The sequence below is a fragment of the Anabrus simplex genome, chromosome 1, assembly GCF_040414725.1.
Source record: "Anabrus simplex isolate iqAnaSimp1 chromosome 1, ASM4041472v1, whole genome shotgun sequence".
Classification (NCBI taxonomy): domain Eukaryota; kingdom Metazoa; phylum Arthropoda; class Insecta; order Orthoptera; family Tettigoniidae; genus Anabrus; species Anabrus simplex.
Genome location: NC_090265.1, coordinates 353,475,123 through 353,547,211, shown reverse-complemented (window position 1 = coordinate 353,547,211; position 72,089 = coordinate 353,475,123). Strand labels below are relative to the sequence as shown.

The 72,089-nt window shown below is 40.6% G+C and overlaps 1 protein-coding gene across 1 annotated transcript; it reads left to right on the top strand.

The window, feature by feature from the left end:
- The first annotated feature begins 29,057 nt into the window (after positions 1 to 29,057).
- Positions 29,058 to 68,242, top strand: LOC136856789 (glutathione S-transferase). Its single transcript, XM_067134900.2, has 4 exons — positions 29,058 to 29,246; positions 50,555 to 50,722; positions 62,082 to 62,224; positions 67,814 to 68,242. Exons 1-4 carry the CDS (start codon positions 29,111 to 29,113, stop codon positions 67,982 to 67,984), a joined length of 618 nt encoding a protein of 205 aa, XP_066991001.2. The 5' UTR covers positions 29,058 to 29,110; the 3' UTR covers positions 67,985 to 68,242.
- The last annotated feature ends 3,847 nt before the right edge of the window (positions 68,243 to 72,089 follow it).

The window sequence follows — 72,089 nt, the reverse complement described above, 5'->3', positions numbered from 1 at the left end:
CTTTTCTTCAGATATCTGTCCAGGAAACCGACCGTGATTGGTTACGCTTCTTATGGTGGAAGGATTTAGAGAGAAGAGAATTAAAGGCATTTCCTCATTGCCGAGTAGTATATGGACGGACTGCAGCAAATTTCCGCTAGAAGCATTGTTAGATCTACATTTCAAACATAGTACAGACTACCGAGAGACAGATGAGAAGTTGAGAAACTCCTTTTATGTTGCTAACTGTATGACATCTGTGGACAATGAAGAAGAATTCTGTATGCATGTTTATGAATGAATCTACAGCATTGCTGGTCAGAGCGTGGTTAGATCTTCGTAACTGGGAGTACACATGTCTAATTTCTTAGGAGAGAGATTCATCTACTTCTGAGGTAACTTCGGTGTTAGGTCTTCGATTGAATAAAGTGAGATATGTTCTTTCTTGTGAACAAATTGACATATCGAAGATTGGTGAGAAGATCACTAGAAGAATTGTATTTGTTGCTACCCAGAACATCTTTGACCCTATAGGTTTCATCTGTCCTTTCTCTCTAGTACCCAAATTTCTGTTACAGGAAAGTTGGCGGAAGAAAATTAGCTGGAATGTTGACATGGAGGATGAAATGAAGAAAATGTTTGAAAATTGGCTTCAGGACTGAACGCATTGCTTGATATTAAAATTCCTAGACAAATAGCACATTGTGAAACACAGGAATCTTGGAGCCTTCATACATTTTGGTGATGCGAGTGGCGTAGCATATGCCGCAGTTCCACTTTTTCGATCACAAGATGGTCAAAACTCAAATTTAATACTTATACAGGCCAAGTCTCGTGTAGCACCTCTGAAGAAAACTACTATTTCTGGGCTGGAACTCTTAGCTTGTTTAACTGGAGCTCGTCTTGCTTTCTCCATAAAGGAAAGTTTAGGAATTGGAGATCTTTCAACTTAATTGGACCTTTTCCTAAACAGCACTCTGCCGGATCAATAGGAAAGAAGTCATGCGTGATGAAGAAAAGGTCGATGAAGAGAAAAGGAAGGAATTGTTACTGTTTTAGTTTCCTCGAAACCAAAAGAAGAATGGTGTCTTCAATATTTTTCGAAGTATGACAGCCTGGATTTTGTGATTCATCCACAACACAACAGAAAAGAGTGAGAGAACGAATCGCTTCAATGAACTTGAAGTGGAAGAATTGCAAATGGCTGAAGGGAGGTTATGGAAGTTTGTGACGCAAGAGATGCTTGGAGGAAAGGAGCAGTCGTCCCTCAAATCTCTCAATGTGTTTGAAGATGAAAGTGAATTACTTCGAGTCAAGATGAGATTAATAAGGAGAAAGGATGAAGAATTATTCCTAATTCCCATTCTGATACCCACAAATCATAATCTAGTTCACATGATGATCATGGAGAGACATCTGGAATTGTATCATGCTGGAGTACAATTTCTGCTTTATACTTTGCGAGAGCGGTTTTGGATAGTCAATGGTAGAAGAACCATAAGAAGGGGGGTTTATGGCTGTGTCAAGTGTAAAAGTTATCAAGTGAAAAGAATTGCTACAAAGATCGTATCTTTGTCAGAGGATCGAATTCGAGCTGCTCCTGTTTTTGAGATTTTAGGGGGGTGGATAATGATAATGATAATGATATTCACGTGTGCTGTTTTCAGAGCTGTACACTTTGAGCTCGTCAGGTCTTTTCCACGCCAGGGTTCCTTCAAGCGTTACGAAGATTCATTGCCCAGAGAAGGAGACCAAATGTTATTTATAGTGATAGTGGAAGGAATTTTGTGGGCGCTGAAAAATGCATTCCGTGATATTGAATGGACAAAAGTGAGTGAAGAACCTAGTTGTCTGAAAATGGCTTGGATATTCAATCCTCCCACTGCTGCATGGTGGGTAGGCTTTTGGGAATGTATTGCTCACGAATGTTAGGTCGTTCCTCTTTGGATTACGAGAAACTGTATACTGTACTGATGGACACGAAAACAGTTATTAATTCCCGACCGTTGACTTACTTATCTGAAAACATTCATGATTACTACCGTTGACCCAAGCGATGTTTCTTCAGGTTATTCCTAGGGTGGAAATGCCCGATATTAATCACATTGATCAGATAAGCCATTGCAAGGGATGCCGATATGTGCAGCATCTGAGAACAGAATTACGCAAAAGATTCAGGGTTTTCAGTTTTAATTACTGCTTTGATGGGGTGAAAGTTCCCTTTGGGGATCAATGTAAATATCTAGGTGTTAATATAAGGAAAGATCATCATTGGAGTAATCACATACTGTAAATCTGTAAATGGACTTGTAAATAAAGGGTACAGATCTCTGAACATGGTTATGAGAGTCTTTAGGGTTTGTAGTAAGGATGTAAATGAGAGAGCATATTTGTCTCTGGTGAGACCCCAACTAGAGTATGGTTCCAGTGTACGGGAACCTTAAAAGGATTACTTGATTCAGGAACTGGAAACAATCCAAACAAAAGCAGCTGGATTTGTTCTGGGCGTTTTCCGACAAAAGAGTAGCGTTACAATGTTGCAAAGTTTGGGCTGGGAAGACTTGGGAGAAAGGAGACGAGCTGCTCGACTAAGTGGTATGTTCCGAGCTGCCAGTGGAGTGATGGCGTGGGAGGATATCAGTAGACGAATAAGTTTGGATGCTGTCTTTAAAGGTAGAATAGATCACAATATGAAGATAAAATTGGAATTCAAGAGGACAAATTAGGGCAAATATTAGTTTATAGGAAGGGGAGTTAGGGATTGGAATAACTTACCAAGGGAAATGTTCAATAAATTTCCAATTTCGTTGCATTCATTTAAGAAAGGCTAGGAAAACAACAGATAGGGTATCTGCCACCTGGGCGACTGCTCCAAATGCAGATCAGTATCGATTGATTGATTGATTGATTGATTGATTGATTGATTGATTGATTGATTGATTGATTGATTGATTGATTGATTGATTGATTGATTGATTGATTGATTGATTGATTGATTGATTGATTGATTGATTGATTGATTGATTGATTGATTGATTGATTGATTGATTGATTGATTGATTGATTGATTGATTGATTGATTGATTGATTGATTGATTGATTGATTGATTGATTGATTGATTGATTGATTGATTGATTGATTGATTGATTGATTGATTGATTGATTGATTGATTGATTGATTGATTGATTGATTGATTGATTGATTGATTGATTGATTGATTGATTGATTGATTGATTGATTGATTGATTGATTGATTGATTGATTGATTGATTGATTGATTGATTGATTGATTGATTGATTGATTGATTGATTGATTGATTGATTGATTGATTGATTGATTGATTGATTGATTGATTGATTGATTGATTGATTGATTGATTGATTGATTGATTGATTGATTGATTGATTGATTGATTGATTGATTGATTGATTGATTGATTGATTGATTGATTGATTGATTGATTGATTGATTGATTGATTGATTGATTGATTGATTGATTGATTGATTGATTGATTGATTGATTGATTGATTGATTGATTGATTGATTGATTGATTGATTGATTGATTGATTGATTGATTGATTGATTGATTGATTGATTGATTGATTGATTGATTGATTGATTGATTGATTGATTGATTGATTGATTGATTGATTGATTGATTGATTGATTGATTGATTGATTGATTGATTGATTGATTGATTGATTGATTGATTGATTGATTGATTGATTGATTGATTGATTGATTGATTGATTGATTGATTGATTGATTGATTGATTGATTGATTGATTGATTGATTGATTGATTGATTGATTGATTGATTGATTGATTGATTGATTGATTGATTGATTGATTGATTGATTGATTGATTGATTGATTGATTGATTGATTGATTGATTGATTGATTGATTGATTGATTGATTGATTGATTGATTGATTGATTGATTGATTGATTGATTGATTGATTGATTGATTGATTGATTGATTGATTGATTGATTGATTGATTGATTGATTGATTGATTGATTGATTGATTGATTGATTGATTGATTGATTGATTGATTGATTGATTGATTGATTGATTGATTGATTGATTGATTGATTGATTGATTGATTGATTGATTGATTGATTGATTGATTGATTGATTGATTGATTGATTGATTGATTGATTGATTGATTGATTGATTGATTGATTGATTGATTGATTGATTGATTGATTGATTGATTGATTGATTGATTGATTGATTGATTGATTGATTGATTGATTGATTGATTGATTGATTGATTGATTGATTGATTGATTGATTGATTGATTGATTGATTGATTGATTGATTGGGGCAACTTAAACCGCCGAAAGATTTGGAGAACACACATCGACATTTAAATGTGGGGGAAGTATGTGATCCTTGGAAGTGACGGGGCACATAGAATGGACTGGCCTTTATGAAGAGTGGTTGCTGAATATCGCGGGAAAGACAATGCCATCAGGGTGGTCAAGATTAAGAACTGCTCGAGGTAAGTTGGACCCAGTAGTGGCGATTAGAGGGGTGAGGGGAGCCACTCGACCCCCACCTTTTGGAGAAAATATTACATTTTTATTTCATTTTAGCTGGCTGAAACTTGGAATTATAGGAATTATTAAGAAAAGCAATTTGTACAGGCCCTGCTGTATTTTCAGCTATTTCTTTCCATTATTGTCTGAAATAATTATTAGAACTATTAGCGGAAATACGCACAAAGTACCGTTCGTCCCGGCTAACCGATTTCTATGGCGCCACTGCGAGCAGTGAAGACTCTGCATACGGCTTGTTGTGAGGAAGGGTAATAGGTTTTCCTGCCAAGGTCATGGACACAGAGGTGTGATTCACCCGCTTGCCGCGCGCATTTGTCAGTCTGGCAGTATTTTCAGGGTCTGTTACTTTCTTAGTGTGTAGTCAAATACTGAATAATTTTTAATTATATAGTCAAGATGTTCTTCTATTTAACTGTAATACATTGTACCAGGAAGGCATAGGCCCTGGCACATACGAGTTATAAATTTTATTTATGAGCGTACAGTTACGTTTCGATGCATGAACAGCTGTGTGAGAGAAGGTTCTCGATCTCACTGCGCTGCGGGAGGGAGAGCGCCAGTCGAGCAAGGTCAAGTGACGTCACCGCTGCCTGTAGCTTCCCTCCCCTTCAGAATTCTCTCAATAATTGTTTTATGAACTTTTTAACGCCTGGACCAATTAACATGTGACCAACGCTGAATTGTAGCCAATATTCTGGAAGTGAAACCCTGCAAATTTGTGATTAATCCGTCCAGTGGTTTTCGAAATATAATGTTAAAGTTTGGAAGGAATTATCACCCCTTCATCACCTGATTCCGAGCGCTGCTCGCAGACCGGTATAAATAGGTCAGTGAACCAAGGTTATAACCAGTGTGTGTGTTTGTGTGTGTGTTCTGCATTTATGAAGGACAGTATGCTCCGTCGCGATCCGCGAGGACATAGTAATGGTCACACTCGAACGCTGTGAAGATAGTGCGAAGACGTCGTAAGTCAAGTTTCTGCCGCGCCGCGACGACGGAAATATTCTAAAAGTTTCTCCGACTAAACCCTCGTTAGATAATACTCAGAAGTGTATTAATTGAGTGAAGTTATAATAGGAAGTGTGAAATGAAGTGTCAAGTATTTCATTTACCAATATACGACATTGTGAACTTTGCCAATTTTACGTAATTCTTTTTTTTGCTAGGGGCTTTACGTCGCACCGACTCAGATAGGTCTTATGGCGACGATGGGATGGGAAAGGCCTAGGAGTTGGAAGGAAGCGGCCGTGGCCTTAATTAAGGTACAGCCCCAGCATTTGCCTGGTGTGAAAATGGGAAACCACGGAAAACCATCTTCAGGGCTGCCGATAGTGGGATTCGAACCTACTATCTCCCGGATGCAAGCTCACAGCCGCGCGCCTCTACGCGCACGGCCAACTCGCCCGGTTTACGTAATTCTGAACTGTACCTTTGAACTGTGACGATATACTAAGTAATTGCGTGTGGTGAACTAAAATTCTAATTTGAGACCATTTCAATCAATCTGAGACGTATTTCTCTTACAATAATACAATAGTGAACCGTATGAGACATTATTTCACTAGACAGTCATCCAATAGCAGGGCTGGAATTGACTATTTTTGTGTGCATTTTCTCGATTTTTCGATCGCTACTACGAGAAATTCATTGAACATTAAGGACTTTTTATGACTATATTAAGTAGTACGGGCTCGTGTGGTGTAAATCCAGCCATAAAATCGCCTTAATCTGCGAATAGTGTTATTTCAGAGACTGTTGTAGAGACTGTTGTTAATAACATTTTTCAAGTGCTTATGGACTGTGATCGTTATTCTACGGTCGAATCTCAGACATAACTAGTGACAATTATGAACTGTGACAGTGTTAAATCTTAATTCCATAAACTGTGTACATATAAAAACTGTTTTTTCCGTAGCATGGACTGTGAATTCTAATCCAACACAGTAAAATTAATATAAGAATAGAACTGTGCATTACAACTTATGTCGGTGTGTAATATTGATTCTAGTGCCAATTGAACTTTCCGTGTTCCGACATTACCTCAAAGAACAACGGAAATTTTGGCAAAGTGCTGTGAGATTCTGCTGCATTGAACGTCGCTTCCAACGTGGGATTTACGTGGTTTCTTCAGCTATGGTACCCATCGAGGGACGTCGACGAGGGAGATTGACGTGGTATCTTCGCTGAACACGTCGCCGGTGCTGAGTTCGAGCCTTGGCTGCACGCTGCGGAATGTTCCAGGCACCAAGTCGCCGTACAGCACGACACCAACACTTGCAAGCAGTATTCTGAGTGAGTAATCCTACTGACTCCTTTTTTACAAAGCACTCAGTTCATTACAGTGCTCTAACAAGTGCTTCGTTTGAATATCAACTCGTAATTTATAATCATTCAAGAGAGGTTCATATCTTGATTTTAAACTGTAAATTCATTTTTAAATAATTAATTTATTGAATTAATTTCACATATATGAACTTTAGGTTTACGAGTGCACAATTTATTTCATTTTTCAACTCAAATGAACTGTAGAGACATACAGCTAGTGATCAAATATATAATTTCTTTTATCAACTTTTTCATGACAGTGTGTGTTCTTTTTATGCTTAAAATATTAGAAAGACTGTAGGTCAGCACCATAAGTGATGAACTTGATAAAAATTTAAGGTGCAAAGTGATATTTTTGTATTTGAATTCATATTAGATGAACTGTAGGGTGTATGATCTATTAAAGAGTAATATTCATTTTGGACATCCTTAAGCAAATAGACGTCTCAGAAGATAATAGCATCGATCTTTTATGTTGCACTTTTTGGAAAATATTGGCTGGAAATTTGAGTTCGAAATTCCATTTGCAGGGTGATTTTTCTGTGAATATTTTTAATAAATTCTATCAAAAGGTTTACCATCTATTATTCGCCCTGCGATACTATCCGTCTCTGTACCTGCTCCAATAATAAACCGAACACTACCTGAGATCCTTCCCATGCTCTGGCCCCACAATCATTTCCTGGTACAACATGTCTAATATTGTTCCTCTGGTGAAAGTTTTATTGTATGGTATGGAATCAAAATTTCAAAAACAATTATTATTACCGCACTTAAGTTTGTAAACTGTCAACGTTAACCTCTCTGTGGAAATACTCTCATAGACCATCAAAAACTTTTCTTACTCCAGTTTAGATTTATAAAAAAATCCGTCCGGTATATCTCACATACCCGGATACTGTTTGTTGTTGTATGTAATTTTTGCCCCGCATGTTTAATTCCCAACCGCCGCTACTGGTTGGACGGACCTGTGCAGAATATCTATCCAGTAGAAGCAACTCCCATTACTGAGTGGCAGAATGAAGGAGAAGTTCAGGAGGTCTAGGAGAAATGTTGCTCGAGTGGTTACCACAAGATGTGGGAGGAAGGTTCGAATTCCCCCTCGTCTCAGTTTGTAGATTCTTTCTTTGCTTTGCTTTATTTTGGTTGTGAGTTTAGTGGTTTTAATCATAATATGATGAACATTTGGGAGGATGTTTTGAAGATTTGGTTAAGTTTATTTGCTCTTGGCCTCAAAAATGGTGGACACTGGCAGGATGTCAATGTTTTACTTGGACCAAGACCAGCTTGGACACTGTGGTATGTGATGCCTGATGGGACTGTGATGACAAGAGAGTGATGTGTAATGGTTGTAGCCATGTGCATGTGTGTTTATGTTGTTGTACAATACATATTATTTCCTATATTTGTCGTTAACACTAGTTCGGTGAATTAGTCCCTTAACGAAACAGCAGATGTTCAAGTAGAAGTTATATCAGCTGTGAAAAACACTGCAACATTAGCATTTACAAAATTGTAATTTCTGGTGTTTGAAGACCCCGGTGTTAAGTTGTATTCAGCACTTGAAGTGTTTAGTCCAGTATTCATCATTAACAGTAATGTCGATTCACCACTAGTGAAAAAGTGGTCTATTCCATTATTTAAATATGCGAATGATTCAGTGTTCATAGAAAGGTACAGTGGATTTAAAGAGCAATCCAATCAATTTATGTTGCGAAATGGAAAAATAAATATTGTGAAAGTTCTGTTTAGTTTGCTTGACAGTCATTCTGAGTTTAGTGGCAAAGCTCTCCAGTCAGTGTAGTATCCATATGGTAATGTTGACTGTGAAAGTTATTTTTATTGCTACTCAGGAGATCTGGGTAACCTGTGTTGCAACATGAAAGAAGAAAATGCACACATTATGACAATGTTCTACTTTGACAGTTAGAAACCACAACATAATGTACTTTTCTTTTGTGGTATTAAGTTCATTTAAGTGAGACTTATCAGTTAGTCATTGTAGTATCAGTTTGCTAATGCTGAGTCTGAAATTTTTTTTCATGATGCTCAGTAGTTTTAGCATGATGCAGCAGGAAAGTGACCATGTTCTACTTTGACAGAAAAATAATATTACGTTTCTATTTCATACTGTGTTTTCCTCAGTGAAAAATGAATGATGAAATGGTGTTTTTAAAATAAAATTCCATCTTGTTCTTCAATAATTCATTTACATGAAAAGATGTCTTTTAAATCCCAAAATATAATAATAAAATTATTAAAAATAACGCGAAAGTCTTAAAAATAACGCGAAATTATTTTAAAATAACCCCGATTTCTACCAAAAACTAAAACTAAAAACGAAAGTCCCCACCTATAAGGTGTGAACTCAAAACACCTGTACCAGGCCTCTCCAGAGGTTATGCGCCATTATTATTATTATTATTATTATTACTATTATTATTATTATTATTATTATTCCGGGAATATCGTGGATCATAGAGTTGGAAAAAGGTGTTGGGGTGAACTGGGGACAAGCAAATGACCAGAGCATAAGTTAAAGCACTAAATTTTGAAATTTTATTTCATGCCTCTTTTTTGGCTTAAAATTGATAGCTAGAATATCTGAATACACAACAACGAGTGAGCTCATCAGCTCTGATAACAACACCGGACTCTATGTCCAAAAATCAGGTATAAGAACAAGAGAATATTATCCACAAGATAATCTACAAGGGATGAGCATTATAGATCTACACCGGTACACTTTCATAAGAGCATGTTTGTTCCATTAATTTACACCCTAGGAGACTGAGCTCCAAAAAGTACTGTAGTCCAACCTCTCAGAGGCACAAGCTTCTTACAAGGTTATACTTGAGAAAATGCACTTGCAGTCACTTCCGTTCAACAGTTTGTTACACACTGGTCTATAAACCCTTACACACAAACAGAGGCAATGAGTGCCCATTCTAAATAGCCTTAATGTAAAAAAGAAAAACTACAATATGTATGGCTATGAACAAAAGGCTAGGAGGCGAAACACTTTCACTCCTTTTTGAAAAACTATTAAAACCCTAAGTGGGCTTATGGCCCGAAGTTACAGAGGCTAAGCCTATTCTACACAGGGGTGACTAAACGAAAATATTACATACCTAAGGTTTGTTAAGAATTTAGAGGTTTAGAAAAATTTAGTCACCCAATACCAAGTTGAATGGGAATCAACAGAGGGTGATCACTCTTTGTTCCCTTAGTTTACTTGTTTCCCAGCGGGGATTAGAACAGAATCCCCACACTTGCCGAAAATCTACATTTGAACCATAAATTAAGACTTTATATAAAATAAAAAGTTTGAAACCTTCCCCTCAAGCTATCTTCAGGAGCTATCATATATTAAGAAAATTCTGCCATTACCTTTCTTGCTGGGCCTTCCTAACGCCGATCTACGTCCCCTGCCTCCTTGATACACACCACACAGATCAACTGGAGCGATGAATATGACAATACGGCCTTAAAATGCCCAGCTTTTATAGCAACTCCGAGCGGAAGTTCCCAGAACTCCTGACAGATAGGCTGGATGCCTGCCCCCCCATTTTAATTGGCTAGAGAAAATATATGTACACAAAATTTCAGATTGGCTGCTACGTACAGAAGATAGAGGGGATCAGAAGTGTTGACAACCTTCACACAAGAACAAAGCAATCATCACAAACTTAAGGTTTGCCTTCCGTAAAGAATTAACTTACTCTTAAGAATTAATTATCCCTAATCCCGCCAGAGGGGGCACTTAGTCCGATGGTAGAGACATCTAATGGTTGAAAATCCAAGAATCTTGCATTACATTAGTTCAAGATCCATAACACAGATGGCCATATAGAAGGCGCGCAGTTTATCAGGACGGAGAATGTGTACTCCCGGTACAAACCTCCACCCCCTAAGGTTTTACCGAGGTCTGAGTAGTCTTGAATCTTGTAACACTGAATTTAAAAATATACGTAGGTCGATTCATAAGTCATGGCACTATTTTTTTCTCACGAACAAGGGACAACATGGAAAATCTAAGATATGCATTTCGAAACGTACGGTATGTACTTGCGTATGATGCCACTAGATTGTGTATGTAAACAACAGTCTGGGCATAGGCATGCCCCCAAGTTCAGTGTGTGAGTGAGAGCGTCATAAAATGGAAGTCAACAAGCAGTAGCAACGATCGTATATTTAAATAGCAGTTCTCCGCAGCAGAAATGCGCGCCCTTGCCATATGGCGAGGTGGGTGGAAACAACAGACTTCACGCAGGTTTCACTTGAGGCAGATGAACACGAAAAGTCCTTTCTCTTTCAGGAAGTGGTGGTTTCTCACATAGAGCATTAGAGCAATGAACTTCCATTCTCTATGCTAATACTGCACCGACTCCCGCGTCCAGGGTGCTTGGCGTCGAAGAAATCCACGACTAGGTTTTGCGTGGATCCAAATATAAGACAAATACGATTACTCACGCCTTGGCTCAAAACGCATTTGATGGGCGTCTCCACCAATATTAGAATGTAACGATAAATATTCAAAATGTAATTGTCTTAATCTAAACTTACATACTATAGCAACTATCTATAAATAACGACAAGGTTTATCCTACAAACCAATATTTATTCAAGAGAAAAATAAATTAATATGATGGATAAAGAAGTTTAAGGTCTCATTTGAAAAATCTCAAAAATAAATTAATTACTTCTGAACATTATTCTTGAATTATTCATATGTAATCCTTTTTAAATCGTCTGACTTTAAATAATCATAATTGAGCAGGATATTTAATTTAAATTCGCCTTGGGATGAAATGAAATAATAAATAAATTATCGAATATTTATAAATTTGCATGGTTAGAAATCATTTAAAGTAATTATATGATCTTGTAGATGTTAATGTCTTTCATTGCAATCATAATCTATTTTCGTTATCACGATAACGAAAGTCTTTGCATTTCTTCAAGTTTTTCTATGTTAGACATATGCAGAATAAGAATAGTTTATCCCTGTGTTGCTTTCAGTGGCTACAGTTTTATTAAAACCAACTATTGCATTAATATCAATGCTACATGGAAAATGAATAATCGTGTCATAAATGATTGGGGTAGCCTCTAAATTGAATAATTATTCTAACATGTAACTTCGTGAAATTCCATTTCTATCAAATATAGGGTATACTATACACGAAAATCCTAAGTTATTCAGCCATAAAATGTTCCTGAAGACATATTAGTGACTATATATATGTCCATAACTATCTGCCATTACGTGTTATAACCAATTACTACAAGGTAAGAGTAAGAACCTGTCATTGAAATGTACCATAAATCGAATAATTGTTGCTACCTGGACTTATTTTTTAAGATAATGCCCTTTCAATGTTTTTCTAGTATGGAATTTATGCTGCCATTTAAAATAATATGGATAATTCACCATATAAATATCGTTATTGCCTCAGTAATATATTATAGATCCGTGTCTGCGTCAATAAACTCTCCTTTATCAATAACTATTTCCTTCATTTAATCTGCATCATCGCAGCATTATCATTATTTATTCAAACTTTCCTTCATATCACCATATAATGTCATCGCATATTCCTATTCACTTATTTTATTTCATACATCCGATGAAACACATTTAAATATATATCTTATTTAACTCCTATTGACGCAAAATTCATCCCATCTTTCAATAAATTCAACCTGCCGATCAATATCAGTTCTTTCAATATCAGATACGTATTCCGTATGTATATATATAGTTTTATCCATATTAAACCTCAACTGCTCCAATCATGGCAATAAACAATCTCCATATAAACTACTCTAGCATACGTGACATTACCTACAGCATCCTATTCTCGAAACATTTTGTCTGAGTTATGGCATGATTTATAATAACGATTCCTTTTATCGGAAATTAACTATCATACTATACAGTCACTTCCCTACATTGATATAGCTTTAACTTTTATGAAGACTACCTAGTAACTTTTATAAATACGTCGAACTGTAAAATTACTCGCGAGAAAGTATCATATATTGAATATATCTCGAAGATATTACGACATATCTCATTCTAATCCAAGAATACACAATCTACATTGCCTGAAAAAACTACAAAATGAATTAATAATACTGTCAAACTTATCTTCTTCTGCATTTTACCTGCCCGGATTTGGGTTGGTTGGTCTCATTCATCAGCTGCATCAGTCCTCTACGGTATACATGGATAAGTCATCTGGCATCTGCTTCTCGGCAGTCTAGCTCTCGTCTGCCGGTGAATGTCGGCTGGGTTCCTCCCCTAGTCATCCCCATCTCGCAGATTACAGTCCATCATGACGGTCTTTTGAGCATTAAAGGAATATAAATTCAAAGAAGAAGAAATTAGTGCATACATATTTTCAAAATGCAAAGCCTTCTTATAATAGCAGGGCTGTCTATATATATACCGGCTTAGATAACTGTTTTTATTTGGCTGTTGATCAGACTACAAAAATGTCGGTTTTGGTTTTATATAGCTTTTGTCAATATACTCTGCTATATTAATGCTTTCTATATCTGTCTGCTAATGAAATCTCTTTTCTCTTGCGTACTAGGTCTATTCAAAGCCTTCCTCTTTCTTCTCTGCTAAGTTCAACGCCGTACTTCGTATTTTACGAAATTTGCTGGGTTTTATAATTTATACGTGTTTATACGTATTAACGTATAATATCACATTCTGAATTATATAAACTTAATATATGGCCCTTTCTTCTTCCCAATACCTCTTCTTTTCTTGAATTAGTGCGTGCTGAATTGCTTGCGAGATTACAGTTCGATTCCCTTGTTCCAAGTGTTGTATTCCAACAATTTGAATGTTACATTTCTCTCGCTCACCGTCACTATGATTCAGAATGTACCTGTATCGCAAAACTTGATATTTTTCTAACGTTATTGACTTCTAGTGCGTACGGATTAATTTCGTTCGCGGTAATCGCGTGTATTTTAGCTCCGTGTATTCGCAAAGAGAACAATGGAACGGCACATTTTCTTCCCGTGGCCAGTTAAATAAATGTACTGTTTGCGGTATATATATTTATATCATTTCATTCTTTTAAATGGGACTTTTGATTCTTCTGGTTTTGCGTTATTGTTTCTTATTATGCCTCTACGATGTGTCCTCGACTTCATCTCCAATCTTCCTTATAATACAGCTTTAAGTTTACCGCATTATGTATATTGTATAAGTGCCAATCATGTTTTCGATTACGTAGGCGTTGTTTGCTAATACTTTCTTGATAACGTATGGGCCGTCAAATATGTGAAGAAATTTAGAGAAAATGTCGCCGGATGTACTTGAGCTAGGTGATTTTCTCAACATTACCAAGTCATTATTCTTTAGTGGTGGATGGAATTTCTTATTTTGGAAATATTCTCTGTTACCAATTGATAGATTTCTTCAATGCTGGGCATTGGTATGCTTATCTCTCCTAAAATCGTATCCATGGTCCTGTCGGAAATCGATTAAAGTGTACCACACTAGGGATCTGTTCAGTCGATTCATGGATGGTAATGATACTTTCTTCTTTTATACTGATGACATCTATCCACTTCCAGTGGCATTCTGAGCAATAAATTCTAAAGAATTTTGAGATCTCTTTCATATATATTTCAACTGGATTTGCTGATGGATGTCTTACTGAGAAAGCACATGTCTGATGTTCATCTCTTGCATTGCCTCACGGAATTCTGCTGCCGTGAATTGTGTACCTCTGTCTTTTAGAATTTTCTTTGGTCTACCCATTATAGATAACACCCCTTTCACTATATCTCTCAGAACTTGCTTGGTGTTAGCCCATTGGATCGGTTGTAACAATACGAAGTTAGAAAACACGTCCATAACAACAACGATCTACTTTCGGCCTTTCTTTGCAGATGGTAGCCTCCCAAAGATATCGATTGCAAAAATCTCTCTTGGGGTTGTCGGTAGTATTGCGATAGGTTGATACCTTGTCAAGAAAGTGTCATATTTAGTTCTTTGACATTTATCGCAATTTCTTATTACACTTCTAATCGTTCTTCTCATTCCTCTCGATGTGATTCTCTCAAGTATCTTTATTGTTACCTTCTCGACCGGGCGAGTTGGCCGTGCGGTTAGGGGCACGCGGCTGTGAGCTTGCATCCGGGAGATAGCAGGTTCGAATCCCACTGTCGGCAGCCCTGAAGATGGTTTTCCGTGGTTTCCAATTTCCACACCAGGCAAATGCTGGGGCTATACCTTAATTAAGGCCACGGCCGTTTCCTTCCAACTCCTTGACCTTTCCTATCCCATCGTCGCCACAAGACCTATTTGTGTCGGTGCGGCGTAAAGCGTAAAGCCACTAGCAAAAAACAGTTACCTCTCGACTCCAACATGTCCCGTTATCTCACGAGTGTGCCATATTATTTGTTTATATAACCCCTGTGGTACTACAATCCGTATTTTTCTCCCATCTTTGTTCAAATGACTCATCAGCATTCCGTCTTTTAATAATGGCGTATTACATTTGCCCTTCTGTCATTATCCGAATCTTCCTGCTCTAACTTCGTTATTACGTATGCTAAATTTTCATCTAATTTTTGTAAAAGATCGATGTGTCTCAGCTTCTCTAATAACTCTTCGTGCTGTTATAGTAACTCTATGTGTTGGACTATTTCTTCTTTATCCGATGGATTCCTGCTTAAAGCATTTGCCAGAATGTTTTCCTTCCCACTGCAATGTCCTACTTTTATTTGAAATTGCTGAATAAGTAATACACATCGCATAATTGTCTCACTTGTCATTGCTGCTTTCAGTTCAAATACTAGTGCTTTGTGATCCGTCCAAACGATTATCAGGTATCCATATACGATCTTTTTCCATTGCTCTAGTGCGTACACAATAGCTAACAGTTCTTGCTCTGTAGAGGTGTAGTTCGACTCGTGTTTTCTTAACTTGCGGCTAGTAAATGCTAAGTATGTTTGTTTCTTTAATTTATCCGTTCCTTCCTGGTATAGGCATGCAGCTATTCCAATGTTCGATGCGTCCGATTGAATTACAAATTATTTCATATAGACCGGATATCCCAGCTTAATACTGTTTGCCAACAAGTCTTTCATAGCAAAAAATGCCTGCTCGGTCTTACTATTCAATTTGTTTTGAGTAACTCTTGTAACGATGCTGCTATATCTGTACACACTTTACAGTGATCAGCAATGAACCGAGTCATCTCTCGGAATCGTCTGATCTACTTGATTCTGGTCGGACGAGGAAAATCGCAAATCGCTCTAATGTTGACGGGGCTTGGTTTTATACACTCGCCATCTATTGTATGCCCCACAAAGAGTATCTGTTCTTGGCAGAATTTAGACTTATCTAAGTTAATTTTGAAACCGGTGTTTCTCAAATTTTCCCGCAGACTTTCTAACTTGTTGTAGTGGACACCGAAATTTTGAGTTGCAAATAACAAATCGTCTACATAATGCGCGTTCCCGCGTCCAGGCTGGGTCGCAAAAAATCCTGACTTGCTCATATCAACATAAAAATTTCTAACTTTGAATATTCTTGAGGTCGTGGGTCCCGAAAGTAAAATACTTTGGGTGTGATCGTCGGCTAGATTCGCTTAAATTAATCTGATGGACGTCTCCATCTCGCAAATCAATCATTTTCGCTTCAAGAAACTCCATAATATTTAATTCCAATTGCTTGGGGCTGCGTGTTTGCGCTGTCCCCAACATCCATGCAACTCACACACCACACATAACACTATCCTCCACCACACCAACACGCAGTTACCTACACATAGCAGATGCCGCCCACCCTCATCGGAGGCTCTGCCTTACAAGGGCTGCACCCGGCTAGAAATAGCCATACGAAATTATTACTATATCCTAAAATATCATAAACAAGTAATTACATTTGACCATGATCATTTATTAAATTAAATAATCTTGAAACTTAAATAATAAAAAATGAAATATTCTTGCAAATAAATCTTTCTATTCTCCTAAAGTTAATTAATTAATGAAGAAAATATTCAAGAATCTTGAATGAAAATAAACATTAAATGTTTACAATTATTCTGTTGGAAAGTAGAAAACTATCTTGAGATTCTTCGTAAAATTCTATCAGATTAAATTAAATTCACGTTTCAGTTCATTATTTGTCTGCCTGAATGAAGATATTTCACTATACTCTCTTAAAATTACAACATCTTGCAGATCTACGTGGAAAATTATCGAGCATTCCTTTTTGCCTAGATTTAAATATTAATGTTTTATATATTCATGATTTTATATCATCATAGCTAATCAATGATATAAGAAAAATATCAATCTTCTGATTTACATCGAGGATTTCGGTTTCAATGTTTCTCATATACGGATGTGTCAGGAAGAAAATATAAAGGATAAGTCTTTCAACATCATTGCTTTCTAAATGGTTAAAATTATCGTTACCAATAGCTCATGTGGATGTTGTTCCTCAAAAAAATTCCGTAACTTAAGTTAAGTTCCAATCATTTATATCACGTACAACATATTAACGTGTGATCAGTGACTTACAACACCTAACTAATCATTATTTCTGAAAAATACATGCTATGTCATCTAAGAAGACTTTCAAAACCAATGCCTTTATCGTCTAATTATGGGTTACCTCTTCATCAACTTTATTGAGATAGGTAATTATGCCTTCTATCTCTATTTACTACAGGAAACACGACTGTGGCCAATAATCTGGGTTAATGTTGGTTAATTCTGCTCAATTTTTCCCTATACGGATTCATTTCGATGATCTACCAGTGCCTATCCAATATATGTAAGCTGTATCGATCATATTTAACGTTGGATGTGGAATACCGAAGGATTGACATATATCATGGAATTAAATATATGCACTCTTAACCTTAAATTGTGTCTGCTAACTCAATATCACCTTTAAAATAAATCTATTTCTGCTCTCTCGACGAAATAATAAGCATCACCATCATTACTCTTCTTTTTATTCAACTATTCTTCGTATACATATCATCCGTTTCATATCTTAACAACATATCTTTTCTTTCTTTTCAATAACTCTCATATATACCTTAACTCGACGCATATGATTCCATAACTATCATCTATTCACTTAAATATTCCCTTTTCTTTTCAATTTTCTTCGGATTCGCTTGTTATTATTCATATGTCTTCATATAATCCAAGTATAACCTGTACATTGCACTGTATCACCTTCATTTCGTAACATAACACCCTAACTTATTCATTACATTAACCACAATGTCGGCATACTACTTTCAATTCAAGTAAATTAACCTCCGTTATTGTCTTCCAGATTACCAATATGTCTACCTAACTTCAATTGTATAATTTGAGGTTTAGTTTTATATATCGCTTTAAATTCCCGCAGATTTCTGTATTTCTTGTTAGCAATCTTTAAAGAATCTCTGCTGCTCCTGTTCGGTATTTCGTGACGTCTGTTACGTAATGTATCTGAATAAGCTGCTTTAATTTCTTGCTTAAATTATGCGATTCGACGCAATACTTATATAGCTTTCCGCTCTTTTCTTTCAATAGATTACTCCAAATTCTTTTAAATTCAGATCTGCTGCTTGTAATATCCTCCTGTTCTCGCAGTTATAAGGTCGCTCCGTGTAGCTTGCAATGATTCTTCTTGCGGAATTGTTTAATAATAATACCATAACAATCCTATATCCTTCTTTATTTTTGACCGCCTCCTTGATAATAATTCTCGACTTATTTACGATATAAATATTACCTTCTTGACATTGATGATAGAATTCGCGTGCCTTGTTTATTCTTCTCGCGGCATAGCGTCCTTTTTTGTTCCAAACTGTTCATTTATGACAGTGAAATGGCACAACAACATGTTACAAGTTCATTTACTTCAGGTAACAGGTTTCTGTCTAATGCCCTTCTTAGTACTGCGCAGCTGTTTTTCAATCTGAAAGTCAAGCGACAATAGGCATACTCGTGAAGTATTTCATGTGTTTAAACCTCTTTATGATCTCATTAATTTTTGGTACTTGGTCATATTCTGGTATTAGCTTTTCGTTTAATTGCCTTGCATCCAAGCATATTCTAATTTTTTCCATTGTTTTTCTTCACAATGACAATTGGATTTAAATACAACGTGGTTGTTTTCACTATGATTTCATCGTATATCATGTCCTGGATTAATCCTTTTACTTCCTTGAAATGTTTTTCAGGAATATCAAATAATTTTCCTCTGTATGGAGTCCAATCATTCACTAGGATCTTGTATTTCAAATTAGGAATCTGTCCTGGCTTGTTTTTAAATATATTGAAGTATTTCTTTAAGATTTTAAATAATTTTTGTATCTCCTCTAAAGAAAGTTTGGTTTTGGCTAACTGTTTCCAAATATTTGGTTCTTCTTCATCACTCAAAACCTTTTCAATATGTTCTATCACCTCATCTTCAATGTTATCAACGATATTCAATCTCCTAGTCTGCCTTCCCTTGCATGATTTTGTACTTCCTGACCTTCAATTTTCATATGCTCATTATCCCATGTATTTTCATATAATTTTACGCTTTCCTTTACGTCGATTCCGTTGTACTTGATAATGGGAAATCTTAGTTCTCGCTTCTTTAAGTCGATAGTCATTTCTGTGTATACCAGAAAATCGATTCCTAGGATAATGTTATATTTAATCTTATTCATTACCTTAAAAGGGTGTTCAAACGTTACCTTGCCGATTTTTATCTTAAGGTAACTCTGAATTTTGCACTCTACCGACTTACCTGGTATTATACCACGAATTTTCATGGATATCCACATCCTGTTTCCAGTCATAATAAATTTGTTCGATACTCCTGTAAAATTCACTCATTTATGTTAAGAGGTTAGACTGTGGAGCGTCTGAGACAGTGAATACTGTTTGCATTGTAAAATATAGTTTGTGCCTCGACAGGCCTGGAAAGTGTTCATTTTATTGAGGAAAGATGCTCTGGTAGTAAATGTTAAAAGTTGAAGGTTGCCTTGAGAAGGCCTCCCCATCATGAAGCCGTAGGCGGATTGAACCTCCAATTTATGCACGTTTTGCTCCACAAAACGACGTTACCGTCTTCCAGAAGGCATCATTCAATATTTACACTAACACCTCTACAAGAATAGAAAGGGCATCTTAACACATCCCAGTCAAAGAGGCAGATTTCAGGCCTGAAGGAAGCTGCTGCGATCAGGTTTTATTACTAGCCACTCATACTGAACAGGTCTTTGAAGAAAAAACAGAAAACCATTGTAGTGTTTGTAGACCTATCGTCATCGTACGATACAGTATGGCGGAAGGGAATGATCCTGAAATTTCAGAAAATATTTCCTTGCAACACGTTAGCTTAATGCTCAATAACATGCTCAGTAACCGACTAACTGAAGTACACCTAAATTGTAAAATAAGCAGGTCCTATAAGTTCAGTAATGGATAGCCACAGGGCTCAGTCCTTTCTCCACTTCTCTTCAATCTCTACAATACAGATATTCCACCTACTGCTTGCAGAATGTTCATATATGCTGATGAAAAGCCTGACACTCCAGTCCACAGATTTTGAGACTACTGAAACAATTCTCACTCAATATCTCCTAACACTGGACAGCGACTTTAACACTTGGCGACTGAAAGCCGATACCAGCAAAACAGAGGTCAGCGCCTTTCATCTGGATAATAGGAGGGCCCACTACATAACTCAAATATAATTCAGAGGTCAACAGCTAAATTATTGCCCTCATCCAAGATATCTGGGTGTTATGCTGGACTGCTCTTTGACATACAGAGAACATCTCTTCAGAACAGCAGGTAAAATCAGAACACGCAACAATATCCTTCACAAACTAAGTGGTGCAAGTTGGGCAGCAACTCTTACTGTTCTTCGTACAACTGCTCTTGTTTTAGTATACTCAGTTGCTGAATATTGAAGTCACGTATCGATCAACAGTGCACACGTAGGAAAATTTGATGTCCACTTAAATGAAACAATGAGGACAATATCAGGCACTCTCAAATCCACATCACTCAAGTGGCTATCAGTATTATCCAACATTCATCCTCCATACCTTCGAAGGCTAACAGCTCTAAAAACGGAATTGTAAAAATGTACTGCAAATGATTTCTTATCCATACATCAGGACTGCTTTCCCCAGAAGCAAGGGAGATAAAAATCTCGACATCCCTCATGGCAAATAGGCAACAGGTTAATTGAATCAAACTACAACATGGACGAAATTTGGTGAGAAGAATGGACTACATCAAACCATGATCAGCTAGGACTGATCACCGATCCCTGCAGGAAACCTCCTGGTTTCGATCTCACAAGAAGGATATGGATGTCTCTTAACAGAGTGCGAACCGGTCACGGAAGATGTAACTTCTGGCTACACAAGTGGGGGAAACTCCTACTCCTCAGTGACTGTGGTGATGCAGTGCAGACAATTCATCATATTGTGACGGAATGCCCATTACGATCCTTCACCGGAGGATATGAAGACCTTCAGAATGCAAGTGACGATGCAGTGAAGTGGATTTCTTCTTTGGACATCAAATTGTGATTTTAGTGATCATGAATTGATATTACTAGATGTTTATTACTTGTATATAGTTTTACCTTCATATTTGTAACCGTATCGTCTGCATGCCATACGAAATAATAATTAATACCTTATAAATTTTCTATCTCTCAAGCCAACTGGCTTTTGAGATTTGCAAATCTAGCTTCTAACTCTTTAATTTTTGTAAGTCCCCTTCTTGTTGTCGACCGTCACAGGTTCGCCCTCTCGGACCGATGATTGCTAAGTGCTTCACTCGTTTTCAGATCGGGTATTTATACGCACTCTAGGAACGTGGTGCAACGCGTTATCTCTGTTGTGCAATCATGCCATCTTCTAACCGCTGGACCGATTTCTCTGAGACTCAAACCAGAGATTCCACCTATTTTCCCGATCACAAGGGTGCCATTCATTGATTTCTCTTGCTTTCTTCACGGGCGTACCTAATGAATTCCGTGGGTGACATTCCCGCTTGTTTTGTGACTGGATGACCTTGCCTCATGCCATTTCTACTTTGCTGACAGACGGGCGAACTTCTCTCTCGCCAATATTAAATATCTTTCCCCCCGTGAAGTGAGCTCCATGAAATGATTCCAGAAATTGTCAATTAATTACTTCCTCGCTACAGTGCCGAAATAGCTCCCAAACATTTAGCAAACATATTATTATGTATTTTACGAGGCCTTCCGAAATGTTCCGATCTCGCTCTTTGTTTTAGATCACTTCCTGCTGTAAGTAACAAGCAACGGACATCCAGCTAGATCTTTTATATTGATACGCGTTTGTTTGTTTTTGTTTTTTCTCTCGTAGCTGACTCTACTCAGCCATGCGGCGGTTCTCTCGGCAATTTAGAATTATTTTAGGCTTTGAACGAAGATTTTACAAGGGCAGCTCGTATTTTAGTTGCATAAGAAAGAGGCACAAATGTTTCAACCTACGTACTGACTCTAAATAAGTTCCAGTGTACGTACGTACTGTTGAAATATTAAAAGCCCTGCTTAGTACTATTCGAAGAAGATTGTAACCTCCAGCGGTATTCCGCAAATATCCCGCAGAATGGCAGTTTGGTGTCTTTATCGCTTGCCACCAAACGAACAACCGCGAATTTAAAGGAATGATGACGAAAATGGCATTACGTTACTTTCCTGGCAAGCAGCCAGAGACGTTGCCATGGTAACCGGTAGAATCGTTGTCGGTCTGCGAGGGTGTCCGTCACTCGACGCAGAGCATAACACTCGTAGAAAATAGTAATTTTTTTCTCCGTCATTTGAAGAGTAATACGAAATTATGTAGATAACAAAAAGTATTTATAATGAAGGAATGTTTCACATGTTGTAAGACAGTTCGGAAAGTTGACATTAATTGAAGATAGGATAATAAAAGAGGACAGCCGGATAGGACATAATTATATGTAAATACCATGTGAATGTACTGGAAAATCAGAAAATCAATAGCGTATGAGAAAATATGAAAATAATAACTCGTTTGATCTCCCTATAAGCCCCCAGATTGTTCCGTGATTGTTAAATCAAATGCATATCAAAACCTCTTACTGGATGAGTATACTCTAAATATGAAGTTTGGTCGAGTTCTATCCAGCCGTTTCGCCATGATGGTGGAACAGACAAACAGACAGATACGAAAGCTAAAAACAACTGATACGGTCTTAAGTTGACCTAAAACGGATAAATATCCGAAAAATTGGCAAATTAAACGAAATTAGAGACAGCGAATCGCCTAAAATTTTATTTACATAGGCCTAGATTGCTGCTAGTGGCAACTATTGTTTTCATTTGTATGTTTTGTTTTAACTTTTTTGCTATCGAGTGGTTTCACGTCGCACTAACACATCGAAGGTTCTCGGGATAGTGCTAGTATTTGGAAGTTAGCGACCATGGCCTTAATTAAGGTACAGCAACATTTACCTGATGTGAAAATAGGAAACCACGAAAAACCATCTTGAGGGCTATCGACGGTGTGATTCAAACCCCCATCTCCCCAATGCAACTTCACCGCTACGTGAAATTATGGGGACGTGGTATCAAGAGATTAAAAATCTCCTTTCAGATATTGGGAAACAATTATTATCCGGAATTACTGGAGACACTTCTTCAACGGAATTCCGGAGTGAATTGATAAGAATTGTTATCCAGCGATGAAATGCTACCAGCGTTATGGGCACGTTTCCAGACAACGCTCCACTGGATTAAATTTTTCATCTCGCCCTTATTAGACGTTCAAGGCTGGAGCGAAGCACCAAGGACAACAGCAGAATATCATAGCAAGTAAAATAAACCATGAAACTGTTATTTTTCGTTAGTAAAAATAATTACCGAGCAGGTGGCTGCGCGGTTTGGGTCACGAAGCTAACAGTTTGCATCCGGGAGACAGTGGGTTCGAACCCCTCTGTCGCCATCCCTAAAAATGGATTTCCGTGGTTTCCCATTTTCACACCAGGCTGTTACCTTAATTAATGCCACGGGCGCTTCATTCCCTTTCCTAGCTCTTTCCTGCCCCATCGTCGCCATGAGACCTATATGTGTCGGTACGACGTAAAGCAAATTGTAAAATAATAATAATAATAATAATAATAATAATAATAATAATAATAATAATAATAATAATAATAATAATTCTGCTATAAATACATAAACTGTTATTTTTCTTTATTCTGTGTTTCCAGTTTACTCCAAATACTCATTTCAAATACTTTACATACTAATGAATACACAATCTGAATAATGAGCCGATGATCTCGATGTTAGGCCCCTTTAAACACCAAGCATGATCATCAGTATGAATAAAATTATTTAATGCATCGCATCGTGACCTTCACTGCAAGTGCTGACACGCTCACTCGCTCGCTCTGCCTTGATTAAATCAGAGGGCTTTTACAGTTGATTGGGGATAATATGGTCTGCACACACTAACGCGGGATGCGGGAGCGGGAGCGGGAACAATCCCGTCGCGAACTGTTATGAGTACAGCGAGATATGGATCCATTCACACCGGTGCGTCAGTCTCCCGCCTTCACGGCGGGATTGCTGCGAACCATTTTCAGTTCGCAGCATGCAGCGTTTTCCAGCGTCCCGCATTCATTGTGACAGTAGCAATGGCGACTGAACTGTTGATGGAGTGCGTTAAGAAACACCCAACGCTTTACGACATGAGTAATGTACGGAAGAAAGATTTGTTGTGGGATGAAATAAGAAAAAAACTACGTATACCTGCTATCAATTCTTCAATTTTACCACAATTTTTTTTTCACACATTTCTCCATTCGTGAACTTCCAAATACATGTATACTAAAACTATCTATACACTGTTGTTATGCATTCTTCTTCTTCTTCTTCTTCTTCTTCTCTTAGGGCTAAATATTGTGCCGTATAGGTGTAAGAAGGGTAGTCTAATTATGGAGTACGCCGTAGGTCGTCACTATTATTATTATTATAAAATAAATTTCAATTGTGAGATATCCCGATGCATATACAGTATATTCTCACAATACTATGAGAACGACGTTAAATGAAAACAAAAATTACCTAACGACAAGCAATTATATAAAAGCAAGGCATTGGAAGAAATTGTAACAAAACCAGGAAATTCGTAATAACGAAAGGAGATATAAAAAAGCAATATATGAAAATAATTTTTATTTTCGTAAATTTAAAGTGATTTTTCTACAGCATTTCATTCTCTGCGTATTTTCGCCATGTCATTGTACTATGGGTCCCCTCTACTGAGACCACGTCTGCCTATTAAAGCAGTTTTATTGCTGGACAAAGAAGTGCCACATCCAGATGAACATGAACTCGTATGTGATGTAATGAAATTCGTGCTTTATTTTTGCCCCCTAACGTAACAAGTTTAATACAACCTGTGGATCAGGCCGTTTTAGAATGTTTAAAAAGGAAGAATCGGCACCGCCTGCTTCATTCACTCCTGGAAACAACAGAATGTGAGGAAGCCATCACAAACTCCTCAAACAGATTGTCATGAAGGACGTAATGTATTGGACGAACTTCGCAGCGACTAAGTTTCATTCCCGCTCCCGCTTCCAGCGTTCCGCGTTGGTGTGTGCAGACCTTTTATTATGCCGAAAGTGAAGGCAAGTGTTCATTCTCGTTTGCAACAATATGTTGCTAAATTTACTGGAGTTTTAGCAAATGATGGAAAAATTATATTCTGTCAAAAATGTGGGAAATCTGTAAATGTGAATTAACAATCTCAAATCTTGCAGCACTTGGCAGATAGTAAACATGGAATGGTCACTTCACATAGACAAAATCATAGCAACTTTCACTTCACATTCTCTATCTCCAAGTACTTCTGAATAAAACACAGATCTATGCAGAGCTTTTCTTACTTCTGACATACTTAAGAAAATGGAAATTGCAACACCATGGAGGCATTGGTCGTTTATGTTGATTTCCAAGATAACGAACGATGCCATGTAGGTATGTAAACGATCAAAGTTTCAGACCCATTGGATTGTTGCTACAGGTCTCCCCACGTGATTGGTCGCGGAGGATCAACTCCAGTATACGGACTCTGGTGTAGCGAAGTTGACTTGCAGTCTGTGCAGTGAAGTGTTCCCCGTCAAACATGCCTCGACGACAGAGAAGAGCACGCTAACAACAACTGTCGCCGTTTGAGAAGGCTCGGATAATTGGGCTGTGTGAGGCTGGATTATCGCTAAGGACTGTCGCTGCACGTGTTGGCCGACAGGCATCTACGGTACAACGTGTATGGCGGCAGTGGTCAAATGAAGGTACCCACATTCCTAGACCTGGCACAGGCCCAGCGCGACAGACAAATGTGAGAGAGAATCCCCGCATCATTCGGATGGCCCGGATGGAACCCCATGCAACAGCAGCGCAAATTCGAGCAGCTGTGGCACCCCACGTTACACAACAGACAGTTGGTAATCGCCTGCGTGCAGCTGGCTTACGAGCCCGTATTCCTGCAGAAGGTGTTCCATTGACCCCACAACAGCGACGTGTAAGGCTGGCCTGGTGTCGGGAAAGATCGACGTGGGTCGACGAATGGCATAGGGTCGTCTTTAGTGACGAATCGCGCTTCTGTCTTGCCCGCAATGATCGCCGGAATCGTGTGCGCCGATGTACCGGGAAGAGGGGCCGCCCAGATCGTACTGTCGAGAGGCACACAGGGCCAACACCAAGCATAATGGTCTGGGGAGCTATTGGCTTTAATGTGAAATCACAATTAGTGCTTGTAGAGGGCACTATGACTGCTCGACAGTACGTTGATAGGGTACTCAATCCAGTGGTTGTCCCTATGATAGCGAACATTGCTAATGGGATGTTTCAGCAGGACAATGCCCGGGTTTACACTGTACGCATCTCCAGAGAAGCTCTCCACGACATCACAACCTTAGAATAGCCCGCCAGATCCCCGGACCTCAGTCCTATTGAGCATGTGTAGGGCATGATGGGTCGACAACTGGCCAACCGTCCTCAGCCACCCACAACTCTGGAACAACTGACCTGTGCATTGCAGCAAGCATGGGCCAAATTCCTCAGGAAGCGATCCAGGGCCTTATTGACTCCATGCCTCGACGAATTCATCAATGTATTGCAGCTCCTGGTGGGCACATCCTGTAATGATTGTTGTCCAAACTTGCGGTCAGAGGGACGTGAAAGTGTAATCATTGAATCACAACCGGACATTCGTCCTGCATGTTCAATTGCAGCAATGTAGCACCACTCCTTCTGGTGTTGCAATTTCCATTTACTTCAGTGTAAATTGACAAGCCCAGAACTTAGAAGGTTTCTTACAAAATGTTCACATTTTGAAACACCAGAAGAATCAACATGACGAAAATTGCATGTCCTTGCGTATTACGAAGAAAACCAGGAAAGATCAGGCTTGAATGTTAAAATAAAAAATATGGTTAAGCATAGACGAATAAACGGTCCTTCTCCTGGTATCGTGCATTATTCTGAGACAACAGACATTGGTTTGTGATGGAAAATTTGAAACTAGTCTTAGCTGTTCACTGGAGCAGCATCTGCCTCAGTAGTGGACCGGTTAGAGTTATTAGTTGGTGTCCTCGGAGAGGCGAGTTTGATTCCCGGTACTGCCAGATACTTCAGAATTGCAGGAGGGCTAGTATTTGGTTGAAATGTTACATGCAGCTCATCTCCAATGGGCGGGAGGGGGGGGGGGGGGAGGCTGCCTGAAAAGATCTGCACCACCTTGGGCCGAGGACGCGAGTTTACTGCAACAGCGGACTATTTTAACCCAACACTGTTTCAACATGATTGGATTTTATATAATACATGTTTAATTGTTTGTATTATACATATGCGAATAAGCCCATTAAAACTGCACAAAGTACTTAGAGGTCCCGGGTTCGATTCTCGGCAGGATCGGGTATTTTATTTTCGTCTGGTTAATTTCTCCGCCTTGAGGGCTGAGTGTTTGTGTTCGTCCTAATTGTATACGTTCAATTCATCAAAATTGATTCATAATTAGTAATCAGAAACATACAAAATTGTCAATTCATTATTAATAATCAGAAATATACAACATTTTAGCTGGCTAAATATTCGTTAAGACCGAAAGCCAAAATTTAATAAACTCGGTTTTTATTTCGACAATCCATTTCATTCTATCTGTTTTAGCTTTACTCCCATGTTCATAGAATTCGACTGTTTGTTTGGTAAGCCTGCCTGAATGCATTCTTTTAATATGACCATATAATCTTAGCCTGCATTTTAATGTCTCTAAGTTCACATTGTCCGTTGGTGAGTTATGGGCCTAAATTTCTTCTTATGATTTTGCGTTTTTTCCTCAGTGTTTTCAGTGTCTGCTTTCCTGTTCAAAATTAGCGTCTCCGATCCATAAAGGCATTCTGGTTTGATGACTATATTGTAATGTCTTAATTTTGTGTGCTTGGACATAGACTTCTTGTTATAGAAATTTTGGGGTTAGTAAATATGCGGTTTCCACCTTTTGGCATCTAATTGCATTGGCTGTTGTTTCGAGTCCATTTTCCTGAATTGCTTCTTTTCTTTCTTTATTTTTTTTGCTAGTTGCTTTACGTCGCATCGACACAGGATAGGACTTATGGCGACGATGGCATAGGAAATGCGTAGGAGTTGGAAGGAAGCGGCCGTGGCCTTGATTAATGTACAGCCCCGGCATTTGCCTGGTGTGAAAATGGGAAACCACGGAAAACCATCTTCAAGGCTGACAGTGGGATTCGAACCCACTATCTCCCAGATGCAAGCTCACAGCCGCGCGGCCCTAACCGCACGGCCAGCTTACTCGGTCTGAATTGTTTCACCAAGATACTTAAATTTTGGTACTCATTTAATTTTGCCTCCATAGCTATTATTATTATTTTATACACATATTTCAATGTCTCAATGCGACAATCAATACGGTATTTTCAAGATTTTTAACACACAAAAATCCATTCCCTACTTATTTATTACAATAATATCGATAGTCATGTAAAACTAAAGGCTTGATTTGCTATTTGATACTTGGTTTTCGGGTCCTACCTCGCGCATGCGTCGAGACTGAGTCTCTTCGGTTACATAAACGCATTAAGAACAGTTCATTCTGTCTTGTCGTCAGCGACTCGTCTGCTCACCATCAACCGACGCTAGCATGGCTCCAAAATACAAGCTCACGTACTTCAATGGCAAGGCTCTTGGTGAACCCATTCGCTTCCTTCTTGCTTATGGTGGGCTAGAGTTCGAAGACAAAAGGATAAACTTCAAGGACTGGGACAAATTCAAAGACGGTTCGTTTTTATTTATGTATTTATTTATTTCCTTTTCTTTTCTTTTAGTTTATAGTTCCTGTGTAGAGGTCAAGGAAGGGTTGTCATGTCACAACCTTGTCACTTGTGTATGTGAACTTGCTTTTCGAGCTCAATATTTTTTCTGTCAACATTTAAATAATTGGGGAACTTGGTGTTTGTGTTCGTCTTGATACACTTCATCTTCATACACCATCTCACAGTACCAAATACACCACCACCGTGCGGGTTGGCCGTGCGGTTAGGGGCGCGCGGCTGTGAGCTTGCATCCGGGAGATAGTGGGTTCGAATCCCACTGTTGGCAGCCCTGAAGATGGTTTTTCGTGGTTTCCAATTTTCACACCAGGCAAATGCTGGGGCTGTACCTTAATTAAGGCCATGGCCGCTTCCTTCCAACTGTTAGGAGTTGCCAAAAGACCTATCTGTGTCGGTGCAACGTAAAGCTACAAGGAAAAAAAAAGAAAACCCACAGAAACACAACATAGTGAATAGGTCCATCCACATAAGGTTGGCGTTAGAAAGGGCATTGGACGGTAAAACTGGGCCGACCTCCGAAGTGTCGACGCCAATTAAGCTGGAAGAATAGCATGAATAATAATAATAATAATAATAATAATAATAATAATAATAATAATAATAATAATAATAATAATAATAATGTGCCGTATACAAACCTAGAGGTTGGCAACCTGGTCATTGCCCCCAGCTAGCCTTTTTAAAATGCCCAATTGTAACGGGCCACCATGATTATGAATGTAAACACACACACACGTTATGACAGGCCGAGCGCTTTAGCTGTGTGGTACTACCCACATAGCTATACGGTTGCATTCGGAAGATGGTGGTTTACCATAGCGGGCGAGTTGGCCGTGCGGTTAGGGGCGCGCAGCTGCGAGCTTGCATCCGGGAGATAGTGGGTTCAGACCCCACAGTCGGCAGACCTAAAGATGGTTTTCCGTGGTTTACTATTTTCACACCAGGAAAATGCTGATGCTGTACCTTAATTAGGGCCATGGCCACTTCCTTTCCACTCCCAGCCCTTTCCTGTCCCATTGTCGCCATAAGACATATCTGTGTCGGTGCGACGTAAAAGGAATTGCAAAGAACCCTACCATTGGCAGCCCTCAATATCGTTTTCTGTGGTTTCCCATGTTCATACCAGGCAAATTCTGTCGCTTTCTTCCTTGTCTAGCCCTTTGCTACTCATTTTCTCCGAAAACGTATCTGAGTTCGTGCGACGTTGAACCACGAGAAAAGAAGAAAACTGTTATTTGTCATTACTTAGTCCATTTTAAAATGCGCTTTATATTCAGATCACATAGGATGTAACCCCTGTGGATAGGAGCGGTGGAATTCATCCCTGCCTGTCGTAAGACAACCCCAAGAATTCTCAACTTGAGAGTATGAGCTGGCGACTAAGGGGTCCTAGTTGAGCCTGGCTTTGCGTCCACTTACATATACCAGGCTCTACTTTCATATTTTCTATTCGACCTGCCTTGGTCAACTTTCCTTCAATTTCGTTTCTGACTATATTAGGGTCTAGCCTCAGCATTTGCTTCGTTTGAAAATGACAAACCATATTCAAGGTTGACGAGCGTGAGTGTCGAACCTACCGTTTCTCGAATGTAAGCTCACAGCTACGCGGCCTGCACTTAACCAACCAGCTTCCGGTCAAAGGTCTCATCATGTTATCTGAAAACGGTGAAAAAGCAGAAGCGTGCACCTTCGGTAACGGTAATGTTATTAAAAATACTTTTCAAGGTTAGATGCTCGGCTTCTATGCTGAAAGTTGTGGGATAGAAGTGCGGTACGTTCATTATTTGGCGTTCAAAAGTTATTATTATTATTATTATTATTATTATTATTATTATTATTATTATTATTATTATTATTATTATTATTATTATTATTATTATTATTATTATTATTATTATTACCTTCATTTTTTCAAGTTCAAGATTTGAATGGCACAGGTAGATTAAAGTAACAAACTTATCTAACCCATACCAAAAGAGTCAGCTCACTAGGCCAATGATGTTCCATTCACATGCGGCAGGTGCGTCCGGCAGATGAATCTATCACCAGGGCCCGAATTTTAATGAACTAATAAATGCCGGCTGGCCTATAAAATGACCAAAATATCCTAATAAGTGACTTAAAATAAGCGAATAAAGACCCAAAATTATGAAGTAAAATATTATATATTTAGTAAATAATAATGTGTACTGTCCACATTATCATTAACTTGTAATTCGGTGAATAAAATAAACAATCAAATAATAATAATAATAATACAGAAACACATGAGAGAGTAGCCTAATATTTCAGTCATTCAGTTCTTACAAGCAAAATAACTGTTAGTAATTATTATTAGCATGTTATGGAATCCCTGCATTCCGCTGATATTCTGGATACCACGTGTTCGTCGCGACCCGCAAGTTTCTGAATGGTAAATCGTTTATTTGCTGCCCTTTTCACTTCGCATGTTTGTCAGAAAGGTATCTGGCCACCTGTAAAACAAAATCCTCAGCAAATTTTTGAAATAATTTGCCTTCAATGGAGAAGTGAGTCGCACACAAATCAATAAAACTCGTGCAGTTTCAAAAGAAACTAACAAGCACGTATATGTATGTTATTACTCTGACACTTCAACAACCTGACTGAAATGTGACTTTGTACCTACTAAAGTTATATTATAGCTGCAGTCGCTTAAGTGCGGCCAGTATCCAGTAATCGGGAGATAGTGGGTTCGAGCCCCACTGTCGGCAGCTCTGAAGATGGTTTTCCGTGGTTTCCCATTTTCACACCAGGCAAATGCCGGGGCGGTACCTTAATTAAGGCCACGGCCGCTTTCTTCCAATTCCTAGGCCTTTCCTATCCCATCGTCGCCATAAGACATATCTGTGTCGGTGCGACGTAAAGCAAATAGCAATTAAAAAAAAGTTATAATATAACTCCTGCTTTCATTCCAGATGAGAAGCAATGCCTCATCGCTCTCTAGGTACAGTATGTGCATTTCCAAAAGTAAGGATACCGGTTGTAGAAGGTTACTTTATTTCGCAACTGTGAAGGTGAATTCTGAACCTATTGATGTTTGAGTATTCTCGTTTATTGAAGCCTCCGATGATATTCAGATATGTTGATTACCTACGTAAATGCATAAAAATTATTAAATAATAACACAGAACAAAGAAAAAATACTTTAAAACAAGAAATTAATTGTAACGAAGTGCTTAAAACGACAAAATAAAGAATCAAAATAGAAAATTATGACCTAAAAGTAAAAAGTGGAAAAAATGACCTAATAAATACGCATTTTTTTAATCAAGGGGCGATGATCAGAATTTATACATACAGTAAGTTAACAAAGTGTGTGATGTCATGACGTCATCCAAATCCGGACACTATCACTAACCACGCAATTACGAATAGACAATGCTAACATTAGTTTCATGATGATGAGATACAGGACTTAATCACTCACTCTTGAACCTGTCATGCTCGCTGTCTGTCCGCTGCTTTCCGCGATCGATAGAAAACATATTTTCATTACCCACTGTGAAGGAGTGGAGTGGGCCACCTAACAGTGAGCAGAACAAATACGTAGTACAGTCATTAAGTTCTGAGATTTGACGCCTGGAGGACAGGCACCCACACGACTCTGCATGTTGCACACGATGCCGCATTACACGGCGTACACCTACACAGAACCACATCCACCCTTAAAACAGTTGTCGTTGACCGTTAACCACTTAAACAGAACCACCTCCACCCTCAAAATAGTCGCCGTTGAGCGTTATGCACGTTTGCCAACATTGGTACAGCTGCTGGAAGCATCGCTGAAAGGAAACACCATGTTTCGTCTCCATTTATTATCCGGTTGAGAAACGTCAGATAATCGTCAGCACTACTGATGAGGTCACCACAAATCGTCATGCACTCATCACGTTGGTCTTGCGACAGGATTCGTGGCACACTGTACTGGGTAACACGAGAAATGTCGAGGTCATCCGTCAGAATTTTGTGGCAAGGTCCGACGGGCGCATTCAAATCACCGTCACAACAGCGACCGTACGTCTGCTTCCAGTGCATGCAGTCAACTGTCTCTTGCAGAGACGAGAGACTATCTGGCATAGTACTATACCACGGCGCCACCTATGCGCTATGGTGTACCACAGGGCCATCATGCGGTTAGTCTCAGAACTTAATGACTGCACTACGTATAGCGATAATATTGATGCACATACACAGATTTGTTGGAAGGTCAATCAGAGCGGGCAGATCCGACGAAGAAACTTGCATGTAAATGGGACATTTATGTCCCACTAGAGTTGGATCTGCTATGTGGAATGGAGCATATAATTATCAGAAAGAAAGACTAGATATGGGATATTTTTGCTGGTTGTTTCACGTCGCACTATCATACAGGGTGTAATAATAACGCACGGCCAAACGTTCCTCGCTCGTGGAAGAAGAAAATATGTTATATGGATATAGGTCCGGATAAGTTACTCCTTCTAATTTTGTATACGGCATGTATCACAAATTATGAAATTATGAAACGATTGCAATAAATAATACCCTCTCCCTAATCTATGATTATCGAGATTAAGGGAGACGGGTATCTTGAATCTTGATATAGGTCCGGAAACGCTTTATTTCCATGGTAGAGCTCATTTTCTACAACTCTACTTGCCTTATTGTTATGCTTTGTATAGATTTTCGGACGGTGGGAGAGGACTAGGGAGCAAGCAGCTGTCCTTTTTTTAAGGAGAACCCCAGTATTTTTCTGATGTAGAAATGGAAGACCCTGGAAAAACACTTTCAGAACGTACCAGCATACCGACCAACTGCCGACAGGGGAGCTCAAATCCATCTATCACGATCGACTACGTAGGTATGGGAAAACGATCAATAATGTGAGGGGCGATCAAAAAGTTTCCGTTCGACTGCCGTATAGTCCTTAATCAGAATGCCAATCACGCAAACTCGCCGTGAGCACTCGGGCACTCATCCCACCGACGTATCAGGTTAAAGATCCCTGTGCGGTAAAACACCGTGTCCTTCTGCTTGAAGAAGTCCGTAACCGCCTGCTGCACATCCTCGTCCGACAGGAAGCGTCGACCCTTCAAGGCCTTTTCGATGAAACCGAAGATGTGATAATCACATGGACTACAGGCCTCATCCACCGCCTGCTTGTTGTTGTCCGTAATGGATGAGAATGGTCTCCCAGCTCGACCGGCGTTTTGTGTCAAAACGCGACCCGCACGGAGCTTGGTGCACCATTCCACAATGATGGTTTTCGACAGACATGCTACCCCATACACAGTCTTCATTCTCCGATGAATGTCCGCGGTATATGTCCTCCGGCAGCCAAGAACAGAATAACAGCTCGTTGGTCCTGTTTGGACGTATTTGGAAATAACGTCCCCATAGTTCACGTGGCCGCATTTAACGTATGCACCTCGGCACGTCACGACGGCCACACGAATCCCTTTACTATTTTACGGGGGCCCCGAAGCCCGCTCCCCCGCCGTGACCATCGACTCAATCTACATGGCCTCCGACATGCTATTCATTTCTAAGAAGAGATAGCAGGGAAGGGTGGGAAGTGACACAAGGAGTAACTGCCGGTTTCTGAGTTAGACTCGCTACAACGGCAAGAGTTTGTATTGGTTAGGTAGTGTTAAGTTGTGGTGTTGAAGGGTCAGGGGAAAACCACATAGGCAGAAAGAGAAATAGCCTACATGTAAAACCTGCCATCTTGTGATAGCACATGCAGGGATGTGGCTGGAAAAAGGCCCAGTGGTAGTGTTAGTTGTGAAGAGGTATCATGCACCAGTTAGCCATGAACCATAGTCTCGTCGTTCCATCTGCCAGGGGATCAGTCCATCTGGGCACTGCCGTGACTAGCGCGGGCCTTGCCGGCTGCGGAGCCATGCGTCGAGTACCACTAGGGCCCGCTGCACAGCACCACCTCCTTGGGGTCCATCGTACCCAGTCTCCGATCCCGGAGAATGAGGCCAAGCCCGCCGAGCCGGGGCCTCCTGGAAGGGGGTGGGTCATGACGCCGGGCCTCCTTCCTCTCTGCCCGCGCCATGGCCCGGTATACTGGGCAACTGCGATGGGAGGCCGGGAGGCCCCTCACGCAGTTGGCGCACACCGGCTCCTCCTTAAGTGTTGCGCAGGCCGTGTAGTGGTGATCACCCCCACAGCGGTTGCACCTCACTTGGAGCTCACAGCTGTCCTGACGATTGCCCCACCTCAGACAGCGGAAACACTGCAAGAGCTGTTGAGGGGAGCGTTTCAATCTCACCTGATTGCCGTACCCGCTGAGGTCCTCTCCTGATTGGCTCTTCGGTCGACTGCTGTCCTGGGAGCAGTCCTGTGTTGCGGCTGGGGGCCCTCTCCTGGTGGGCCGTCGTCTTCTTCTTCTTCTTCCTCCTGGCCCTGGGGCGGCGTCTCCTTCCCGGGGGTCTCTTTTCGATAGGGAAAGAGGCCTCGTCCTTGTGGCCCTACTCCCGGTCTGGTGATCTCGAGGTAGCGGGTGGTCCCACTGCGTCGCCGTCTTCTCCCTCCTCCTGGCTGACGGCGGCGTCGCTCTTTGCAGGCATCTCTGTGCGATGCCTGTCCTGTAGGGCGCATATGGATATCTGCATCGTGAACGAGGTGCTAGCAGACCGGGCCTGGGTAGCAGCCTCTGAACGCCCGAGGGTGTCCGTGTCCGTGCCGCATTCCTCCATCCGGATCGCCTTCCTCCTGGTCTGCGCCCGGGTGGTGGACCTTCCCTGAGTGGTCCGGGTTGATGGTGGACGTTCCTGGTTAGCGGCCTTGTTGGTCTGCGCGTACTTCGTGAAGTACAGCAAATCAACTTGGGTCGCACCATCGCAGCGCTTTGGAGCGTCGCGTTCGTCCTTGGTCCTCGGCTCCAGAGGAGCCAAGAAGCGTGGGTCCGTTCCCACCTGCTTGTGCCTCTGCCTCCTGGCTGTCTGCGTCCCGACTGTAGACGTCCCCTGTGACGTCTGGATGGCTGTCTCCTGGCTACCGATGCCAGTAGGTCAGCTTCTCAATCCTGGTAGTCGGGTGACCTGAAAGTAAACAGAAAAGCTCCTCTCGTAGCGGCTGATCTGGCCTGGGTCCATGGGGCGAATGATTATCGCCCAGTTCAGGATGTCCATGATGTTAGTAGAGAGGTCCTTCCCTGTAGCCCCCTCCAGCCTGGGGAGGAGGTCGATGATGAGGTATGCGGCCCTGTAGGGGTCGCTTCTCTGTCGGTAGTGCACCAATAGAGCAGGGAGGGCCATGTTCAGTGGGACGGTCCTGTTGCGGACCCAGTGAATAATCTCCCCCACTGCTTCCTTGAAATTCTCTGGTAGGTCGTCTCGCAGTTCCATCATTCCTGTTGCTTCCTGAAATAAAAATCTGAAAGAGAAATAGTACTAAGAAGTGCTTCCTGACAAGCTCGTACTGCGTACTTAAAAGTACACTGTAGACAATGCTCTTTCGGAAATGTACTAACAAGTACAGCTGCCTGACTAGTACTGCGAAAGTACAGATCGCCTGGCGAGGAGAGAGAGAGCGAGTGAGAGGAACACGTCCTTCCACTATGGCAGTCGAGCTCGTCCTCGACTAATCCCATACCAACATGCCCGTGCTTATATACTAGTGCCGTGCATTGTTCGAACTTGAGACGGGTAACCAAGACAGAACATAATGTGCCTAGCTGCATATGCAACTAGTATTACACATGAGTGGAGCGTGTAAGCTAAAATACCCGAGTTTGCTCCAATTCGTTCGACAGGTCATGTTCGGAGCGAGGCTTGCTGACTAGGGAGGATGGCCTTGTTTGCTTTACTGAAGTTGCAAGCAATATGGATTTTCCAGATATAGGGAATCCCTTGTTTACATACAGCAAGGCCGGGAATTCGGAGCTATAGAAAGGCGAAAGAATACTTGAGTTACCCTTTTGTTTTGGGCTGAAGTTCACCATGGCACGTGAATCGACGGACAGCGTTATGACTAAAAGCAGTGAATTTAAACTAATCAAGGGAGATGGGCTCAGTTCTGATGTTTGGAAGAAGTTCCTGCTTGTGGTCACTGCAGATAGTCAGCAGACATGGCATGTTTCCTGTGAAATTTGCAATGCACTGTTAACATATAAACCCGGTACAACTCATTTAAAAAGAAACACGTTTGCAAATTTAATGCTGGCTTTTCTCGCCAAGTATTGCTCGGCATTACAAAGCAAACCGTAACTCGCGCATGTGATTTCATGTGTGCCAAAGATTTCCGACCGTTTAACACTGTTGCCGGAGAAGGCTTTAAAGAATTAAGGCAAGAATTGATTAATATCGGTGCTAATTTTGGAAAAGTAGATATTGTTGATATGTTACCGCATCGTTCCACCAGCAGTAGAAACGTCCAAGCAAAGGCAGATGAAATACGAAGCGAAATGATGCCGCTGATTATTTCTGCTATGCACGACGAATGTTGCTCAGTTACTGTTGATATGTGGACTGACCAACACAACCAAACCCATTATCTGACGCTGACTACGCGATATATAGACAGAGAGTGGAAGCTGATGAGTAATGTGGTTTTTCTTATAAAATTTGCAAAATACAAAGAAAACAGGTGTAAGTATAATTGAGGAAGTTCACGAAAGAATGTCCGAGTTAAACATTCCTCAGTGTGATTATGAAGACTTGTAACAGATCAGGGTTCAAACATAAAGACAGCTTTCGAAGAACATAGACGCGTGCCTTGTGCTGCTCACTGCATAAATACAGCACTTGCGCACGTATTCGATGAAACGAGATTTGTTATGAAAGATGCTCCACTATCTGCAAACACAATAAACGCCACAAAGGCAGTAGTGAAGTACCTGAAAAAAAGCGGTCTTGCTGCCCAGCTTCAAACAACGGTACAGCAAGAAGTAATGACGACGTGGAATAGTCTCTATACGATGTTACAGTCTGTTTTTAAGCAGGAGGAATACAGGTGGCAGCACGTGAAATTCATTAACCATTTCTCCGACAGGAGCGATATTTACTACATTATTTTCCAGTATTGCTTATCTATCTATCAATCTATATATATATATACGAAGCCGCCCGAGTTCAGTATATTGTAGAATCACAGTCTAAAAATACGAGTTTGATTATTGACAGTTACATGCTCAGTCATAAGTCCACCATTGAGGCAAAGGCGAATGTTTCCATAGATGAACAACATACGGCACAAACTCATGCCAAATGAAGCTTGCTGTAACATAGTAGCGCAAGCAAGCAACCGAGTACATAGAGAACCAGTGGCGGCTGTTGACTAGAAAAGTAGGTGAAAGGGTAACTGAAAGTTAATAACCCTTCCTTGTATGATATTTTATTATATTCATACATGAAGGATTCTTCCTACTGATACATTTATTAAAACTAAGGCAGATAACTTACACACACGCAATATACTGTTCGTTTTCCAAGCGTCAGTTCAGTTAAAGTTTCTGGATAACAGCGCCATAAATATTGAAGTGCTCTAGATGGAAAATATAATGTGTTGCTTACAGTGGCATATTACGTAAGGGCCATATAGGCCCCAGTATGGGCGAGGGGACAATTGCGGTGGCTTATTTCTGTAATGTGAAACGCATCCTTTATGCTGTATATCCTTGAAGAATATTTTAAAGAACTAGATTGCTCTATGATTTCTAGCAGGAACGTGGCAAGGAACTTAGTGGAGTTGTTTGAGGGAGACAAAAATAGAAAAAAAGAAACCCACCATCCTTTTTGACAACGGTCCAGAAGAAAGAAAATGTGTAAATGAAGAAGAGTACAATAGCTCAGTGATTTCTAGCCTAAACGATACTTGTGACACAATCTTGCAGATCTTCTCTTTCAAAACTAATATTAAAGTACCATGTGATAACATCTCGAAAGAATTCCGGTTCCTCATAACAGTGCATGTGAAATGTGACAAGGACGTCATAAAGGGGACAAAAAGCCTACAAGAACACTTTTCGACTTACATTGAACCTGAATTTGTAAACAGATGTCTGCACTTCAGAGCGCACCTGAAATCAAATGGCCTAGATATCACTTAAATCATTCATTCATTCAACGTCCACACAAAATTCAACAGGAGGCCCTACCGTGTATATATCCCAATCTGGACACTGCTGTTAATTTTTTTGTGTGTGTGTGTAAGGTGGCAACAAAATGCTCAACTGAATGATCGTTTTCCACCCTGAAATGGTTGAAGGACTACCACAGAACAATGACAGAGGAAAGGCTTTCACAAGGGCATTGGACTACGAGGATATTATGAACACCTGCGACGAACAAGGCGTAGAACACTTTAGGATTCTTCTTTTGGGTGAAATATAAACAAATACATTTCCGAGATGTACAGTTCATGCATGTTTGTCCAACTCTTGTCCCGTTTCTCTGCGGGATCGCGTATGAGGTGAGATGAATCTCTCGTGGCGGGTTTTATTAATGACCGGATGACGTCAACCTCATCAGAGGAATTAATGAGAAGAAATGATATATGATAGTAGGGAGAGGGTGAAACCCGGTGCCGGCACATAGCCTACTCCTGTCGAATAGCACCAAGGGGTCTGCTCAAGGCTTAATGTGTCCATCCGACGGATGAATCACCATCAACAGCGTCATGTGCCCTCACTCCATATGAGCACTGCGGAGAGTGATTAGAAATTGTATACCATCACCTCCCTTACCCTGCCGGCCAACATTCTGGTGGTGAAAATGTTTTCGACCAATGGGACTCGAACCAGCTAACCTCGGTGTCAGACCGTTTAGGTTTCAGCGCCTTAACGATCATGGCCATCAGGCAGGCTTACAGTACATACAGTACATGCATGCAAATAAGCATATGCATTAAACATTAGCGGTGGCAGTTACCACAGGCCTAGGTGCTGGGAATATCTAAATACGCCACTGATCACGTAGGTATCACATTTGTGTATCAGCACGTTTTACAACTTGGTTGTAGTTGTTCCAGACGATCTCGATGTTTGGGAGATGATGACTGATTCATTTAGCAATGGTAATTATTCAACTCGTACTACTTGTACATGGGCGAACTTGTGCCCATTAATAAGAGTATGACCGAGCTCGATAGCTGCAGTCGCTTAAGTGCAGCCAGTATCCAGTAATCGGGAGATAGTGGGTTCGAGCCCCACTGTCGGCGGCCCTGAAGATGGCTTTCCGTGGTTTCCCATTTTCACACCACGCAAATGCCGGGGCTGTAGCTTAATTAAGGCCACGGCTGCTTCCTTCCAGTTCCTAGGCCTTTCCTATCCCATCGTCGCCGTAAGACATATCTGTGTCGGTGCGACGTAAAACAAATAGAAAAAAAGGAGAAAGTAATAAGAGTATGGGAGTAGTCTTAGTTAAATATAACTTTATTGTTAATTCTTCCATATACTGTACTTCAAATGAACACGAAACTGGTCGTTTCCGGTACAAATAAACTGATGACCGACTTAATACGGTTTTCCTCGTGTATACGTGCAAAAAATGAGACCCAGTTAAGTGACGAAACTCCACATCTACGGAGGATGACGATAGGACTCACGTAGACAGACTGTGTGCGTCTGACGAGAGGTCGCGGCAGCTTATAGGTACGACACGAGTAACAGATACTACACTAAGCTACAAACATTAGTCGTGACAGTGTGAGCTCTCTGAAAGAGATGCGTGTTTCCTATTAAACTGTCCATTGTGCAGTACTCAGTAACTAAAGCACATTTGCACTACCGATTTGAAACTTCACAACAGCACCTTAGTTCGCAAGAATCGCCGCAGATGGAAGAGGTGCTTATTGTCAGGCCTTGAGACTTGAGATTAGCGCATGCGCAACAGCCACGCCCAGCATCCACGCTTCTTCTCGTCAGGCGACCATAGTACTGTCACTAGCCCGCTCTAAGGTTATACAAGGAGAGTTGCATAAAATGTAGGAGTTTAATAAAACATTCCCCTACCGTATAGTTTCTGCAAATCTCATAGCAGAACCATTGTGTGCGATAGAAGCTACTTGCTAGTCGTCTTCTTCTTCTTTCCAATAACTCATTTGGAGGGTACGATGAATCAACTTTGGTTACTTTTCATTGTGTTCGATTTCCTTTGTTTCCAAATTCCTTCATCCTTCGAGAGTGTCGTTCCTTTTCTTCTTGAGTCCACTTTCTTCTATATGTTTTTTCACGACAGTTTAATCCTGATGTAAACATGGTATGTCAACGCCTCCGCCAAAGAAAGAGTTGTGATTCGCTGAGCGTGTAGTACTGACCTCCACCCCGTCAACGTCTCGTATTGGGACGTACAGGGCTGCGCATCGCCTACGTAGACAGTGCGAAGATCTGAACTTCTGAATAAACGACTAAACCCTGGATTCTGTTCACTTAGTTTATTGAACACATTCACAATGCACTCACTGCCTATGGTCACTTCTGAGCGGTTTTCCCCTTTTGTGCTTCACTACACGCGATGGTCCTACCTCTTGCTCCATTTCTCTCACTATGAATATTGACTCACTGACTGCTGCTGCAAGATGCAACACCTTATCTCTACACTGTGCAGCTTGGGACTTACCCCCACTACGAGAAGACTTCCGGTATTACACCACGCCTTGTTCCTTCATTTCTCGTTATTTAATCACTATGTTATTTTAAAAAGCATATGCATATACCGGTATATATGGCAACCAAATTTAATTTGATTATGTACTCTTCCAAACTCTCTAAATGTAATAAACTAAAATAAAATTAATGCGACGCACTACTTTTCTTCGAGCTCGCATACGGTCGAGTGAGTGCGACGGTTGCTTCTCCAATCAACTACGTCTATGTCCATGTGCAAAGGCAAGGTGCTCCGGCTATTTGTTTACATCAGGATTAAACTCTCGTGAAAAAGCGGTTAGTTGTTGGTTTCTTCCGCTCCTGAAACGCTGCCTTTTGAACTGCTTCTCTAAAAAGTATTCTGTTTTTGATTGTATCTGTTTTAATTCCAGAATTTTTCATGTCTTTCTCAATTTCAATGAACCATGTGGGTTTAGATTTGTAACTATTCAGAAGGTGGAACATGCGCTTCGTTAGTCTGTTGTCATCCATTCTGTAAACGTGTCCAAAGAATTGTATTCTTTTCCTCATTACGTCACGTAGTTTTTCAATTTTCAAATATAGTTCTCTGTTTGGTCTTAACCTGTATTTTGCATTATTATTTCATTTAGCTCCCAGTATTTTTCTCAAAATTCTTCTTTCAACCTTCTATAGTCTGTTAATAATAGTTTGCATTATTGAATAAATATACAGATTCCACTTCTGTCATACCAGTAACACAAGTAATCTGCGTCCGTAAAGGAATAAGAAATCCGACGAGATATAGTCTCATTTGCATAATCGACAGTTTGTCCAATCAACAAGCTCTTTCTCTCCCTTTATGTGTGACATTTGATAGTCTTTCAGGATTGGTGTGCAGTTGAGCAAGAGAAGCGATATGAGATATTCGCAATAATTTATTTAAGAGCACTAGGTAGGGCTACGTATGTGTGTTTGGATGAACGGATTACTACTCAGTTTTAATATTCCTTAATTTAGGAGCCAGGAACAATCTAGACTATCATTTCCCTTTGTATGAGACACATCCTTTAAACTCTGAAATAGCGTTATCTGTGACACTAATGTGTGAACCTAACTGTATTCTGACAGGTTGTGCAAAACTTGAAAATTTGCGCTACATATTATGCCAAAGTTAATTTGTTCCTGGATAGACCACTGGAATGGACCTTATCTCGCACGTTCTCATTGCCTCAATGATCTAAGTTTGAGACGGTGGCTTATCCAAGTATGTTAAGTGTTTCTAAGTCTGGCATTAAACCGCATATTACCGAGCAAGTGACTGCGCAGTTTGGCTCAAGTAGCTAATAGTTTGCAATCTGGAGATAGTGGGTTTGAACCCCACTGTTGGCAGCCCTGAAGATGGATTTCCGTGGTTTTCCATGTTCACACCAGGCAAATGCTGGGGCTGTGCCTTAATTGAGGCCACGGGCGCTTCCTTCACACTCGTAGGCCTTTCCTAACCCATCGTCGCCATGAGACCTACTGTATCTGTGTCGGCGCGACGTTAAGCAATTGTAAAGAAAAGAAAACCGCATATTATATAACTTCGGGGAGTGGCCGTGTGCTACTGATGTCGCAAGTGAAAGCAGGCCTCCAGGACCTATGACCTTCTAATCAATAGGCTAGTGTTTTTCTACTGTAGATCCCACTGCCCCAAGGCCAGTTCTCGAGAGCAGGGCGCTGTTCCTGTGTTCTGTGCGATAACATTTCAAACTAACACGAGGAACGTATTATGGAGACCTTATCTCTGCACTTATCACTTAGAGCTTTCCACAACGCATTCCAAGCGTGGAGCATTGCATAACCTCCCAATCAACTGGCACAGTGACTCAGCATGAAGTACGGTACTTCGCTAGATAACACGGAGGTCGAGTTTAACGATATTTGTTATTCATGAAACTAATGAAAGATTTGCGTTTACATATTCTTTAGTTTACAGCATGAAAAGCAGAGATGGTGCCATTTTCATTCCTCACTTGGTTTGGTGTTTGGAGGCAAAATAATGTTTTTCCATTTTGCAATACCAAAAAAATTTTGTACGAAAAACTGAGAAATATATTAATTTAATACCGGTACTGTGTGCATTGATATCTTTATAGCTGTTTTGTTTATTATTAACTGTTTGACGATATAATATCATTTTTAATGTCAAACATTGTACCTTGCACCATTTTAATACCCTGCACCACATAAAACAATTAGTGTTAGTGATACTAGTGAAAACCCCTTGTTTCTAATTAAATGTATAGTCTGTTTAGATGGTAAGAAAAATAAATAAAACCTGCCATAAAAGGCAGGGCTGTGGTATCTGAAGAGAATATAATTCGAGCTATAAAGGCAGTTTTTGTTCAGCTGTCCGAGCTGCTAGCAGGCAATTCAATGTATCAAAGATATCTGGACAGGGACGTAACGTTAGGACGTGCAGGCGGGCCCGGGCCAATAAGGGGCCCCGCAGACTCCTCGCAAATAAAATAAAAATAATATATCTAGCTCAATGGCACTCTGCACGGAAATGATCAGTATAGTTTTGTAGACTCAGTCTAAATGGTTTGTTTATATCTTTTATGCAGGGGCGGCCCTACCTTATGTGCTGAAATGCTGCAGTATATTGCCTATTTGAAAAATAAATTACTTTAAATATATTATCTGCAATCAAATACAGTGCATTGAAAAATACGGCAGCCAAAGAATAGGAAATCATTCAACTTCCCTCACAACCAGGTAACTAGTCGTGTGCTCCACTCCGGGTGGCAGCGCGGGCTGTACGATCACAGCTCAGCGAGAATTTCTAAGCTTTTTGGCAGAAAGCAAGAATTCTGCCTTTTGCGCATGCGTGCCCAACTTTTCCGATAGGATGTGGAAACAACAGCCAAGACCGACAAGACATCACTTCACAGCGATTCTTCCTTCGACCACAGAGAGGCAGCACTAGTCACACTTGCTTTACGACCGAAATGAGAACTCAGTGGTAGTATTTAAGAGGAGATCGCGCAAAACAAACGGGAAAACAAAATACTGTAGAGCTGTTCCCCCCAGGTCTTTTAATACCAAAGAGGATAGAACACTCCCAACTTGCCTATTCTATAGCCACCTTTGTAAATCGATAAACTATTAAAATGGTACTTTATTATGTTGTCAAAATAAGGACATGATATTGTGATGTTCTTTAATAAAAAATGTCTAGTTTATAAATATCACTATAAAAACAAAACATGCAATTTTGCAATACGACGTTGCTGGTTTATTTCAATAATTTTGGTAACATTGGGAAGTTCTGTTTTTGCGTGCTCACACCAAGTGTTTGAGTTCGTGAATATTTTGCCATTGCAGGTTTTATTGTGTGTTTAATTATTTAGTTTTCCTATGAGGAATGTGTATATGTGTTGGGGTTGTTTGCGTGTTTGTTCAGTGTGGAAAACTCAGTGGAGAGCCTCTTGCTATTTTGCTATTTGCTTAACGTCGCACCGACACAGATATGTCTTATGGTGACGATGTGACAGGAAAAGCCTAGGAAGTGGAAGGAAGCGGCCGTGGCCTTAATTAAGGTACAGCCGCGGAATTTGCATGGTGTGAAAATGGGAAGCCACGGAAAACCATCTTCAGGGCTGCCGACAGTGGGGCTCGAACTTACTATCTCCCGAGAGCCTCTTGAAAACCGCATACCGGTATGTTTATCAATATTTCTATTTTTTGGAGGGGGGATGGGTTTTTCAGCACACAGCTGATTTTCTGTACCAGCCGCCACTGCTTTTATGTCAAGAAATTGTCGTTTGGTTGCATGTAGCAGCAGTTATTTTAGCACAGCTGTCCGTCGGAACACCGCGGCACGCTCCTCGCAAAAGACCTGCACCAAATGATTTAAAAATAATTAAGTTACAGCAATGAAAACTGATGCCAAAATATCGTATTTTAGTTAGAAAATGATATTATTGATCTGTAGTGCATCTGAGATCGTATTATGCACAAATTTTGCTGAACATTTAACTTGTATCACACAACAATGTACACTGACTGATAGAGCAAATGCAACACCAAGAAGGAGTGGTCAGAACTTTATGCCAATTGCAGGGTAGACTGACGTCACTGAGGTATGCTCATGATGTGAAATGCGCCGCTGTGCTGCGCACGTAGCGAACGATAAATGGGACACGGCGTTGGCGAATGGCCCACTTCGTACCGTGATTTCTCAGCCGACAGTCATTGTAGAACGTGTTGTCGTGTGCCACAGGACACGTGTATAGCTAAGAATGCCAGGCCGCCGTCAACGGAGGCATTTCCAGCAGACAGACGACTTTACGAGGGGTATGGTGATCGGGCTGAGAAGGGCAGGTTCGTCAAATCGCAGCCGATACCCATAGGGATGTGTCCACGGTGTAGCCTGTGGCGAAGATGGTTGGCGCAGGGACATGGGGACATGTGGCACGTCGAGGGGTCCAGGCGCAGCCCGAGTGACGTCAGCCAATAAGAAGTAGGTGTAGTAACACTCAGTCAGTTCAGTTTCGAACGAGCTCTCTTTGCGCGAAGGCTTATCAGTTGTGTTGTTGGATGAAAATGAAAATCCACAGTCTGTCTTCAGTCATTGATGAAAATGAAAATCCACAGTCTGTCTTCAGTCATGGAATTGGGTCAGGAATGGAAGGAATGAAGCCCCATCTAGCGGCGAGGATAGGAACAGTGCCGACTGTCGAAGCCTGTCGCACTCCTCTGGGGCAGTGATTAATGACTGACAAATGAAAGGAAATGATCATGGAGAGTGTTGCTGGAATGAAAGATGACAGAGAAAACCGGAGTACCCGGAGGAAAACCTGACCCGCCTCCGCTTTTTCCAGTACAAATCTCACATGGAGTGACTAGGATTTGAACCACGGAACCTGGCGGTGAAAGGCCGGTGCGCTGCCGTCTGAATCACGGAGGCTCCTTGAGATTATTGATAATTTTCTAAATTTATTTGAACAGTTTTTTATTTAATTTTGTTCCTATATATTTCTGTGTTGTCGTCTTCTTAATCTGTTTACCCTCCAGGGTCGGTTGTTCCCTCGGACTCAGTGAGGGATCCCACCTCTGCCGCCTCAAGGGCAGTATCCTGGAGCTTCAGACTTTGGCCCGGGATGAAACTGGGGAGGAGGACCAGTACCTCGCCCAGGCTGCCTCACCTGCTATGCTGAACAGGGGTCTTGTGGAAGGATGGGAAGATTGGGACAGGCAAGGAAGAGGGAAGGAAGCGGTCGTGGCCTTAAGTTAGGGACCATCCCGGTATTTGCCTGGAGGAGAAGTGGGAAACCACGGAAAACCACGGAAAACCACTTCGAGGATGGCTGAGATGGGAATCGAACTCACCGCTACTCAGTTGATCTGCCGAGGCTGAGTGGACCCCGTTCCAGCCCTCATACCTTCTTCTTCTTCTTCTTCTTCTGCTTAACCTGCTTACCCTCCAGGGTCGGTTTTTCCCTCGGACTCAGCGAGGGATCCCACCTCTACCGCCTCAAGGGCAGTATCCTGGAGCTTCAGACTTTGGGCCGGGATGAAACTGGGGAGGAGGACCAGTACCTTGCCCAGGCGGCTTCACCTGCTATGATGAACAGGGGTCTTGTGGAGGGATGGGAAGATTGGAAGGGATAGACAAGAAAGAGGGAAGGAAGCGGCCATGGCCTTAACTTAGGCACCATCCTGGCATTTGCCTGGAGGAGAAGTGGGAAACCACGGAAAACCACTTCCAGGATGGCTGAGGTGGGAATCGAACCCACCTCTACTCATTTAACCTCCCGAGGCTGAGTGGACCCCGTTCTAGCCCTCGTACCACTTTTCAAAAGTTGTGGCAGAGCCGGGAATCGAACCCGGACCTCCGGGGGTGGCAGCTAATCACGCTAACCACGGTTTCTGTATTGTAATCGAATAAATCATTATGACTGAGACTTTGATATCGGTTACAGAGTATAGTTTCGTAGTTAATGTAAAATGAAACCAATTTGAAGCACGAACAACTAAGTGGTGTATGTTTAGTTTATTTTCCGGGTTGAACCGTGTTGTTATCTGTACATTACGTACAATTTGCCGACATTTCGAATACATTGCAGTATTCTTTTTCAAGGCGAATGAAATACCCCTACTCGATCCGAGGTAGTCAGTCTCCCAGGCAGCATGATGTATTCGAAACGTCGGCAAACTGTACGTAATGTACAGATAACAACACGGTTCAACCCGGAAAATAATCTAAATAATTCTACACACCGTGGAAGCTTCACCCCTAAGACAAGTAGTGTATGGTTCAGCAGCTTAGCCGTTAAATCACGGAGGCAGCTAAATAAAACATATTGCTTGATGATGCTTGTTGTTTTAAGGGGCCTAACGTCGAAGGTCATCGGCCCCATAAAACATAATACATTTTTAATACCCGTACAATAGCGAATAATCCCTTTATTTCTATAATTTGACAATATATAGCTTATTATCTACCTGCTGTAATTAAATTTATATTAAATATTCGTAGGTTTTATTTGAGGGGGCCCGAATTTTTATTTTGGCAGGCGGGCCCGTACCACATTCGTTACGCTCCTGCATCTGGATGCAAACAAAGACTCTGAAAACGGTTTGTTTGCGTATAAAGCAAACAATGCAGTGTGGAAGGTCTTAATTCTGGAAGAAGAAATGGTGTCACATTCCCCTATGGTAAAATCAAAACACAAAATATGTCTTTTATCTCTCCATTCATCAACGGCTGCTAATTTCACATGGCCGCCAGTCGTAAGACATAGCCTGCACGGTTGCTAGGTAACACTGTCTAGCCATCCATACTTTGCACGTTTGCTGGTTTGCACTTCCATGACACATTTTGTTACCGGGTGAGTTGCCCTGAAGATGGCTTTCTGTGGTTTCCCATTTTCACACCAGGCAAGTGCTGGGCCTGTACCTTAATTAAGGCCACGGCCGTTTCCTTCCAACTTCTAGGCATTTCCTGTCCCATCGTCGCCATAAGACCTATCTGTGTCGGCGCGACATGAAGCCACTAGCAAAACAAAAAAAAAACATTTTATTACATGACACTATTTCGTTACACACGTTTTCGGATCACCTCTAGCTCTAAGACATATTTGTCAACAATTTTGGTGAAGAATTTAATCACAGCTAGCCATGTGCACTATGGACTGTAAAGAAAATAGGTAATGGAGTTACAAGTCTGTATGCTAAAATCTATAATAACAGGTGTCCATCTTCATGGTATGTTAATTATTGCAGAGCTGGTGAGCAATGAACATGACAATGAGGTTTCTCTGAGAACGCCTCAGTACAAGTCTTGCAAGAGCTACAGGATTTAATAAGCCAGCAATAAAAAATTTTCGAAAAACGTTTTCTGGTGTCCTGCTTTAGAATCAGTTTGGTGTACAAAGCATTTATAATATGGAAGATACTGGAAACTGGAATTTCTAACGTTCATAACCTTGATGTGGATATAGATTCCCTTAGGGAACCTGAATTATTTGTCCCAAGTGAGTAAATTCATGATACCAAGGTAAGGGGTCTGTTATGGGACATTATACATTTTCAGGCTTCAAATAGCCTACACAGTGGCCTCCACAGTATGCTGTAGCCATATCGTCTTGGTAGGTGTGCTATTTACCAACTGACGAGCCCAAATTAGCGCACTGTGGCGAAACGCTGGCAACAGGAATTAGTTAGCTTGAAAATGTATAATGTCCAATAACGGACCCATTATATTGGCTCATAACCTTCCCAAAGTCGTTACATATAGTGTAAGCAGGTTGTAGAGTTACATGAGGAAAGAGGTATGAACATCACTTTAATTGCTTGCATCATTGCCTTACGAAATTGCGTGCCTCCAGTTCATATTTTTTCCAGGGTACATTTCAAGGATCATATGTTGAATGGGCGACCTACTGGTACCTATGAGACTTGTAATTCTAGTGGATGGTCAAATAGTGAAAATGTATTGATTTCTTGGGTCATTTTATCAACCATCCAAAACCTCTTATTTCTTAACAGAATATACATTTTACTGGCCCACCTGTTCAATATTTCATTGGAACTGACAAAGGTAAGAAATGTATTTTACTTTTAGACACTCACGAAAGCCACGTGGCAATTTATACCATCAAAAAAGTTATCATAATGCTCAACTTCATTTAAAGACTTTTGTTTAAATAAATTTGAGTCGGTATATTTTTGCTTTTCATTTAAAGTAGCTATGCCTTTCTTCGAACCCTGTCGATCGGACGATGATGTGATAAGAAAAGACCCGTAACGCCCAGAGATACAAGATACAAATATTTATTAGCGTGCAACCGAGGGAGATGACCGACGATCGACGGCGACTTAAGGGTTCTATATATGGTACTGTATAATGGATGGTCAGCCGTTAAATCCACGAAAGATTATATTATCTTAGTTGTTAAGTGTAACAAAGGTCTTATTTATTTATTTATTTATTTATTTATTTATTTATTTATTTATTTATTTACTCGTTCATTCAAGTTTATGAGTTTGTAATACAATCATCATGGTAATTTTCGAATTTATTTTATTTTCTGTGGTATTTCAAATTCCTTTTCATTTCTGGAGCTTTATAAATTGGTTGGAAATTTAAAATTACCTCTTTATAACCAATGGATTATTATTTGTTTAATAAGTCTCTTCTTTTCAACAGCTGCTCCTTACAAACTGTTGCCGCTTCTTGAAGAGGATGGAAAGCTGGCCTACCAGTCAAAGGCTATCTGCCGTTACTTAGCAAAGAAGGTGGGTCTGATGGGTAAAGATGATTGGGAAAATCTTGAAATTGACTCTGCTGTGGAATCTTTCTACGATTTTAGAAAGGGTAAGTCTGCATTTCACTTTTCTCTGAACTTTCTATGAAACTCCAGGTCACTGCATGGCATTCACAGACTCGAATTTAAGCATAATACAGTATAGTGAAGAGGAGTCATTCTTTCAAATATGGTTGGTCATTGAATCAATTTTATTTATTGAAAAAAATATTGCCGTCAGGTTCTGTATTAGTTGTGTAGTTATACGCTATTCTATCCCGATGCGAGAATACATACTAGCGGGTAAACTGGCAGTAAAACTAATCGACTTTATTCTCGAATTGTTTTTGAAAAGTATTCTGACTTGCCTACATATTTCTTCTGTCTTACACTACCTCTCCTTAAGTTTATGTATCTCTCTTTGGCTCACAAGGAAAATTCCTCGCAACGTTGGAAATGACCGAAAAGAACCTTATAGAAATACTGTATTAATAATGCAAGTGAAATACATAAAATACAATTACTTACCTAGTGAACCCTGAAGTGTCGATATGGCCGCGACGTGTCTCCGTATATCTTCAGTGAATTTCAACATGAAAATGATGCTTTTCCAAGTGTTCGACTCATAGAGCAGTGTAACGATGATTACATTTGACAACAGCCCAATCCTGCACACACCATCCTGAACGTTGGGAGCAAACGTCATAGCAACTTCTTGAAGTTACTCTTTTAATAAAGTGCGTAATTTTCTACGGAAAAGAACCCTTCAGCCATTTTTAGTGAGCATATTTGAGCTTTGCTACCAATTTTCATCCAGTTCGGAGCATTCACACACAAATACTTACCTCTTCAGTGGTATATCGACCTTTAGACTCCAGACCGTACCTTCGAAGCCGGAAGAGATGAACGGTTCACGAGTTATTTGACGTGGACATCTTAGATTAATAACCCTGTGTATCTCGTAAAAGAAAGAGTAGGCCTATTTGAAACAGGAAATTGTTAAGGACTATGGCCAAGAAAATGACTAAATATCTTGCAAAGGAAAGAGTACACATGTGGAACAAGAAAACGTCCCCTTCATAGGTAGGAAGATATCCAGAGTGTAACAATAAGGTCTGACCAAATTTTTAGGACATATTCCTCACACGTAGCCAAGGTTCTTAAACACTACTAAAGGTTGGGCCCAACGCGAGACGAGCTGCTATTGGTTAACGAAATGACGTCACAGTAGGAGCAAAGCAGCCGAACCCAGAGCGCGTAAATCGGTAGGAATCTCATAATACCAGCAAATATTACAGTTTCTCAGAACTAATTGCAGACCAGACATAAAGATTATTGCTGTTATAAGATTGAAATATGGTACAGCATAGTAAGTTTTCATTATTTCTATTACGAATAAGGCGTAAATGTAACGTGACGGCACACTGACCAACGCTTAAATTCCTTTATTTGGTTTTGCCATTCTTCCGATGGAACGAGTAGACCTACCCGATACAACACTTCTATCCATCCCGCAGGGGCTGTACCAGAAGAAATGGAAAGCTTTTCCCCAGTGGGACTTCCCATTGACCTGTCTTATTTTCCTCCACGGTAGGCGATGTAGCCGGCGAGGTATCGAAATCCCTCTGCTGAACAATCAGGTGTCGCTGTAGATTGCGGTGAATCATTAACGGTACGGTTTTCTAACGCAATGATTCTATGAACACAGAAATTTCACTCCAGCTACTATTACACTGTTCACGCAACTATGAAAAGAAAATAAGTGCACCTTACTGCACGAAACACAGCAACTTAACAGAGATCTCACAAAAACGAACTACGACACACATACTACGCAAAATACAGTAGGCCACTATATAAACCAACAGCAATATACGGAAAAAATTTACGTATAGATATTACGTGGAAATCCTTTAAACAATGAAATAAGATACACGTGCGGCTGTATGCTACACAGTCACGGTGCTCCTGTGATGACGTCACGAACAGGATGAGGGAAAACTAACATCTACTGCGCAACCAATCTGGGCCACCCGTGCACGTAGCCAACGGCCATAGCCGTGTTGATCCCGTGAGATTTCCGAAGTTAAGCAACATTGGACGTGGTCAAGATTTGGATGGGTTGCCACCCGCTGTTGGTGGGGGTAAGGGAATGGAGGAGCGGAAAGGAACTGACCACTCTACCGTACGTAAACTCCGGCTCACGCGCACCTCTACGGAGGTTCGGACCTGCCTTCCGGCAGAATACACCTTTACCTTACCCTCACACATAGAAGGAGGAAATATGATATATAGACACACAAAGCGAAAATCACAGTGAAAATCAAATGATCATAAATATGTCTCTCGATCATGGCCATCCATCAACGGCTGCTAATTTCAGACGGCCGCCAGCCATAAGAGACACAGCCTGCACGGTTGCTAGGTAACACTGTCTGGTTGCTAGGGTTACGATTCCGTCACACATTTTGTGAGTCTAAATTCCGTAACGCAAATTTTCGGATGATAATAAATTTTCTCATTGTACGACTTTGCAGTGGAGGTTGCCTTCTCTAGGCCAAGTAACTGACAAGTTTTGCAAAAGGTGGACGGGATAATCTTTTTTTCTTTATTTTACAATTTGCTTAAGTCGCACCGCCACAGATAGGTCTTATGGCGCCGATGGGGTAGGAGTGGGAAGGAAGTGGCTGTGGCCTTAATTAAGTTACAGCTTGATGTGAAAATGAGAAACCACGGAAAACCATCTTTAGAGCTGCCAAAGGTGGGGTTCGAACCCGCTATCTCCCGAATGCAAGTTCAGAGCTGTGTGATCCTAACCGCACGGCCACTTGCTCGGTGATATTTACTTTTACAAACAAGACGTGCAGCATAATGATATCAATTTTATTACATATAGTGCCTCCTGGCGCTGAAAACAAAAGAAAAGTCTTGAAATAAATTAAAACTCACCACTGTGAAAATGTCAATCAATAATGTTACCATATTTCTGTATCATGAAATCGGGACGGCGTTACACTTTTCAGTAATGAAATCAGTACATCAGTCAAGCACAGAGAGCGTGGATACAGAAAGCGAAAAATGAATAGGCCTATATACACTAATTGTTCATTTTAAAATATGTAAATTACCAAAATGGACGTGCAATGAAACTTACATATGGATGTGCTGCACTTCGACTGTTGTTACTGGTATTTTCCTGAAATATGATTCTTCCTTAGGACATCTTTTTTATCACACAGCATATAAAAATCGACACATGCGTAATCGTAGTTGACCGTACTGATAAACATTAATTTAAGGGTTTGTACTGGCAGAAGATTTTTGTCACTTGTCCATAAACTATTCAAAACATTCGTTCGGTCGGAGCGTTGGTTCCGGATAAACAACTAAGAAATTAACTGATTGAATATGGCACATTATTGGAATTAAAATGGGAAATTATTTCCAACCAGCATTTACCTTTCGAAGTTATAAAATTAACAAATTACCAACATTTCTAATGTCTCATACGGTTTAACGTGTACATATTCATCATACAGAGCAGTCTTATCCATTGTCAATTATGGCACAACTTCTCGCATGAAAGCATAGGCACTTTCTATTTCCTCACAGCAGGGAATTCTGTAAAGTGTATCACAACTAAAATCTTTTATATTTTAAGAGGATAAAATCCATTTACTTAAATATTACACTGTAGTTTGATGAAGTTTTATAGATATATTGCTTAAATTTTGCAACTTCTGGTGCAAATCCGCCTGTTTAGAGTTTCAAAACTGTCGTTTTAACAGCTGGCGTAACAGACCAATCTTTATTCTTAAAAGTCAGAGTTGTTTTTAAATTATTTAAGACAGAAATTACCTCAAAAACGTAGCTGTTTGTCCTTCTATCTTTTCAACCGCTGAGTGAATTCAACCGCTGAGTGAAAAGTTGGTACCTGGTTGCGGTTGTGAAAAAAAGTTCAATAAAACGCTTTTATGGCAAATGGACATTTATCTTGAGATTCGAAAAATGATTTTAGAGGTAAAAACTTTATCAGAAGACGTTCAACGGCAGGGAGTAAAGCAAGCCACTTTGTTTTTCTGTAGCCTAACATTTGGTTATATTCGTGATCCACAAAATCGCAAAACCCTTTTGAGGTTTTCAACTCTAACAGTGTACAAGTAAAAATATGAACATATTTTTGACACGATGCATTCTAGATCAACAGGAAACCCATCAGCAGCTGCCTGAATAGTGTTGTGAATGATGTAATTAGAACATCCAACCCTAAGTAAATTAAGTCCCAAGTTCTCTTCTAGTTTTGTGAAGACGTTGTTAACACTTTTTCTAGGGATATCACCAAAATTACAATTAGTGTTATATATAGTATCTCCCACTGAGTTCACACTAATCAAGTACTTAGTCAAAAACTCAGTTATACTATATTCGCAGTTTTTAACTACGACCAAAAGCAGCTTCGTGTTCACTTATTGTACCCTTGTGACAAGGATATGGGTGCATCATACCGCTTCAGTTTCTCTATAAAGTTCTTCTGATTTTATCAGCACCACGTGTAGAATATTTTACCGTCTAGTTCATTCAATTGTTCTTCTCAGATTAAGTTATTGTTGGTCATGCTTTCTGTCACTCGCATTACCTTCCGAGACATGTGACAAGTTGAGATCACCTGCTACAATGACGTTCCTTTCAGTGGCGGTTTCTGGTATAGCGCAATGGAGCAATGAACCTCCAGTTTATATCATATTGTACTCAACTATGTAATTTTCATAACTCCCTTGTCAATCTCGAAGCTCTTGCTAAGTCCCTCTATCCGTAATATACTCGTACTGGCTTTCAATTCATGTGAGCTGCGCAAGGCCTGTGGCTGGATACTTGTCCGGAATGAACCCCCTTGCAAAGGCGATCTCTCCGTCCGTACATAGGCGAAGGGAGTGGCGAGCTGCGGGGGGACGAAAGCCAGCACTAAGGCAAGACCAGGATATCGCAGAAACGGATCTCTGTTCTTTACGCATGCGCAATAGGCCACTGTCTCAACACTAGCTATACTGAGAGTCAACTTAAGACCTTAGCGGTCCCTTTGATGTTAGTCAGACTTCTGGTCGGTGAAAAGGCTTCCGCAGCGCCAAATAGTTCCCTAGGTTTGTTACTTGTTCCTGAAGTCAGGAGCTTCCTTCAGTTTGGTTAGATATTCTGGTAAACTGACTTGATGAATTAAAATTTTTGCCCTGTATAAATATGGAAAATATATCACAGGTTGTATGTTATTCGGGTTCGTTACCAACTCTTATATTTCATACGTAGATGGCTGTGAATAGTTATTGTTCTCAGTGGTGTATGTAGCAAAATAATAATAATTTAATATGATATTGATATCTTATTGCACTGTGTACTTAGTAAGTTTGTTCGAGTTCATTCCACTGTTGATAAGTTCGCATAATAGGTGGGACGTTGAAGATGGATCCAAGAAAACTGTTGGCAATACTGGCTGCAACAGCGTGTTCACTGTTCAGTATTCATAATGGCTGCCAGCTGTGAGCAAGACGTGTGTGATGCTGTGACGCTTGAGTCCCCTGTGAAATACTTTAAAGCTAACAAAAGTAGAGGAAAATAAAGTAGAAAATCTAAACCAAATTGTTTTAAACGTTTACAGTAGCCTACGAGATTAGAATCCACTGTGGACTATGGAAGACGTGAAAAAGTCCGCGCAGCTGATCGGCGTTTCTGTGTACAGTGTTTACGCAGCTCGCTTGGAATGGCAAATCCAAGTCTCCAGGGAAAGAACGATGTGTCAGCTCAGCACTCGCCGTAAATAAAACAGGAAGGGCCTTAACACGGTATGGGAATAGGATCTTTGGCGTATTCGATGATAATAATAATAATAATAATAATAATAATGTGTACTTTACTTTATATTCGCAACCGCACTCTACCTACAGAAATGTTGTCATGAGAGGATCATGAGTTCGTTTTTACCTTCCGAATGACGAGACTACAATATTTACAACATTCCTGGAAGCATTGTATTTTGCAATCCCACTCACCGGTGGGTTTTTCAGCTTTTTTAACTATGAGAAGCTGCCACTGACAGTCGTTGCAAGAGAGCGGAATCGTATACGTATGTTGTAAGTCTCCATGTGCCTCACACAAATCGCATTATGAAACAAAAATAATTCTTGCTTCTCTTGCCTCGGAATTCGTCAGTAATCTGTAGGTTTTATATGGTCAATGGAGGAATAAATAGGTATGGCACGTAATCAAAGTACAGCTATGTGAAAGGCAGTGATTTCGTTTGATGCTTCACTATTTCAGAATGAAGTACTGTACTTGTCAGATGGACGCACGGCGTTAATGATAAGCTGGTTGTGGCGGAGATGGAGAACGATGACGAGACGGGAAGGGGGAACAGGGGACGTGCTCACGTGCGGAAGGATACTTTTCCTAAGCTCTTAACTTGAATTTCAGTATAGTCGTGTTGTTGGTGTTGGGGTATGTGCCTGCCATCTGTTGGCCTTACGGGAATTTGACTAGGCAACAGAGAATAGTGCACGTAACTAGCGCTAGTGTTGAAAAGCATCGTTACTACCAAAAGTCACATTAAACTGTCAAATTCCAATTAATATCTTGTCCCAAATACGTCATTACTTACTAAACATCTATTCATTTGCCTTCTTTGGAATAATTACCTTTTGGAGAGGAACTTAACTCAAAAATCATTGAGGCAAAGAATAGCGGCAAGGTAATACCAATGAAAACTTTTAAATATAGTTGTTACTATTCCCATGACATCGGAAGCAGAAAGGTGTTTCTCTACCCTGAAGAGAATAAAGACTTTCTAGCGCAGCACAATGAGCGAGGATAGACTTATTGCTCTTGCTATGTTGTCAATTGAAAGGAACTTTGTTCGAGACTCTGCGGACTTCAATGAAACAGTTATTTCTTATTTTGCATATGGTAAAACTCGGCATATAGGCCTACCGTATTTTCTGCTCCTCTCGTATTTGATCACATTTCTAGAACTTATGTCATCTTAGTTTAGGAGGTTACGGCCCACGATGGAAGAGAAGCTGGCTGAGAGGGGGAGAGGAGAGATTTGGGGGGGGGGAAGGCATTTTTTTCTTCTTTTGAACCCCCAGTGATGAAAGTCACGCGCCGCCACTGGTTCCTTTCTGTGTTGTTCCTCACATAGCTGATTAGCTTTTCAAACAATCCACATCAGAATCAGCGCCACTCTTTCGAGGACTACACACCCCGAAAACCTCAAGTTGCCTATTATTTTTAGAGATGAGCCTTACACGTAGAATTTCATGTTCCTCATCCTTAACAAAATAATAATAATAACAATAATAATATACTGTATGTTCATATGCATATTCAATAAAAAAATAGTAGCGAGCTAGTTGGCCGTACTGTTAGGGTCGCGTACCTGTGAGCTTGCATTCGGGAGATGGTGGGCTCGAATCGCACCTTCGGCAGCCCTGAAGATGGTTTTCGGTGGTTTCCCATTTTCACACTAGGGAAATGTTTGGATTGTACCTTAATTAAGGCCACGGTCACTACCTTGCCAATCCTATCCCTCTCCCATCCTTATGTCGCCGAAAACTTTCGATGTGCTAGTGCGACGTTAAGCAATTAGCAAAAAAAGAAAAAACGAATGAGTGCATGGTATTTTATATTCCTAGCATTAAATATTTTATCAGACTTAGTTTTACCGAGCTCGATAGCTGCAGTCGCTTAAGTGCGGCCAGTATCCAGTATTCGGGAGATAGTAGGTTCGAACCCCACTGTCGACAGCCCTGAAAATGGTTTTCCATGGTTTCCCATTTTCACACCAAGGAAATGCTGGGGCTGTACCTCAAGGCCACGGCCGCTTCCTTCCCACTCCTAGCCCCTCCTTGTCTCATCGTCGCCATAAGACTTATCTGTATCCGTGCGACTTAATGCAACTAGCAAAAAAAAAAACTTAGTTTTAATTATTAACATAATACAATTCATCTCTCTCCGACTCATTGGCTGAATGGTCAATTTTGAGGCCTTCGGTTCAGAGGGCCCCGCGTTCGATTCCCGGCCGGGTCGGGGATTTTAATCGCCTCGGATGAATTATTCTTGCCCGGGGACTGGCTGTTTGTGTTTGTCCCCACACTTTCCTCTTCATATTCACACAACACACTACACTACCAACCACCACAGAAACACTCACTAGTGATTACATCCCTCCGTATAGGGTTGGCGTCAGGAAGGGCATCCGCCCGTAAAACAGGGCCAAACTCACATGTGGGACACATTTTGCACCTGCGACCCCTCGGGTGTGAGAAAAAGCGGTAGAAAAAGAAGAAGATTCACCTCTCATGTAGATACAAACTCTGTGGATACCCACAACAAACATATCTACAGTATAGCTTGAGTTGTTTCTGAGGAAAGTGTACCTGGGAGGAACTTATACAGTACCATGCACTCAGTCCTTTTTGAGACCAGGAAATTATTTGATAATAATGCACGACTAGATATTTCGGAGAGTAAAGATATCTTTATCACAAGGCACACTGGATGTAGACCTGGAGCTGGGTACAGAGAGAGGTCCTAACTACAATGAGTTCCAAATTCTTTAAACTGAATTTATTCATCTTAGGACTGTGCTGGTTACAGTGTAGTTGTTTCTATAGATCTCCTTGATGGGCAGCGAGTCACCCATGGAAACACGATCGCTCGTGTGCAGCAACAAAACCATGGAAGCACGATCCCTCGTGTGCAGCGACCTAACCGTGGAACCACGATCCCTTATAGACAGCAGCCAAACCATGGAAAGGCCTGACTGGTACTTGGAAAATACAGATAGCCTGGCGAGTAGTGTTGGCTACTGAATGCATGATAATAATAATAATAATAATAATAATAATAATAATAATAATAATAATAATAATGCTATATTTTTACGTCCCACTACCTACTATTTTACGGTTTTCGGAGACGCCGAGGTGCCGGAATTTAGTCCCGCAGGTGTTCTTTTTACGTGCCAGTAAATCTACCGACACGAGGCTGACGTATTTGAGCACGTTCAAATACTACCGGACTGAGCCAGGATCGAACCTGCCAAGTTGGGGTCAGAAGGCCAGCGCCTTAACCGTCTGAGCCACTCAGCCCGGTGAATGCATGATTCGAAGCAGTGTATCGATTCATTCAAGTGTCCGAGTGAATCGATTCACAGGAACGGCGAGCTCACGGGACACGATTCAGCTTACTCCCAGCGGACAGTGTTGAGTGGCGCACTCACGGCTCACTAGCGGGACACTGGACGTTGGCGGGGAGCCGAGCTTCCGCTGCAGCGAGACAGTGAATCATGGCACACTGAAACAATCGTGCGCAAGCACGACTCAGTGAGACACAAGTTACACACGGCTCCTTATCGGCACACTGGACACTGGCGGAGAGCCGAACTTCCTCTGAAGCAATACATATAGAGCCATGGTACACTGAAAGAATCGTATGCTATAATGGACTCTCGAGCTCAGCTCATTTGAAAATAATACCCACTTACATTCACTGTCCTCTTCTTACAGAGAGGTTTAAATAATAGATGGATTTATTTGGAGTGTTAAAAAGGTAGTCAAAGCACAATTCTAAAGTAGCTAGTAAGTAGGCTATTAGGTTATACTATTCATTAGTTTAATGAATCTTAGTATTATAACTTAGTTGACATTTGGCAATTAATTAAACTCGACTCTAGCCTGCCCTATGACTATGAGTCATGCTCCTGACCACTCAAACGTGCCTGTTTTATATTGCGAAGAACGGCTCAGTATTCTCTCAGTTCGTGTGTCACATCGTTGCACAATACTTCAATCATATGCGGACAGTAAGTGAGCCGAATGACGCAATAACTTAACCAACAATATGTTGAATCAGAAAACCAGTGGACTACTGTACACCTCGGGTAGCCTATATAAAATATGACGATTTAAAAAATTATCTCCTGATAGAAAAATACATATTTCAAAAATGACTGAGCGAGTTGGACGTGCGGTTAGTATCGCGTAGCTATGCGCTTGCATTCGGGGGATGGTGGGTTCGAATCCCACCGTCGGCAGCCGTTAAGATGGTTTTCCGTACTTACCCAATTTTCACACCAGGAAATGCTGGGACGTACTTTAATTAAGGCCATTGCTGCTACCTTCCTAATCCCAGACCTTTCCCATCCTGCGTCGCCGGAAACCTTCGATGCATTAGAGTGACTAGCATTTTCTCTAAGGAAGGAGTTCATAGTATGAAGACCAGATGGCAGCAGCGAGCACTGAATGCTGTTGCTGCTGTCTTACCAGTACATACTACACAGATGCAGTAGGAGCGGCGACTCTAATGTGCCGTGAATCGGATCACTGTATCGATTCAGTAACGTGAACGGAATCAAATGAATCGATTCAGTAAAATGAATCGAATGTCCCATCACTACTGGCGAGGAGAGTGAGTCAGCGGGAAGCATGTACGTTGAAATGAAATGAAATGGTGTATGGCTTTTAGTGCTGGGAGTGTCCGAGGACAAGTTCGGCTCGCCAGATGCAGGTCTTTTGATTTGACTCCCGTAGGCAACCTGCGCGTCGTGATGAAGATGAAATGATGATGAAGACTACACATACACCCAGCCCCCGTGCCCGTGAAATTAACCAATTATGGTTAAAATTCCCGACCCTGCCGGGAATCGAATCCGGGACCTTTGTGACCAAAGCCCAGCACGCTAACCATTTAGCCATGGAGCCGGACAGCATGTACGTTTTCTCGCTGTGACTGCTAAGCTCGTCATTTATTTCAGTGCATGCACATGATATTTACATATTTGTCCTAACCATCTGTGATCTTATACATTATCCTATCTTCAATTACTTTCAGTTTTCCTGTTACGTGTATTAATTTATCTGTATGTATGGGAGAGCTAATTCGAGCGATGGCCTTTTATATAGATCTAGCTCCGACGTAATGTTCTTAAATCTTGAATATCTCCGTAATCCCTGGATCGATTTTCAAGAAATTAACATGAGGAGACATTTGGCATGTGCACTGTAAAGTTCCATTCTGTCTGAATCGATACTTCACTTGGTTTAGGATATAGAAAGTATTCTTGGAGGGGTGATTCCTGATCGCATAACGCAACCTGTCCTTGACACCACGCTGTCTGTGTGATGACGACAGTAGAGTTGTGCGGCTTGACTACTTGCTCCTGCGAGACTTAGTATGAGCGCTGAAAGTACACTCACTAATACTTTATAAATTCTCTGACGTATTTTATTTAAGAAATACTTGATGTACGGTCAATTCCAGTACAGTATGTATGTATGTATATATCTATCTATCTATCTATCTATCTATCTATCTATCTATCTATCTATCTATCTATCTATCTATCTATCTATCTATCTATCTATCTATCTATCTATGTTTCAGAATGCGCAGCATATGCTTTCGAGCCTGACCCAAATTTGAAGGCCAAGAAGAAGGAAAAGCTCCTAAATGAGACGGTACCCTTGTACATGGACAAACTGGAGGAACTGGCTAAGAAGAACGGGGGACACTTGGCTGGTGGCAGGGTTTGTAGATGTGTTCATTGTTATTGTAAAACAAGTTAACAAACTGTGAGTACAATGCCAACAAAGTAGGAAGAATTAATTGATTTAATTAAGTTCGATCTATTACTTAAATAAGTAGAGAAAAAATCTGATAGGAAATACTATAGTGAACAAGGCTTTAGGCAAGGATTACCCTTCTTGTAACGCACCCCACTTCAATCAATCAATCAATCAATCAATCAATCAATCAATCCTGATCTGCATTTAGGACAGTCACCCAGGTGACAGATTCCCTATCTGTTGTTTTCCTAGCCTTTTCTTAAATTAGTATTATTATTAAATTTTTGTACATCTCCCTTGGTAAGTTATTCCAATTCCTAACTCCCCTCCCTATAAAGGAATATTTGCCCCAATTTGTCCTCTTGAATTCCTACTTTATCTTCATATTGTGATCCTTCCTACTTTTAAAGACACCACTCAAACTTATTGGTATACTAATGTCATTCCACGCCATCTCTCCGCTGACAGCTCGGAACATACCACTTAGTCAAGCAGCTCGTCTTCTTTCTCCCAGTTCTTCCCAGCCCAAACTTTGCAACATTTTTGTAAAGCTTCTAAATGAGACGGTACACTTGTTATATAATAATAATAATAATAATAATAATAATAATAATAATAATAATAATAATAATAATCACCCAGAACAAATCGAGCTGCTTTTCTTTGGATTTTTTACAGTTCTTGAATTAAGGGTCTCATACACTGGAACCATACTCTAGTTGGGGTCTTACCAGAGACATATATCCCCTCTTTACTACCTCTTTACTTCCTTCTAGTTAGTTCCATCACTTTCTGAATCAGCTGCCCTTACCATATTAACTTATATGCCATTTGTTGGTCATACTTCCTGTCGTTCGCATAACCTTCCCAGTTGTCATTTGGTAAATTCAGATCTCCCGCTACAATCACATTCCTTTCCATGTCCTTTCACACATAGCTGAGTATCTTACCAAATAATTCTGGATCAGCGTCAGCGCTACCCTTTCCCGGTCTATACAATCCAAAGATATCAATTTACCTATTACCTTTATAAATGAGCCTTACACCTAGAATTTCATGGTTGTCATCTTTAACTTTTTCGTAGCTTACAATTCCTACTTTCACCAAAATGAAGACTTCCCTTCCTTCCATTCCTATCTCTACGATACACACTCCAATTAATTAGTTCTAGCCCTTTCTTTACAGTACTTCTACAGTTCAACACTAACATTTTTATGTCATCCCTACTTGACTTCCAGATCCCTGTACCCTTAACACCGTCCCCTGGACCACCCCGTTACCCTGAATGTACCTTCCTATAACCCTTCCAAACAAATTTCCTAACTTATACGTACCACTGCGGTTTAAGTGAAGGCCATCTGAGCGGAAACCCCTATCTCCTAACCACCCATTAGGATCTAGAAATATCACTCCCAGTTTCCCACATAACCACTCTGTAGTCTAATTTTAATCCCCAGTCACCCTCCAGTCAGTATCCCTCCTACACAGTATTTCACTGATAACAATCTCCGCTTCCTTAAACTTCTCCCGTGCTGCATTTACCAAATCCCACACATCCCCAACTATGCTGGTACTTATACCAGCTTGCTTTACGTTGTTGGTACCAACGTGAAGCACTACCGCCTTCTACTTCCCCTCCTCCTTCTCTTCTACTGTCTTGAACATCTGTATCAACGTAATTCCTGGATAACACTATACCCTGGTTCCCTTTCCTCCACACACTTTCTACACATGTCTTACACTGCAATCCCCCATGACCAGAGCCTCAACCCTACCCACCTCAATTGATACTCTCCCCTCCTGGTCAGGCCTATCTTTACCGACAGCTGCAGCAGCTACTTCCTCCTTCCTTTTATCCATCCCATGACCCTGTTCCACTTGACTTTTCCTATCCTCTACTCTACATTTCTCTCTCTTACCATCTCTCTTCCTCCTATTTCCACACTTCTCAACAACAGTTCCCTGTTCCTCATCTTCCCTCTGTTGTTCTGCCTGCAGTGACTCGTACCGATTTCTCACAGACACCTGTCCTGAATTGAGACCTTAGCCTGCAATCTTCTTCCCCCTAGAACATTAGACACCTGTCTTCTACAGTTCCCCCCTTTCCTGCCCATCCCTATTTTACACCTACTGTATCCTGTACATTATTTGAGGGAGGCCTACTTTCCTTCCTGTCTTTTGAGATAATCCTAATTATCTCCCTCAGACTCTCCAACTCCTCTCTCACACTCCTTAATGCCTGGCCACACCCACAGTTCCTACACTTGCACTCCTTAGCCATTCTTTACGGAAAATGAAAGGAAAACGGAAAATAAAATAATTATGTGCAAAAATATGAAAGGAAAGAAATATTGTCTAGAATAGTACTCAAAGATTACACTACAATAAGGTAATTAATATAATACTACACTACAGTACTACTTAGTTGTACTCTATTTTTATCCTATAACTCCCTAATAGGATAAAAACTGCCATTAATTACTGAATACCGAATGGAATACACAAGAATTCCTTGAACACCCGTTAATGGATCCGTACCTCTATAGGTCTGATTATTTCCTTCATTATATTATATATACATATCTTATATATAAAATTGGATGTTGGTATATTTGAAGCTAATAGACTCAAAAACTACTGGACCGATTTCGCTGAAATTTTCACAGTTTTTTCTTATTACATCTGAGAGGGATTATAAAGTGGTTTGAACGAAATCTGATTGGTAGTTCGGCGCTAAGGGGTGAAAAATTGGGGAAGATAAGCAAACAGCAAGTCTGATCAGCGGGTTACCTACCCAACAGCATCTGAAGATTATGATGTGTTTCTTAAAACTTATTAAAAGTCTAAGTTCTGTCCCCATGACACAGGGGGTGAGAAGGTGAAAAAATGTCGCAAAGTACGAAAATGACGATATTAGTGACGAATTCGTAGTCTTTGGGGTACCTGGGATGAACTGTGACACTCTGAATGCCGTTTAACTCAAAGTTCTTTCCCAATCGGTATGGTAAACATATTATGACTTAGGTCTGCTGTTTGGGAAAGAAAACTGTAGGGTAAGACACACATACGGGCGGGATCGTACAGTATACGAAATTACTGTCCTGACTGACTGACTGACTGACTGCTTCATCATCGCCGAACCAAAACTACTGGACATAAAGAAATGAAATTTAGGATGTTAAATTTATATTACGATGAAGGTACATGCTAAGGGAGGATTTTTGGATATTCCACCGCTAACGGGGTGAACAGGGGAGCGAATTTTTAGAATGAGTATCTATATCTCAAAACTTAACAGTTTAAAGACGTTAACATTAGTATTTGGAATCTCCTTTAAAAATAAAGAAACACGCGTATTTTTGTTTCCGGAAATTCCTTTTAAAGAGGGTGCGGTGAAAAGAGGTTGAATACTTTTTACGAGGATACTTATATATTAAAAACTGAAGATCTTACAGACGTGAAAATTGGTATTTGGAATCTTCTTTAAAAATAAACACATTTTTTTACTTTTGGAAAATCCAGTTTTATAGGGGTGAACGGCATTGACAAAGGGGGTGAGTTTTTTAAAGACTATATATATCTACAGTATTTCTCAGAAAGGTAACATTTTATACATGTGAAAGTAAAGAAACACAGGTAATTTGTTTTCGGAAAATCCGCTTAAGGGGAACTGAAAAAGGGGATGAATTTTTAAAATGAACGTATCGACAGCACATCTCGAAAACTTAACATGTTACAGACGTGAAAACAGGCACTTTTAATCTCTTTTAAAAATAAAAAACCCCATATTTTTTGTTTCGGGAAAAACTCTTAAGAGAGGGGGGTGAAAAGGACTGAAAAGGGAGTGGAATTCGTTTTATTAGGATGCTGATATCTCAAAAATTGAAGATTTTACAGACGTGAAAATTGGTATTTGGAGACTCCTTTAAAACTAAAGAAATGCGTATTATTTTTTTCGGAAAATTCACTTAAGGGGGTGAAAGAACTGAAAAATTAGGTGAATTATTTGTATGAGGACACTTATATTTCAAAAATTAAATGTGTTGCAGACGTGAAAATTGGTATTTGGAGTCTCTTTTCAAAATAAAGAAACACGATTCTTTTGTTTTCGGAAAATCCACATAGGTGGGAATAATTGAGACATTAGTTGAATTATTTTTACGAGGATACTTGCATCTCAAAAACTGAAGATGTTATAAACGTGAAAATTGTTATTTGGAATCTCCTTTAAAAATAAAGATGTATTTTTTGTTTTCGTAAAATCTACTTAGGTGGATTGGGGGTGAGGATAGGACTGATAAAGGGGTTGAATTATTTTTATGGGGATACATATATCTCACAAACTGAAGACGTTACTGACGTGGTGTTTGGAATCTACTTTAAAAATAAACATTTTTTTACGACTTGAGAGAAGAATATTTCTCACACCTACGGTTCTAAGTCGCATCTTAGCCCCAAAAGGCAATAGAACAAACGTGGTTTACAAAGACTTGCCGGGGTAAATGAAACTCAATTCTTCGGTGAGTTTTTATACTTTAGGGATTTTCAGATAATGTCTTAGTACAGTACCGAGGGACGATTACTTTTATCAGATGTCGAAATCTACGGGAGAGAAGCCATGGGTAACTGCTAGTACAATTATATTTCTTGAACTTCCATTTGCAAGAGAGGCATTAACATTACAACTTGTAATGGGAAATTATTTCTAAGTTAAATAATAATGATAAATCAAAAGTAACACGTTCTATGTATGTGTGGCAAAATTAGCTGAATGATTTTTTAAAAAGAAATTTTGATAAACTTTTCTTAGAACACGTTCATTAAATATCTGATTCTTGGTTAGATGTTGCAAAACATGTAGTTTTATAGAATAAATGGATATATATTTAATCAAAACCGTTATTTTAACATTTTAAAATATAAAATATTGATATTTTAAGAAGAAACTATCTTTAAAATTAATTTTACTAGCGTACGCAACTTATTGACAGAAATCTTACTCACTTTTAGACATGTATTATAATGTAACTCTTCTTGTCTGTATATTCTTGACATTTCAGAAAAAGTGGAAGTCCTTGGAAAAAATTGAGTAGGTTAAACGTACCTAGCTAGCATATTCTACAAGATAAAATTACTTTCATTGATCTACATTACTGTAGATGTAGAGCTGTACATTGCATTATTTTTATTTTTAACACTCATCTAGTAAATAGAAGTGCATGAATAATAATTCTAAATGGATCTCTTCTAAGGAGTAAAAAGTGTCATGTTCACGTTCCAGTATGCTTAAATACTTGTATTATGTCCCTATACCATACACTTAATGGGCCTATCCGAAATAAGCAACTGCAGACAACTTAGTTCTTCAGGTAACATATTTTTTTCTAAGAGAATGTCGGTACCAATCCTTCAAATTTACAGTTGCAGTGACCCATGATCCTTCCTTGAGCATCCATTAATGTATCCGTACCTCTATAGGTCTGATTATTTTCTTCATTGTATTATAATGTTGTGTATTATCTAAGGAGCCAATTGTCTTTAATATTACAGCTCACCTGGGCTGATGTTTACTTCGCTGGAATGCATGAATCCTATAATCTCTTCACACACCAGAACCTGGTTGAAGGTAGACCCAACCTGAAGTCAATCGTGGACAAGGTGTACTCTATTCCTGCCATAAAGTCTGTGGTTGATAGGCGGCCACCTGTCGAAGACTGGTGAAGACTTGGGCAGAATCTAGTGCATATTTGTAGTCTCTTCAACAACTTACATTGACAACATTCAGACTTGCTAAGCAACAGAAAACTACCTCACTCCTCATTTTCCTACCATGCCTCTTCACTGATGGAGAGGCCATCTACGACAGCAGATGGCAGAGTTGTTGAGGATCTGACATAAATATAATGCATAAGACTGTAGATGCCATAGCAAGTAAATTACTTATTACCTTATGAAAATACATCTATTCTTTCTTAAAAATGTGTCTATTCTTTCCCTTTATCATACATACGCTATAATATTACAAAACAGTTAAATTCTGTGGCTTGGTTCTAAAAGGACAAACGTCCAAATACAGCTGTTTACGAGCTATGAGAATTTGAAATTTTGCTAATAATTTTCCAACAATGTTTGAAATATTTAACCTTAAATAAGTTTACACATTCTTTGTCGAAATCAACTTATTGAAATTAAAACCTACAACCTGTTTTCCAGTCATTGACCCGGATGTAATGAATGAAGCACATATAGGCTGTTAGTACGATGGTGTCGCCACTCCCAAAGTGATTATTAATGAATGATAGATGCTATGAAATGAGAATGGAGAGTGTTGCTAGAATGAAAGATGACAGGGAAAACCGGAGTACCCGGAGAAAAACCTGTCCCACCTCCGCTTTGTCCAGCACAAATATCACATGGAGTGACCGGGATTTGAACCACGGTATTCAGCGGTGAGAGGCCGACCCGCTGCCATCTGAGCCACGGAGGCTAAATCAAATCAACTTATTAAATACCAAAATTTGTATCGCTTTTTAAAAAAATTCCCAAGTCTCTAATATTTGTCGGTAATCAAACATTATCGACAAGGGCTTATTTCATTAAACGTTAACTGTTCGTTTAACATGTATCAGTCACATTGGCCCGTTTAATATATTGTAGTGTTCATCGCCATAAGACCTATCTGTGTCCGTGCGACTTAAAGCAAATTGTATACACCAGGTGATCCACCAGCGCTGTACTTTCCACTTATAAGTGTCCCAAATACACTAATGATGAATGGGAGGTCTAATAACTGATTTTCACAGGGGTATTACTGCCCGAAGCAGGTTACATCAGAATACGAAGAGATAACAACCGGATGGCCGCTCGTTGTATGTTCCTCAGCACTACCCGTCTAATGCGCCCCCTTGCGTTAGTAAGCCTCGTTTTCGAACGCATAGTAATAAGCTGGTATTTCGTACAGCAGTACTACAGTTGCTGTCGAGATATCGACGATGGCGTATTCAATGACGACGAATGAAAATGAAACTCTTCAACCTGTTTCCAGTCATTCAACAGTGTCAGGAATGGAATGAATGTAGCCTCCATCTAGCGGCGAGGATAGGAATTGTGCTAGCTGCAACTAATGACTGACAAATGAAATGACATTGGAGAGTGTCGCTGGAATGAAAGATGACAGTGAAAACCGGAGTAATCCAGTCCCGCCTCCGCTTTGTCCAGCACAAATCTCACTTGAAGTGATCTTGGTTTGAACCACATAACCCAGCAGTGAGAGGCTGGCGCGCTGCCGCCTGAGCTGCGTAGGCTCTACCAGTTACGACGAATATACAGACATAAATTTAATCTACGGAGAATCTGGTCGGAATGCAGGCGAAGCTTGCAGACGGTATGCACAGGAGTTTCCAAATAGCCACCTGCACTCTATATACGTATTTTGCCGAAGGGAGTTGAAATTAGGAGCTAATGGATCGTTCAAGGCACGTACCACATACAAGCAATTCTTTGGTAGAGTGAAATTTCTGTACGTGTACACATCAATGTGTTATTTAACTTTATTTTCTGCATCTTTGGCGTATTTACAAACGCACCCTGTTACAAAAGGACTGTAGTAAAATGACTGATATGTGTAGGGCTCCTCTGTAAATAAGTGACTAGGCATCCCATTCATCATTAGTGCATACGGGACTCTACGGGGCTGGAGGGTCACCTGGTATAGTGTAGGCCAGGATTAAACGCGTTTCTATCTGTTACTATCTCAATTTTGATTTGTTTTAAATGACATCAGCCCTTTTAGAAGCAAGTCATCATCATCATCATCATCATCATCTGTTTACCCTCCAGGTTCGGGTTTTCCCTCGGACTGAGCGAGGGTTGTTACCCACTCTCCCCCGAATATTAGTTCACAGCTACATGACTCGAACCGCGTAGCCAACTCACTTGGTAAGTGTTTCTGAAGTGGATGGTATTGTGGTGTAAAAATGAAGATGTGTGTAAACAGAAACACCCAGCCCCACAGCTAGGGTAATTAACTAGACACGGTTAAAATCCCTGGCCCGGCCGATAATCTAACCCGCGACATTCCGAATTACGCTCACCATTCAGTCAAGGTCTAATTCTGAATCATTTTTTCATCACTACGAAGTGAAAGGTCAACGTTCAAGTGTAACTACACTCCAAAATTGCAAACAAATGGCATACCATAGCAAACCCCCTCCCCCTCTAAAAGTTTCACTTATGATACTAAAGTAAATAAAAATGTCGTTGCTTTTACGTCTCAGTAACTACTTTCATCTACTACCACAACAAAAACTAGACTTTTAATAAACAGTTTTGCGTTTAAAAGAAAGGCCTTTCCCGGACACACGAAATAATACACTGACTGACAGAGCAAATGCAACACGAAGAAGGAGTGGTCAGAATTTTATGCCAATTGCAGGGTAGACTGACGTCACTGAGGTATGCTCATGATGTGAAATGCGCCGCTGTGCTGCGCACGTAGCGAACGATAAATGGGACACGGCGTTGGCGAATGGACCACTTCATACCGTGATTTCTCAGCCGACAGTCATTGTAGAACGTGTTGTCGTGTGCCACAGGACACGTGTATAGCTAAGAATGCCAGGCCGCCGTCAACGGAGGCATTTCCAGCAGACAGACGACTTTACGAGGGCTGAGAAGGGCAGGTTGGTCGCTTCGTCAAATCGCAGCCGATACCCATAGGGATGTGTCCACGGTGCAGCGCCTGTGGCGAAGATGGTTGGCGCAGGGACATGTGGCACGTGCGAGGGGTCCAGGCGCAGCCCGAGTGACGTCAGCACGCGAGGATCGGCGCATCCGCCGCCAAGCGGTGGCAGCCCCGCACGCCACGTCAACCGCCATTCTTCAGCATGTGCAAGACACCCTGGCTGTTCCAATATCGACCAGAACAATTTCCCGTCGATTGGTTGAAGGAGGCCTGTACTCCCGGCGTCCGCTCAGAAGACTACCATTGACTCCACAGCATAGACGTGCACGCCTGGCATGGTGCCGGGCTAGAGCAACTTGGATGAGGGAATGGCGGAACGTCGTGTTCTCCGATGAGTCACGCTTCTGTTCTGTCAGTGATAGTCACCGCAGACGAGTGTGGCGTTGGCGTGGAGAAAGGTCAAATCCGGCAGTAACTGTGGAGCGCCCTACCGCTAGACAACGCGGCATCATGGTTTGGGGCGCTATTGCGTATGATTCCACGTCACCTCTAGTGCGTATTCAAGGCACGTTAAATGCCCACCGCTACGTGCAGCATGTGCTGCGGCCGGTGGCACTCCCGTACCTTCAGGGGCTGCCCAATGCTCTGTTTCAGCAGGATAATGCACGCCCACACACTGCTCGCATCTCCCAACAGGCTCTACGAGGTGTACAGATGCTTCCGTGGCCAGCGTACTCTCCGGATCTCTCACCAATCGAACACGTGTGGGATCTCATTGGACGCCGTTTGCAAACTCTGCCCCAGCCTCGTACGGACGACCAACTGTAGCAAATGGTTGACAGAGAATGGAGAACCATCCCTCAGGACACCATCCGCACTCTTATTGACTCTGTACCTCGACGTGTTTCTGCGTGCATCGCCGCTCGCGATGGTCCTACATCCTACTGAGTCGATGCCGTGCGCATTGTGTAACCTGCATATCGGTTTGAAATAAACATCAATTATTCGTCCGTGCCGTCTCTGTTTTTTCCCCAACTTTCATCCCTTTCGAACCACTCCTTCTTGGTGTTGCATTTGCTCTGTCAGTCAGTGTATATTACGGCACATGTGTGACAAAGCAACTCCATTGCCTACTCCATGCCC

Bases quoted from the DNA above. Each gene is read 5' to 3' on its own strand.
- LOC136856789 (XM_067134900.2), top strand. From the start codon at position 29,111: ATGGCTCCAAAATACAAGCTCACGTACTTCAATGGCAAGGCTCTTGGT. The intron at 50,723-62,081 runs GTAAGTCTGCAT...TCTATGTTTCAG, and splicing joins TTTCTACGATTTTAGAAAGG to AATGCGCAGCATATGCTTTC. The intron at 62,225-67,813 runs GTTTGTAGATGT...TTAATATTACAG, and splicing joins GACACTTGGCTGGTGGCAGG to CTCACCTGGGCTGATGTTTA.